Raw genomic sequence first — 56,167 nt, 5'->3', positions numbered from 1 at the left:
GGCAAAAGCTTAGATGCTTGAGAGGTTTGGGAGAAATAATTATTACTAAGGCTATGGAATTTGGATGGGTGTGGCTGGGGACCATTAAAGCAGTTAGAAAGAATTAAAAGCTGTGAATGATTAAGAACGAATATAAAGCAAAGCATGAAAGTGAGAGGGCCTCCTTGGCAGCATACAGGGTGGGGCAAACGTAGGTGTACAGAGTTCATACAGAAAATAGTACAATAATTAATAAATAATACAAGAATAAACTGTTTCACACTCACAACTGTAAACCTACTTTTGCCCCACCCCATATAAACAGACTCTATGGCCAGATGTCAGAAAAAAATCTTAGGATCAAGCCCAGGATTTACTATGAAAATAGTGGAGTTCCAAGAAAGATTAAGTTCTCAACTCTGACAGATCTCCACACCAAGGTCAGGGTCCTGACTGAAGCACCTGGGACCTCGAATCCTCAGATTTCCCTGAATCCTCTGGCCTGCTCCTCTCTGTTAAAAGCTAGCACTGCTCCCCCTTGCTTGAAGACAAAACAGAGGCTTCTGCCTAGCAAGGTGCTTCCTGGGATCTATCCCCACCTCCCCGCTTCCCCGTCAGACCTATAATTAGGGTCAAGTCACATCGTAAACCAGACAGAGACATGCTGGGCCTCCTCAGGGAGGAAAGGGCTTATAGCTCAAAGAATGGCAAAGACTCCGGCAGTAATACAGGGGCTAGAGGACTGCACATGAGACTGAATCCTGAGAGTGCTGGATAAAACCCGTCAGACTTTCAGATCAAGGAGGAACAGAGCAGTTTCCACTCATGTGGGATGGACCATTGTATTCATTTCTGGTCCTGCCCACCAATCCTTGAGAACACGAACCAGGTACTTGGCAGCCAGTTGAATACATGGGACCCCTTTCACTCTGAACAGGGCAGTGACTCAACCAGAATTGGTACATACTTTGGATATGGGTTTGCCTTTCTTGCCCACAGAGACTTAGCCAGCAGCACTATCCAAGTGTTTACACAATCTTGCATAATTTTGCTCAGACCAAGGGACCTACTTTAAAATAAAATTGCAGTCTGTATATGACCACATAATCCTCTGGTCTTATCACATACTGTACATCCAAAAGCTGATGGTCTGAGAGAAGAGTGGAATGCAAGGTCTTTTAAAGTCACAAGTGAAGTGCCAGTTGGCAATGATACCATGTGATGATGGAGTACCATCCTCCAAGATGCAGTATATTCCCCAAATACTTGACTCTTGTATGATGTTATGTCCCCAGACAAAACATGGGTTTGGTAATCAAAGGGTAGAAATGGGAAGGGACCCACTGGGAAATTTATGTTTGCCCATCCCCTCAACTCTAGGCTCTGATTGTGGAGAAGTCCTTTTCCTAAAAAGGAGACAATTCCACTAGGGGATCCAGTGAGAGTGATTTAAACTTAATGCTATAGCCTTGTACAATCAACCAACTCAACAATTCTCAAGCCCACTGTTCCCAGCCCACTGCACAGCCAAGAAAGAATCAATCAGACTAAAATCTTAGAACATTTATGAAGGGGAAATGACATTGTAGAACTTGACAATGTTGTGAGTTTTCATTGGATGGTGAAGGGGAGCAGTGACACATATAACTCAAATAACTGGATTCTCAGAAAATCACACAAATTGCACGGCCAGGCGTGGCTCAGTGGTTGAGCATCGACTTAGGATCCAGGCGATCGGGGTTCGATTCCCGGTCAGGGCACATGCCCGGGTTGCGGGCTGGGCAGCCGATCAATGACTCTCTCATCATTGATGTTTCTATCTCTCTCTCCCCCTCTCCCTTCCTCTCTCTGAAATCAATAAAGATATATATTAAAAAAAGAAAAAGAAAAAGAAAATCACACAAATTAACTGCTGAAATAAACGTCTAATTGGACTTAAAAAAAAAAAAGTCTTTATTGATTTCAGAGAGAGGAAGGAAGAGGGAGAGAGAGAGATAGAAACATCAATGATGAGAGTCATTGATTGGCTGCCTTCTGCATGCTCCAAAACGGGAATCGAGCCTGCAATCTGGGCATGTGCTCTGACTGGGAATCAAACCACAGTCTCCTGGATCATAGGTCAATGCTCACCCTGAGCCACGCCGGTCTGGCTAATTGGACTTATTTATTTCACATGGGAAGCAATTGAACCAAAAGAGGTTAAGAGACTTGTACAAGGTCTTACATATAAGTCAGTAGCAGATCTGGGACCAGAACCCTGATCTCCTCACCCCTCACTCAGTGTTCCCTGGCTCCTCCACTGTGGATCCATAGCTCCAAAGTTTTCCTTTTTAACTACATGCCGATTAGGCGATGTTAACTTACTCTGCATTCTGCAGGCTCACCATGCAGAAGATTGATGAACAACCTACATTCTGGTGGCTGGGAGAAGTCACCTTAGCATTAAAAATTCATTATGAAATCTGCCCAAACAGACAATTAAACAGGCTGATGTCAACCTAATTGGCTCAAATTAATGAATGCAGATCAACTCAGATTTTAAAACTATTTAAAAACAATTTTTTTTTTTTGCTGTTATTGACCCAAAGGTATCAGAGGTGTATCCCTTTCATTAGGTTTACAAAACTATTTTGAGTGTCATTGAATGTCCTATTTTTAATTAGGGACAGGATGTACTTAGAATTCACAAATGTCTCAAACTAACTTCTCTAGGTCTTTGGGGGCCAATAAAAACGTGCATTTTGCTTAGCACATTTCCCTTAATTCAGCATAACATTTTCCTGTGGAGCTTAAATAATGCAGGGTTTCTTTGTTTTTTATGTGCCCTTAATAAAAATAAAGCTCTACAGCCCCCCAATATCCAAGAACCTAAAAAAGTAATTGTTTTATCTTTTAGTAATATTAGGATGCATTAAATGAGCAGTGTTTGGGTTCGACATATTAGTCCTGTGATTTGGATGGGCCTGAAATGGAGTGAGGTCATAGTAATAAAACCATACTCCAATCCACTCTTCACATACTACTACTGACTGTACAGCGCAGTCTCATTCGATCCTGCACTACCCCCATGAGACTGATGTTATGGAAGGATTGCCAGCTTCCCTCTGTGTCCATCATCATCTCCTTGCTTAGCTGGCTACGTGGCTGCCTGGAATAAAGACCACAGTTCTCAACCTCCCTTGCAGGTAAGGATGTGAAAATGCTATATGCAACCTCTTTCCTGTTACTTCTTGGCTGGAATACAGTTGTGATAACTGAAGCTTAAGCAGCCATAGGACCCCATAGGAAGCTGGGGGGGCAACACCCTAGGAGAAGCCTGGGATCCCATGATTATGGAATGGCCATACCAAACCAGAAATTCTGTCTTTGCCTAAGTTACTGTTATTCGTGTTTTCAATTGAAACCAATCCTAACTGATACAATGTTCTGTCCTAATTGAGATGTGCTGTAAGTATAAAATACACAGTGGATTTTGAAGATGTGAAAAAAAGATTGTAAAATATATCTTTAATGACTTTCATATTGATTACACATAGAAATGGTAAATTTGGGATATATTGGGTTAAATTTATTATTTCGTTCTCCTATTTCTTTTTACTTTTTAAAATGTGACTACCAAAAAGTTTAAAATTACATATGTGGCTCACATTACATTTGTATTGGAAGTGCTAGGCTAGTGCTGCTTTGCTCTGCCTCTGTATCTGCATTACAGAAAGATGAGGTACCTGAGGCTAAGAGGAGCCATATGATTTACCCAAGGTCCCATGTCAAGTAAAGGGTGGGGCTGGATTCAAGTTCAGATTTATCTGAAACAGCCCCAGTGCTTCTAGCCACTGCACCACAGTGTACCAACCGGTGGCACAAGAGAGAAAATCCTGTCCCAAACACTAATTCTTAATGGCTGGAAGTGCTGGTTGCTTGAAGAATTTTACTGAGTCTCCCTCAAAATTACATTCATAATCTAATGAGTTTATAGCCTTATTTTCAAATTGTATATTTCCCAGCATATAAAAATAGAGTGTAACCCACTGAAAAGCGGAGTGAAACAACTTTCAGAATGATTCTGCCACCTTTAATTCAGAAAGGAGACATTTAACTTGAAAGCTTTGCCACAGATATGCCCCACAGATGATGAAGCTGGAGACCCTATGGCAGATCTTGCCCTGGTTGCATTACCTGAGTTTTCTGGAAGCTTAAGGCCTCTAAGCTCTGTGACCTCAAATGCCCCGAGTGATGCCTAGGTGCTAGCACGTGTTATCTTGTGGCACAGGTTCCCTTATCTTGTTGTTTGTAGATCTGGCTGCCCGGGCCATGGCCTGCCCCACAGCTAGCAAGTACGTGTAGTATTACTTGCACTTTTGCTCCCTGCCCTCCTCCTCACCTGTGCTATGATAAAGCTGGTCGCTCTGCCTAAGTACTCACTCTACGGAAGAGGGGCGCGTTTTCTATTTGGAGACTGCCTGACACCCCCAGCTTTCCTGATTGCCCCCTAAAGACAACTCTAGACAGGAACACCCTGCCTAACCGAGGTAAACAGACATTCATGAATATAGCTACCTGTGGGTAGCCAACGACTTCTCTTGCTTTCCTCACAGGCTCCTCCATTATTCTGCCCCAGAGTAGGCTAGACACAACCCTCTTCGTGAGGTTCGCAAAGATATAAGACAGCCACAGCCACCAAATGAACTTGGATGTGATTATTTTAATCCCCTTTTCTCTCTATAGAACTGCCGTTGCTGGCCAGAAAGGTACCCAAACGATTTAACTGCCTGTGGAGCTACAGCATGAAGCTAACAAGCTGCTCATTAGTGCAGCCATGGCTCTCTCCCTCCTTCCTGTGGCTTCTGTTCCTGGTTTAGAAGCAGAATTAACAAGTTTTCTCCTAAGCAGCATATCTGTCCTACAGCACTCAGCTCTTTGAACATTGAAGTTCATCCCCCAAATCATTACAGAAAATAGTTAATGGCTCTGTGCCCGGGCCTGACCCCTGCAGATCCCATTTGCAATGACAGTCAGAGGCAGATGGATCACCACCAGTAAGTACATTTTGCATTTGGCTTCCAAATATGGCAGCGGCTGGGCAACTGTGGGTCATTAGACTCTTCCAAATTAATTTCCTCCACAGATATATTTCACTAATGCCATGGAAGGACAGTGTGTGCCCCTGACAGGGTACACTAAGCTCAGAGGGACAAAATCCATGCTCACATGGGATAGTTGTTGAGGACAGAATGAGAAGGCTGCCAGCAGTTGGTCTCTTTTTCATCCTATCCATCATGTCCACTAAATATAAAAATTGATGCTCATATCTGCTGCGCATTCCAAGGCAATATGCCAGCTTGTTTTCAATGAAATCTACTTGCAATCTCTAGTTCCTGAGTTAACTTACTCTAAGGAAGCTCTCTGTGGTTCTTTGCTTTAGATCAGGGGTCTAAATTTCATTACACCTGTAGGGTCCAGACAGGTAATGTAAAAGTGTGCACTTGCTGATTGCAGAATATTAAGGAATTAAAAGATTGTAATAAATTGGAGCTTTTGGCCTCACCTAGAAGAACGCAAATGTAGTTGTAAAACCATACACCTACTGCACTGGCCAGAGGAAAACGTCAGCTTAGGTTCCACTGAAGAGTGACCCGTTGGAGAACTTGCCTTTAAATCAATTCATTAAATGTCCTTTCTAGAGTATGAATCGTAGAGGTTCAGATGTGGGATGGGGTGGGGAGGGGAGGTGGAGTGGCAATTACTTTTCAAAATCCTCTGTGGTTTGATATCCCATGGGCCCCTTTGGTTGAAAATAATCAGGTTCAACACCAAACAGTTCTCAAGGGAAATCTACTGGCACCGAGGCATGCTCATTCCCACTCGCACTCAGGAAGTGCTTCCCCACGTGGCATGTGTATTTGCTCTACCAGTTGCAGACCCAGATCACATTAATAGAAATCCAGTGATCTGAAAAGGAATCAGACGTCTATGGTTTTACTGCTGTCTGGAGACAAAGGCTGCCTACCTGCTGAATTTCTTCTGGCTGCTCTCTATGGCCCATTTTGATTACACTGATTTTTCCCTGGACTGGGGTTAGGTGGGGGAGAACAGCTTCAGTTATTGCTGAGGCACTCTGTCACAGGCTTCATTCTGCGAGTAGGAAAGGCCAACTACCTTGAATTTGCCAATTTTGCCTAAAAGCTGTCAACAGAGGCTGAGGTATGATTTGCTTCTTTTCAGTTTGCTCGCTCTTCTTTTTCTCTTTCTTTTTTATTGGTTAAATGCTAATTTCTTGTAGGTATGGTGAATGTGCTGGTGGTGATAAGAGAAAACGAGAGAGCCAAGGAACTAAGACAAAGCTAGGATGGTAATGCATGGAGACAAATGAACTTCTATCACTTGTTTCACTTGATGAATAAACAGCGAGGCCAAGTACCAAACCCTACATCCCGTACAGCTTGTTCTGATGCCTGCACTCTGACTACATTGCTCTCCACAATTTATTGGTGTTAGGGAATGAGAATTCTGCATCCTACCATTTCTGAGACAGAATTTAAGGTATTCTTTTGTGGCCCCCACTGGGAGTAATTTTTCATGCAATCTTTTACACGGACCAATCCTTACACATCAGCTTTTCTCTGTAAAATACCAGACTGTCATCTCCTGACCTCGGAATTCTCATTTCCTAGCTGACATCAAGGTTCACAATTTTCTCTATCATTTAATTTCTAAAAATATGTACTTTATCAAGCTTTCTTCAACATTGATAGTGATGATACTCTTGCTTGGAGAGAGGCCTATGACTACAAAGTTGCCCCCAAATGCCAAAGAAGCTTAGAGACTAAAGGACAACAAGGCAGACAGTCCAGCTTGTCGGTTAGTGAGTTGAATAAGATGCTTAGTGCAGAAACCCAGCCCTGGGCAGCGGGATGCTGGGGTCTCCGTGTCCACCCCCAGACATGTGGTTTTATGGCTGAAACCACGGGTCTGTGTGCACGAAGAAGAATGTGAACAATAGTTTGCTTTTCAATTAAGATAATTTCCTTTTTTTTTTTTTTCCTGACAAGCCTTTATAGAGCAGTCCAGATCCGAAGCTTAGTTGAGTTAGGTTGGGATTACTGAACAAAGTTTCCAATAGTTGTGAAAGGTGACTGTGATAAAAACATCCAGACTAAAAAGGAGTGTGAGCCCAAGTTCAAATCTAGAGAAAAATATAACTAAAGACACACTTTCAGTGTCATTTGCCCAAAGTGTTCAATGACCAGCTGACTGACAACAGTAAGTCATCCCCCAATATTCTTTCTCTTTTATCTATAGAATAATGAGACTTTTGAATTTTAATTGGGCCCATGGTCTTTAACAAAAATATTATTTCTAGCCCCCCTTGCAGCTTAGTTATGGCAATGTGACTGAATTCTGGACAGTAAGATATAGGAGGACATATTATGAACAATTCTTAGAAATGTCCTTAAAGGAGGGAGGTATATACCTTTCCCCCTTTCATCTTCCCAATGAGTGGAACTCAAGTGGTGATGGCAAGAGCTGAAGCAGCCCTCTTGGCCTATGAAATTCTAGGAATGAGTGTCATGCATAATGGAGCAAAAACAGAGGTGGGATCTGTGTTTCCATCACGGAGGCCCAGAGCAGGGAATGCCTGGTTCGCTCTCTGGGCATTCACACGAAGAGGAGCAAGCTTCTGTCTTGTTCACATTACCTGTCGAGGTGGGGTAAGCTCAGGGGAAGCAGTTTTTATCACTCACAGCGAAACCCTATTCCAGACTAAGTAATACAGAAGGCATCAGTTGGAGGCACAGAGGCACAGGGCCTGGATATTCCCCAGGCTATCCCTCTGAGGTAGAGGGTTCAAGCATCATCACAATTTCACTTGTGGGAAACTCCTTCAGGAAAGTTAATCAAGGTCATTTCACCTCTCTCCTACATGAGCTCCTGCCCCTTCTTCCCCACCTAGGTCTCCAGCAGGTGCAGTTCTCCCCTCTAACCAGTCTCTCTCCTCACAGTACTTACCTGTATTATGCCTTTTACTCTTATATGTTTCTGTTTGCTGTCTCAGGTAGATCATGAGAACTTGGGGATAGAAAATGTCTCTTTTGTAACTCCCTCTCCCACCTAAAGTGCAAAACAAAGCATTACCTAAATTTCAGATACTCCATAAATTCCAATTAATTTGGAATGTATCTTTGAATCCCACTCACTATACCATTTCCTATGTTTTTCACTCATGTTCAGACATTGTATTCTTTAGAGAAATTACCTCCACAGGGGACTGAATTACAATACTCTCTAAAATAGTGATTCTTAACTCTAGGAGAAGGAAGAGGGAGGTTCAGGGAGTCCATCAACTCTGCAAAGTTTTGTATGTGGGAATATGAACTTTGGTCTGGAAGAAGTTCCATGGCTTTCATCAGAAACTCCCCCCAAATCATGACCCCCCCGCCCACTGGCCCACAGCAAAAAAAAAAAATTTGGCTAAAAGGACACGTAAAATTTGTTGCTGGGATAAGAGAAGGAACAAAGCAGACTTGGACAATTCCACATATAGTTCTATATGCTTCCTACAGCTAAAGTTTTTTATTAAAGGTTTAACTTACCCTGGTTTTAAGGAGTAACCTTAATCTTTAATCCCAACTGCAGAAGCAACCAACAGAAAAGATCAAACACACACCTGGAATAAACTGAAGCCATGTTTTACTGCAACCACAAAGCACCAACCCAACAAAGCATTGACACACAGAGATCGAACAAATGTCTCTTTGAACAGAGATGTAGCAAGCCCACTTCTTCAGGTTCTTAAAAACAGGCACTCAAACCAGGAATCGGACAAAGTATCAGAGCAATTAAAAAAATATTACACCGTCATGAAGGAATGTATATAAAAATACTCTGTACTAGTAACAAGGCTTTTTGATCTGGAACTCTTTGCAAATTTCTTCAGAAACAAATTATTATAAATACAACCATAAAGTGAAAAAATGCTTTCTTCGGAAACAACCTATTTAAAAGCAATTCTATGCAGAAAACACCATTACCCCCTGTGAAAGCCAGCTGACCATGGATGGATATCCCCAATACACAACAGAGTTTTTCTTTTCAGAGCTACAGTTCTGCTTCTGAAGGGGCCGAGATGCACGTTCCTTCCAAACGTCGCAGCATATCCCAGTGAAACCTTAATAAGGTCAAGTGGAGGACCCTCTGTAAAAAAGGGTGTCGGCAATTCCATCCCAATAACACAAGCTCTAAGGAGCAGAGGAATGCAAGGGAGACAGCAATCCCTTTCTCTTTCTCCCCTTCCCCAAGTCTGTAACCAAAACATGCTCATTCCATTAAATTTTTAAAAGAATTTTGGGAAAGCCATCTATGAATGAATGAAAGAAATCTTTATGACTTCAAAGCTTTTCTGGGGAAGGGCATCTACTCATATCAAACACTGATTTCTTTTTACTCTCTTTGACAAACCCCACAAGGAAAACCATCCTGCCACGTGTTCGTGCTCCTCCTAGCTGAATTCAGGGCGGCCGATGGATTGCCTAGTCTATCCAATAGGATAACGTTTCATTTGGTTGAATTTCTTTACATATACACATGTATGTATTCTGTTTACAAAGTTTCATCACATGAAACTAAATTATTTCGTTATGTATTTTTTGAGGTCTGAGACCCCAACTGACTGTACTATGAAGAGTTGTTCTTTAAATGCTTTGACTGCAGAGGTTTTACATGATACTCGTAGATTTTCAGAGCAGGCCCCAATTTTAACTGAAGTCCTGTCAGCACGTCATTTCTTGTCATCAATAGCAGGGATTTTCCATCAATTTCCTATAATGGAAGCAGAGGGGAAAGCTGCCATGTAAGTCCAGAAGCTCAAGAACAACAAAACAAACGGAAGTTCAAAGAAAACAATCGTATTGTGATTGTCTCCAAGCTAAAATCATTACTTGTTCACTTGTGTCAAAATGGGGGAAAAAGGAATCTTCTATTTTTATCTTCCAGCTTTTATTTTTATTTTTGGATTAAATACAATTCATAGCTGTTCTTGTTTTCAAGAGCACATCACAAATGTCTTAAAAAACTGACAGCAAGCTTGGAGTATGTACCCTTAAGGATCCAAGATAGTGCTTCCAAAAGGAATAACGACACTTTCCATGTATAAAGTATATTATAGTTTATTCAAAATTTTGGGTCCTTACTTCCTAAAATAACTATAAATTAGAACAGGCAGGGATTATCATCTTAATTTTACAGGCAAACCATGAATCAAGGCAAGAAGTTAACCTGTCAAGAATCGAGATCAGGAAGTTAAGAAAGGATGGCACAGGGTTTTAACTCTCACCTGCCCACACCAAAGCTGATGTTCTTTTCATAACTCCACCTGTTTCTCTTGACACTTAGAAGTAAATATGTGCTGTTTAGGTGGACCACTGGGGACTTAGGTTTTCTGGAATCTTATCAACCAAAAATGGACATTGGTAAAACGACTCACTCACTCTAAACTTCTTTCCTGCCCTTTAAACGGAGAACCATCCTGCATCAACCTGGAAATCAACCTCTCATGCTGCGGGCCTGACCATGGACCATAATTCCTCTTAATGGATCCTCAAGATTCCAAACAAGGCAGTGAGGGCCAGGGCTCTGCCCATCACAAATTCCCTCCCCTGTTCTCCTCAAAGTCCACTCCCCACGCCCTTCAGATAGCCACCCAGGTATCCTGCATTCCAGTTACCCTGGAAACTACAGAGCTTTGGGATGAAATAAGAATGAAAGATATGAGGACCCCGAGTACTGAAAGTGCTGTGAAACTTTTGGAAAGGAAGCACTGAGAATGCTGACTGCACCTTATTTTTGTAATCCTTTTATTGTGGGGAGAAGCTGAGCTAGTTCTTAGGGAACCTGGGTTCTAGAGATGGACCAGCTGTGCACGCTTGGTAAGCCTTGACATATGCGGTTCATCATTCCACTCACATACACCTGGACTCACCTCCCCCACTGATGGACAGGCGAGGGGACACAATGTGCAACGGTAGCTACATAAAACTATGACTCCCTCCTACACCATGGCCAAGGGGGCCATTCCTCCAAACTCTCTCATGTACTTTGCTAGGTTGGGAAGAAACTGTACTTAGACTGTCTCTGTGGAGGGGGAGAAGCAGCACTGGGCGAGGGGGCTGAAGAAAAACCCACTTTGTGACCTTAGGCAAGTCCCTTCCTCCTCTCTCTCCTCAGTGGGTAACGGGAGGAGATGGGGCTTCTGATAGGATTCCATGAGATACCACCCTTGCAAATGCTCCCTGAGCTATGAGTTATACAATCACTTGTCATTATTCCTTGACAAGACCATGGTCTTCATTTCGCTTGTCAGACACCTAACACGAACCAGAGCAAAAGGACATGGAGTTAATTCTACCTGGTCTATGGTGTTTTTGAGTTTTGGAAACCGAAAACAAAATGTCTCCCATTAATATGTAGGAGACTATTCAAAACCATAGCGCATAAGAAAGTAGTTGGTTGACAGGGCAAGAGTGGAAAATTAAGGACATAGGAATTGAATTTCCAATCCTAAAGTATTTTTCTTCTATTTCGGCAGCTAGTAATCCCAAAGATGGCCCATCAGTCAAATCTGCAAGTATGAGAGTTGGCAGAGGAGCTTGGGACACCTAGAAGTCACAGTAGCTGTTCTGAAGGCACTGTGAGGTCACAGAGATCTGAATCACAGGTTACATCAAAGCTTGCACACCGAGAGTTACACTGGCTCACCTGGAATGCTTTAAAAAGCGACAGACCCCTTCCTGCTCTCCCTTTTTCCTTGCCTGGTGTTTGCTCCCACTTCACTTATTACATATTTTAAACAGGCACCAGGAGGAGATGACACCACTTTCATCTCTATACAACAAGAAAACTCCCTTGATTAACTGAAAGTGGATTTTTAAAAATCTTTGCTGGTGAAAAGTCCTCCTACAAGTCAGCATTTCCGTCAAAAGCCAAGTATGTCTGTGAAAAATGCTGAAATTGGGATTTTATTGAAGACAAAATGGAAAATCATGTTTCACACTACAATTTGATTTTCCTTTTGTTCAGTAGCGACACTGCAGTTCACCTCAGACTAAAGTTCATAAAAGAAAGCTCTATTTGGAAATCATTTAAAAAATTCTGAAGTAAACAGAGTTCATACACACAACAAAACTTTCCCATTAAATCATGACTGAAGCAGCTCAGATGAATGGGAGTAGAATACAGCATAACGGAAATTTGAGCTTTCAGGTCAAGCAAACTATAGTGTTGTGAACTTTGTCTCCACAACTAATTGTGTGACCCTGGGTAAGGGACTTACTCCTGAAAGATTTTGGAGATTAAAAATGATGCATTCATGTAAGGTAACTAGACAGTGCCTGAATATAGGAGGTTCTCAATGACTACTAAGTGGAAATATATGGGCTTTGAAAGAAACGAGATATATTCCAATTCCAAATCCGTCTTCTGCTTCCTTTCTGGAAGAGTGCTCTCCGCCTCACTTCTGCCTTTTGCCAGAGGGATGCAGAAGATGGATATTCCTGTTCAAGTTCAAAAACTTTATTAAAATTTTAAAACTTCAAAGATTACATAAAACATTTGTCTCTTAAAAATCGCAAACACAGAAACATTCCTTGGATTAAGAAAGCTACTCATTTGTTACATAACTTGTATAAAAGTTTGTGATGCAAATGAAATCCAAATTTTGCCAGTCAGCATGGTGTACTAGAATGAGCCTGAGAGTGGAAATTGGAATAAAGGAGTTCTAATGTAGACTCCAGCAGTAACTTTCCACAAGGAACCACTCCTCTGGACCCCATTTAGTAAAAATGAAGGGGTTGGAGTGTGACCCCTTCACTCTAAACAAAAAGATAATTCACATCTTGGGATACTGTTTATACATCTCTGTTAAGGGATAATCATTTGCTAGTTTCAGTAAAAATTTTTACATTGCTTCTGTCTTCCATCTTTATGTAAAAGTAACCAAATACCTGTTAGGCAATAATATTAAAAATGTTTGCATACTTAATAAGTTCCAGCAAGTACTCATGCCGGGAAGTAAGGAGTAGAGATGATAGGTGTAAATTTCCAACGAGGGCAAGACCCTAGATCTAAAAATAAATGAGTATGATCCAGAGATGTTATAGCTCAGTAGATAAGCATGTGTTTTAGAGCAAGACACTTGCTTATTAAGTGGGGCCTGGGGCAAGTTACTTAATCTCTCTAAACCTCCTTTCCTTATCTATGTGATGGGGGGAAGTAGCTACTGTATTTCACTACTGAAGTATTATTAAGATAACATATGTGAAGTAGAATTCGTGACATCTGCTCAGCACTCAATAAGTGTTAGCTATTAAAAAAGTATATGAAAAATCTTAACTCATTTATTTTTCACTCTCTGCTAATAACCTACACCTAGTTTTCAATTGAGCCTAACTGTGATATGGTCCATTGGAAATGTATACAAATAAAGAAAGTGAGGTGGGAAGAGAAGAAACTATGAGAAAGGCTAGAGAGTGACCATCAAGAAAGAGGCAACTGCCGGCTGGTGTGGTTCAGTGGTTGAGCATCGACTCCATGCACCGAGAGGATGCCGATTTGATTCCGGGTCAGGGCACATGCCTGGGTTTCGGGCTCGATCCCAGGTGGGGGGCATGCAGGAGGCAGCTGATCAATGTTTCTCTCTCATCGATGTTTCTATCTCTCTCTCCCTCTCCCTTCCTCTCTAAAAATCAATAATATATATGTGTGTGAATCTATCATCTATCACCTACCTATCTATCATCTATCTATCATCTACCTATCTATCTATCTATCTATCTATCTATCTATCTATCTATCTATCTATCTATCTATCTATGAAGAAGCAACTGCACCTAACAGCAAGGTAGAGAAGAAAAAGAGTGGAAAAGAAGCCAATGGGGTTTATGATGGTAGGGCCAACTCAGAAGATCCCAAATACAGTGCAGGGGAAAAGAAGGGTCAATTAGAATCAGAAGACTTGGTCCTAAAGGCCAAACTCTGATGTTTCCTAGTTCCTTATATAAGATCTTGCCCATTATTCGCTTCCTCTGTAAAATGAGATGTTTGGACTAAGCTTACCTCTGTCCATTCCAGTTCAACACACTCCCAGATTCCAATTCTGTCTTTGATAAGCATCAGACTCACCAGCCTCATAGGAAAGTCTGTCTGTGAAGGAATATAGCAGCAACTCCTTACCAATGAAGTAGAGGAAGTCGATGAAATAGGCCCTCTTCTCCCACTTCCGTCTTCCCTCTCACATTTTCTAAAACTTTCTTTGTAACAACTCTCTTGCCATTCACTATCTGGCTACAAGTGGTGACCAGTCTGAAGTTTCCCATTCCACTGCTTACAAAGGGGACAAATGCCTCAGAGGAAGGGGGACCTGGTCTGGAGCTCAGGGATAGAAAACTGGAAAATCCTGTGTCCAAAATGGGGGTCACATCAAAGAAGGAAGAGCAGGATCTCCTGGCTCTGCGCACATGGCCAGTGGGAAAAAAGTCTCCTGAGAGGAGGTCTTCGTCTTCAAAGGCATTCTGAAAGCCACAGTGTGGCCTCTGCAACCGCAGTCCCTCCTTCAAATAGTTTTTGTCTCTGCTGTCTTCTCTCTTTTCCCTTTTGATGTGGTTCCCTCTGGACATGTCATAGTTGTTGCGCTTCTCGGCATCAGACAAAACGGCATAGGCCTCTGCTACTTGTTTGAATTTCTCCTCAGCTGCCTTTCTGTTTTCCGGGTTCTTGTCTGGGTGGACCTGACGGGCTATCTGGTGATAAGCCTTCTTAATATCAGAGGAGGAGGCATTTTGAGGCACCCCTAGTACTCTGTAATAATTCACCATTTTCTTTAAAGGATCTTTCCTCACCAAAACACAGAGTTTATTTTCTGAAGAATTTCCATATAATTTTGAAAAGGAAGATGGTAAACTACCCAAGTCTATACCAAGACACTTTGAATCCTATCACATGATTCCTGGGACAAAGTCTCTTCTGGAGGAGAAATTCCTCTTTGGTGTAGGTGTCCTCTACAGTGCCTCCACCCCTCCTGCCCTCTGCAGCTCACTGTGGGTGGAGTAATTGTGACTAAACATTATTAGCCAATGAGTCTCAGCCAATGACTCTCAGCCGATGCTGTGCTAGCCTTGCATTCCTATTGGTGGAAAATTGGGGATGGATAATATACATGCTGGGGAGATTTCACCTAGTTTAACAATCCAACACTGAGCAGCTTATTAACAGAGAGAGAATATTGGTGTGGCTCAAAAAGAAGTCTTACCTCATTTATTAAAGTAACAGTTTGAAGTAAAATGGGTCTTGCACTTAAATCAGGCACAGAATTCATTTTGGATCACTTCTAACAGCTAATGCCTTCAGTGACTTAATGGGTATTTCCCTGTGTTATTTAATATTTGCTGCTGGCACAAACTGGGTGATAAAGGGGTTCTATCACCAAAAAAAAATCATGTGAATATTTCTGATGGGAGAAAAATAATGAAACTCAGTTCATCAAATGCGGTAACTGGGTTATAGAGATGTTTCTCTAGATTTTTTTTTTTTTTAAAGAGTAGGTTTAAGGAACAGAATTAGAAACGAACGCTTCCCATGTATGGTCAGGTAGGCTTCTTCAGTCGCTCTTTTAATGTTAGCCTTTTTGAAATTGCTCTCTGTACTTAACAAAAATAAGTAGCAGTATCACAACAAATGTTTTGACAAACGTTAAAACAGCTAATGTTTTAAAAAATGGCTTTAAAGCTCAAGTGTAGCAAGGGCTGCTAGGTGCTTTCTTCCTAAGATTTCCTTGCCACTTGGTGTGGTCATGTGACCACATTCTGGCCAATGCCATGTGAAGGGATTGATGTGCACCTCTTTCAGGTCTGGCCAATAAAACTGCCTACACGAATGCCTCCTTGCTCTTATCCTTACACCAACTATGTCGATGCCCAGAGAATCTTGAAAGCTTCTGGATGAAGATGACAGAGCCTCCTTCCTGGATCCTTGGATTTCTGTGAAGCAGACACCCCCACTGACCACCTTGGACTATTTTTTATATGATCAAGAAATAAACTTCTACTATAATGAAGTCATTATACACATTATCATCTACTTGTGACAGCAGTTAGTCTACTCTAATACATCAACTATTTCTACAGCTTCACCTTCCCTTTTAGAGCCTACTCTTATAGTGTCATCAACCAAACCTGGAAACCTGGCAGTCACCCAAGTCTTCATGGTCTCCCACCCTCAAGCACTCTCAGTCCTGGGGCTACAGCAAAGAACCAGCATGGGACAAACCTTCAACCTCCACTGCTAATGATCCACTAAATTATTCTGTCTTCCTAGACTTCCCAATCTATCTCTTACTTTCCATCCCCAATGGAACGATTATAGCAGCTTTCTCGCCTTTGTTCTCCTTGTCCTCCAAGACACTCGTCACACTGCCACTAGACGGACCTTTCAAAAACACGTACCGCATCATGGCACTCCCCACTTACTATGCGTCAGTGGTTTCTTAGTGCCTGACAGGTAAAGTCCTCTTCTGCCAGGCAAACCAGGCTGTCTGTTGTCTGGACCCCTACTTACCTTTCAGCCCAATCCCTTGGCATTCCCTCAACCACTCCTCTTACCCCAAGGTATGTGGAGTTCTCAAGATAAACTACGTTATTTCAAGTCCCCATGCCTTGATATTTGACCCCCTCTGCCTGAAATCCTCTGTGCTTCCTTCAAATGGTTCTCATACCTATAATGGTTTCAGGTGGCTTTATTAAACTAAAAGAATACTTGTAATAATGAGCATTATTTTACTATAACAGTCTTATATTTGTTTTGATGAATGTTAGAAAAAACTATAACCACCATGGAAACAATGTGAATAAGCCTAAGAAGCACCACACACCTGTCTTATAATGTCTCACAACTGTTCTCATTTCAAATGAATAATTTAAACCACCTTTTGGGATTTTTGCTGTATGAAAATCTATTTCAATCAAAAATTCAAAAGATTCTTTCCTTATCAGTTTCACTTTCAATTACCTTGACCATTTTCTTACCGTCAGCATTACTCTCTCTTTTCTAAATTTTTATGGGCTGAAAGGACACATCGCAGAGTCTGAGCTGCCACTTCCCCTGCTCATTATGCTACAAAATATTGTAAGCATTTCAGAAGCCTTTGATTGTTAAGAAATATCAGATGTCAGAGCACCTTGAATGTTCTCAGTTCTTGGTGCTATGAAATGCTGATAAAGTAATAAAAGTTACTATTTCCAATTTGTGGGGCTTCAGCTGGTCTGATTCAGAGCTGAATTTACTAGGAAGCTAATGAAGCTTAAGTTTTGCCTCAGCAATTTTGTGTTCATAATTTTGTAATTTTTTCCCCAAGACGATCTGTTAGAATTGTATAAGCTTTAGATCCCCCAAAGTGTGGATTTGTCCTGGGTCTTATTAGAAAGCATTCATCTAAAATAACTCCAGCTGAAATCCATCTGAAGACTTAGTACCAGGCTCAGGGTTGCTCCGATAGGCCTCCCCACTTGACTACTTCATTTGAGTTGGTTAATGTTACTTGGCACTTTGTAGCAGTAAAACATTTTACTTATATTTATCATGTCAGTGGCCTCTGAAACATATCAAAATTTAGCAAACAGTCATCTGAAAAGAAATGCCAATCTCTGCATTTCAAATTAATAACTTAAATAACCAGTTGGGCATTCCAGAGTACAATACTGTTCTTATTCATGTGGTTTGGGGAAAGTGAGGAGATAATAGAGTAAAATTAATTTGTCACCTTGAGTTGCATATTATTTTGTCATGATGCTCTGAGAAAAAAATTATTCAGTGATACAAACTGTTCGAAAAATAGAATCACTGACGTCACTCACTTGTCACTTTGAGGAATCTGAAAAATGTAAATTACATGGATTGAAGGGCAGATCTCTATCTTCTGTCTTCTTCTGAGTATGTATTCAGCATATATGTTATGAGTATGTGAGTCAGACAGATAAAGATAGAAATGAAGTGACTATGCTACAAATGGGCAGGCTGTCTTTGTGACTTGCAGTTTAAGTGGTAAAGTTGTTGTACTGTTCTGCCAGAAGGCCTTCACTGGCTGCTAAAGACATTGTCAATAGAGACGGCTTTACACCAAAGAATGGTGCTCATTTAGCCTTCAGAGTTTGGCAAAAATGAACCTGGTCCTTAATGTTCTGCGTGAGGACAGTGGCAATGTTTTTTGAATGAACTCAGACAAAAGGTTCTCTCTTAAAACTAAAGCTCTTAGAAAAGTAAAATTTGTAAAGTATCTTTGACTCTTGAAAACCAGCCAACCTATTCCCATGTGCAAGTGCCAATTTTTTATCATCTAGTCATGAAAATTCAACTGTGTATATACAACATCTGAAGGGGTTTTGTGCCCTATGCTGTGCATTGAAAGCATACTTCAGGAGGGCAAGTTCTAAAATAACACTAGATTGTCAAAGCAGGACTTTGAGCAATATTCTGCCTGCTTAACTCCACATTCAAGATAGAACTATGAGTCTAGAAAGGCAAACTCTCTGGGATCATCCAGTGATTCTGAGTCAGTCAGGAGAAAAGAAACCTAGAGTCATGACTCTCACTCATGCCCTTCGCCACAGCCTAAGAGGTCTGCCTGCTAGAAGACACTTGGGAAAATCACCACCACACCACGATGTCTGTGGAAAGAGAGACAATAGTGACGGCACTAGAATCACTGCCCTCTTTAGGAAAGGCTCCCACTGCCTCCTGCTCTGATGGGCCAGTGAACCTTCTGCAGCACAATGTCAATGCGGCCAGTGGGCCCAACTCACGATGACACAAACCACATGTCAACCTGAGGGAGACTGACATGACTGATCATAACAGAAGACTAGCAAGAACAGTATTACAACCCAATACACACACACTATTGACAGTAGGTCATTTGTTGGGGGCGTAGATGGGGCTGTGCAGGAGCCTAGGCCTTCCCTTTTGACAGTTCTTTTGGTCTGTAGCTGTAGCTCACACAAAAGGTTGAAAAGAGGTTTGTCAGAAGAAAACTTCATGGAGATAAGTGTATTAGAGGGAAACTTCATGGAGATCATTGTCACGTGGCAGTTTACCTACACAGAGAAGGAGGTTACACGAAGACCACCAGCTTACTCCAGCTGCCTCTCCACACCACAGGAACATGGACACCATTCCTGTCCTCTGGAAGAATGTCGCTCAGTGGCCTGACATCTTCCAAAGGAGAATGCTGCTAGAGAGCCACATATGAGTCTGGTTGCTACAGCAGCATAGTATATCCAGTTATGTACTATAAGATCACACCATGAAGATGGAAACTCTCCTGAAAGTCAGCCCCTCTGAGGAGGGACACGTCTAGCATCAGTGTCAGTATCCCAGTCGGTGCAGGCTGCTATAACACGATACCATAGACTGGGTGGCTTAAAACAACAGACATTTATTCCCCACAGTTCTGGAGGCTGGAAGTTCAGTGACAACGTGGTTGGATTCTTGGTGAGGACCCTCTTCCTGGTGTGCAGATAGCTGCCATCTTGCTGTGTCCACACACGGCAGAGAGAGAAAGAGCAAGCTCTCTAGCCCCTTCTTTTTAGGCACTAATCCCATCACAGTGGTTCCACTTTCACGACTTCATCTAAATCTACTTCCCAAAAGCCCCACCTCCTAAAACCATCACGATGGGAGTTAGGGTTTCAACACACACATTTTGGGGGACACACTTCAGCCCATAAGAGATAGCCTTAAAACTAAGCTCCCCATATCATTGGCAACCATGCTACCCTTTCTGGACTTGCCCTTTTCTATGGTGATTTAGGGGACGCTCTCCAACCCTGCCTGCTTACATCTAAAGGCAGGGCAAAGCCTTTCCTGAGGAGATTTAAGGATGTGCCTGCTGTGACCTAGAAGGTGTGCTGGAAAGGACATGTGTTTGGGCTGGGTATAGCCTGCAGTTTTCCCATATAGGAAGAACCCAGTGAGTGAATGCTTGAGGTTGATTGCCAGGAAGATCCTTGGAGATGAAACACTGATGGCCTCTGAAGCATGATGATGAAGAGGGAGGTTAACATGGCAGAGGATCCTAACCCTCAGTCCTCATGAAAACTGCAGCAGCTACTTGTCTTATCAGCCTGAGCCTGTCCAGTAACTCCCTTCTCATCCTCTTTTAATGAGCAGAGGAAAGACCTGAGGATTCACAGTTGCAGGAAGATCTGGATCACTTCTGGAGAATAAGTAAAGGTAGACTGTTTCCCTACCCAGCTGCCCTTCCCTGAGAATGAAAGGACTCCAGCTTTTGGACCATGCTTGCAAACCTCCAGTCCCCTGGGAATTCTTTTCTCAGGCTCCTGAATTGGTGGGTTCAACACAATAGCAAGATGATGCTCCTTCCCCCGCTTGAAGAACTTCTGAATGAAATGCTTTGGGAGAGTTCCCTTTTGCCTCCAAGTGTATCTAGTGCCAGAGTGATGTCAACCCTGGGAGAAAGGGCCTGCTCCTGGGCCAAGCTCAGAGCCAAACAGCTCCATTTCGGAGGTCCTGCACAGAACCCAGAAAGCCCAAAGAACACCCCCTACCCCAATCTTGGACGTATGCCTCAGAGCAGTCTGAGTAGAAGCTCACTCCGAAGAACGCTTTCGTAGCAGGGAATCTGGCCAAAAGAACTGTTAGCCAAGTCCTTTTTTTAAAATTAAACTTTCACCAATATTGTTCAAAGTTAGAGGTGAGTTACTCAACTGCGATGATACAAATGGACTTTCTACCATTACAAACCAAAATAAAACGCGTTCCAGTTGATAAGACTTACACTTTCCAACCTGAGCTACTTTCCCCACAATTTTATTATAAAAATTTTCCAACATAAAGAAAAGTTGCATGTGTATGTAATGAACACCTATATTCTTACCACCTAGATTCCATAATTAACATTTTCTCTACTTTATCATGTCTATCCATCCATTCATCCCTCTATCCATATTTTGGTGCATTTCAAATTAAGTTACATACATCAGTAAGTTGTAAATTAAAACTTTAGTTTATATACCATTGTTTAGCTTTTTATAATTTTTTCCTTTTGAGGTAAAGTTTATAGGTTATGTAATGCACAGATTTGACTCATTTGTATATAGTTGTGCATAGGCAGTGACCAATGCATATACCTATCACCCAAATCCTTATCAAGACACAGAAAGTATCACCACCCGGAAAGCTCCCGCATGCTCTATCTCAGCCATTCTCCTCTCCCACCTATCCAGGGGCAACCCCTATTCTGATTTCTTCTACCACTGACCCGTTTTCCGGTTCTCAACCTTTATCTAAATGGAACTGCTATGGTCTGAATGTTTGTGCCCTCCCTACCCCACAAATTCATGTTAAAACCTAATCCCCAAAGGGTAATAGGGGTATTAGTAATTATATTAATAGCTGGGGCCTTCGAGAGGTGTTTAGGTCGAGGGCAGAGTCCTCATGAAAGGGATTACTATCCTTTTTCATAAGAGAGCTCTCTCTCACCCCTTCCTCCCTGTGAGAACAGAGCAAAAAGATGGCTGTATAGGAAGCGAGCAGTCACCAGATGCAAAATCTGCAGCCACCTTAATCTTGGACTTCCCAGTCTCCAGAACTGTGAGAAATAAATATTTGTTGTTTATAAGCTACCCCATTTATGGTATTTTTGTTATAGCAGCACAAACGGTTTGAGACAGGCACCATGCAGTATGAACTCTTGTGTAAGGCTTCTCTCACTTCCCATAATGTTTTGAGACTCACCCCAACTTCCTTTTCATTACGGGGTAGCATGCCATTAATGACGACACTGCAGTTTGCATATTTATTCTCTTAATGGACACCTAGGCTTCCAGTTTTAGACTATTATGAATAAAGCTACTAAGAACAATTTTGTACAAATCTTTTGTGAACATGTTTTCGGTTCCCTTCAGTAAACAGGAATGAAATTGCTGGGTCATGGGGCAGACGCATGACTGTTCATGTTCCACTCCCGCCAACAATGTAAGAGGGTGGTTGCTCCACATCCTCACCAACATCTAGGTTTATTAATCTTTCTAATTTTAGTTATTCTGGTGGGCGTGAGGTGACTCAAGTTGCTATTCTGGCAAATGTTCCAAATTAACGACGAGAAAAAAATAGGGATCAGGTTTGAAAGAAATATTGGTTGAAGGAAATCTAGAGGTTGGCATACGTGATATCAGAAAAGTTCAACTATCCAAACGCAACTTGAGAGAATAGGAAAGGGCTAAAAGGACATGGAAGAAGCAGCTGAACATATTGTTCAGTTCATAATGTTCTTGATTATATTATAATACTAGATTTAACACTAAGAAAACGGCAGCCCTATGGATAGGGAGATGGAAACTCTGTGCTTCCCTACAAAGCTGGTCTGCTGTGGACCACAATGTGCTTCCCCAATTTGCTTCCCCATGGTCAAAGCCCCTCGAGCACCATCCCTACTGATCTGACCCGGCCTGAAAAATGGGGTCAGGAATCACCCAGACAACTGGGACGGACCCCCTGCTCCTGCTTTCCCTCCCTCTTTCCAATACCAACCCGGGACCTAAGAGAAGAGAATTGACATTTGGGGACATCAACACTGTGCCAGGACCTCTCCTAGGCACTGTGCACACAGTGTCCTTGGGTCCTCACCCCCCACCCCATCAAGTGAGGCATCCATAGCTTCACGTTGCAGATGTGAAACCAAGACTCAGAGATGCAGTAACTCGCCCAGGTTACACAGTGTTAGAGGAACCAGGATTTAACTAAATCCTGTGCTCTTTCCACTTTGCTAAGCACCCAGAAAGCAAGTTAGAGGGGCCATTAAGCTCAGCTGTTGCGAAGACCAGTAGTAGTTAGAGCTGCACGTCTCTTAGATTTGTCCCTCCTTTTTCATTCTTTTTTCTGCTTTCTAGTGTGTTTGTGTTGAAGGCAGGGCTGTTTCATCTTTCAGAATGCAGATGTAAATGAGCTTCAGCCCTCCTCTCTGCAGCTGTGACTGTGTCTCGGGCTTGGGTTTTTCTCTTGCAGGAAGGGATCATTAGTTTGTCACTTTTGTTCTTCTCTGTCCCACCCTCCTCGGGTTCTTAGGGCCTGATGTGATTAAGACTTGGTATGGAGGAAACACAGAGCGCCTCACGGTCCCTCACTGCTCTCTGGTCCTCTCCTCCTCACTCTCTTCTGCCTCTGTGGGAAGGGAGGTAATTGTGTTCATCATGTGTCTCTCTAGACCCGGTTACCTGTTCCTGAAAAGCACTAGCTTGCTCCTCAAATCCTGCTGTTCGGAAGTAATTGACGACATCCACCACAGCCCAGTCTGCAGGATCGGGTGGTCTCCCATTCTCCAGTGAACTGCAAAACACAAATCCAGACTGTTGTCATGGCAGAGCATGCCAGCGTGGCAGCCAGGCTCAGGATCCAGTCTCCCAATGGCAGGCCTGGACAGGATCGCTGGAACCATGGCCTTCTCTTCCTTAGAGGCCCAGATTCCAATTCACTCCCCCCAGGACCACAGCCATTCCTGTGTTTCTTGGGTTCAGAAGAGCATTACTCTCACTGGCTCAGTCACTGCTTTCCGAATAAACCATTAGACCTTCAATATAAAGTATTTCCTCATGTACTGTTTTTTAATCCAAAGATATTAAGAGCAGCCCACTGATTTCTGGAAGCCCACAGCCTGAGTAAAGAACACCAGGCCCTTTACAAAATAGCCCCAATGTACCTGTCTTTTTCCATCTCCTACCACCTTCCTCATCTCCCTACCCATACATCCTCTTTGCAGCTGTGGAACTGCAGGGCTAATGCCATTCCCACCTGCTATGGGACTGCAGCTCTGGGCCTTTACACATGCTGTTCCAGCCACTTAAATGCCCTCCCCATTTGTTTCTACCTGACAAAATCTAGCATTCCTACCTAGTTCATCCCAGCCTCCTCCTCTGAGGTATTTTCTTGCTCTACCAGGGAGTTGTTTTTGTTATAACCTCTTCTGCATTCAAGACCCTCATTCAAACTCCCATTGTAGCACTTCCCATGCTGGAGTATATGCTCTACTCATTGAACAGTCTCTCCCACCTGAGCGAGAGATGTGGGCTAGGGATACACATTTGGACCTGGGCCATTTCTCATTTTATTATTTCTAGTGTCAAGCACTTAGTTAAGAACTCCATCAATGTTCAAGTGCCTGGATATGATCAAGCATTTGTCTGCAAGAGTGGGTGGGTAACCTGCTGGACTAGATTTGGAGAGGAGGGACAGGAGAAGTGGAATACAGAAAGAATGGCAGGGACCTGCAGTTACTGTCACTCTACCTCATTTCTGTTTTGGGAGTATTTATTTGGAGTTCTCTACACCTCATCCAAGATGATTCTTCCAAAGTGAGCATCTATTCACACTGTTCTTTGCTTAAAATCCTCCAAAGACTTCCCACTGCCTTTAAGATAAATTCCAAACAGCTTAACTTGGCTTAGGAGATCCTTCAGTACAAAGCTCTCCAGCTAGGAACACAAGGGAGAGTAAAAAGACATGGTGCTTGCTCTGTGGACCTTTAGTCCTGTGGGGAAGACACTGATCAGTAATCAATACAACTAAATGTACAGCTGCACATCATGGTCAGTGCTATGGACAGTTTAGCGGGCTAGAGGAGACTTTCCCGTGGAAGTTGCTTTTGAGGGATGGTCTAAAAAGCAGCCAGAAATTAACCAGATGAAAAAGTCAGAAGAAGATTATTCTAGGCTCTTTGACAGGAAGATATGCAACCAGGGGAGACAGGTAGGTCTGCGAGACCACACTAAAGTTTCTGGATTTTTTGTGTACGAGCAATGGGAAACTTGTTAAATGGTCTTATGCAAAGGGTGTGACCTGATCAGATTCACATTTTGAAGAGTATTGGAGAGGAGCCAGAAGGGAAGAACAGGTACCAGTAAGAGGTCTACTGGAGTCATCTAAGCAAGAGATCATGATGACCAAGACTAGAGCAGTGGCTATGGAAAAGGAGAGAAGTGTGTGGATAAGGGATATTTAACCAATAAAATTAGCATGAGTTGGTGGTGAACTAGACATGGAGAATGAAGGAAACGGAACTGCATAAATGGTTAATTCACTTAGATGACACCCCCAGGGTTAGTTAAATGCACTGAATATGGGGTCACATCTATATTCAAGTAGAGATTTAATGTGGACATGAATCTAGAGCTCAAAGCAGGTGAGTGGGCTAGAGGTACACATTTGCTAGAAAGAAGCATTTAGATGGTAACTGAAACCTTGGGAGAGGATGAGAAGAGAACTGGACCTAGAAGTAAACCTGGGAAGGTTCAACATTTAGTGAAAGTTGAAAAGATTTATGTTACTTTCAATGGAAATGAAATTGCTCAGACTTGGGGAATTCCTGAAAGTCTTCAACATCCAAAAGTCCAGGGTCTATTTGTACCTCTGCTTCCCTCCCAGCAAAATGTTTTGCTCATAGGAGGTACTTAAAATATTTGATGAAAAAAACAAACTTCTGTCCTAGCTAAAGAAAACAGAGTCACTAATAATGGCACTTGTGATCAATGGTTTATCAACACAGCACTTAATTTTAAAACATTTAGAGTGAATGCTTACTAGTTAGAAGTGTTTTCCATTTGGGGCTTAGGGATTGTGAATTTATAAACAATGCATGCCCATGTACACACACACTGTGGACATGTATGCTCACATGCATACACACACACACACACACACACACACACACACACACACACACACACTTCTTCCTACCATCAAACAGGCAATATACATGGGGAAAAAGCTGCTTTACACCCTAACATTGTCAAACATTGATTATGTACCTTAATATCAAAGCTACATGGGTTTTTAAAAAAATATACACGTGCTGGGATTTTCTACCATCCCATTAACATAACAACATGAGCTGACTCTGGAGACTCTCTTTGACGTACCATTTTCCTTCTCTCTCATGCTTAAGGCGGGCTTGAAGGATGTTTGGAAAGGAGTTCATTATTCTAACAAACCTTTTAAGTCTTCTAATCAGCTCACTTCTAGCAGTGAGTACAGAGTCCCATTGGGTACGCTTTTAAGTGCCCCAGAAAACATTTGAATTTATTCTCCCTGTGGATGGCTTCAATTAGCTGCCTTTTCTCATAAAGAATAGTTATCTAATTATAATAACAAAGTATGCTACATTCTGGTTTTAGGGTGGGAGGCTTTCCTGATTCTTATTCTGCTGGGATATGACATCATCCCATCCATAATTCTGAAATATTCTTTAGTACTAGCAGTGCAGCAGAGAATAAGAGCTTGGCAAAGCTGCTGGAAGTGTACCATGATGAACAGGAGCACTGGGAACTGAGTACTCTCTCTTTCGTAGGGTGAGGGGGTCCACGCAGAAGAAACAAGGCGTTAGAAAACAATCAATGCTTTTAATAAGTGACCCACCTAAGTTTGAGCCTGATATCTCCCTCCCCCCAAAATAATAACTTAGAAGAGAAATTATAATGTTGTACTATTCACATTCTGGGAGGAGAAACCTGTCTATCTTCATCTGTGTAACCCTCCAGCATGCAGCACACACAGGCCTGATGGTGCATAGTCAATACAAAGCAAAGATCTGTTATGTTAATGGACTAACAACCAGGTAGTCTACAATATGCTTTTCCTACATTACTTATTATCAGCCTTCCAGCTACTTGTGAACTGGCTACTGTATCCTGTTTTTAGGAAACTAAGGCTCAGAAAAGTTAAGACACTCACCTTAAATCACATAGTAGACAAAGCCAAGATTCGATTCCATATATGCTTGCCTCCAAATCTATGCTTTTCTACTCTACTTACTCACTGATACAACAAATATTTACTAAAAGCCTATTGTCCTCTCAGTACTGTGCTAGATGCAGGGTTACAGAGACAGGAACGTGCAGGCAGGCCCTGGCCTCAGGAAGCTGGCAATCTGGTGAGGGGAAGCAGACATGTAAAAATGAACTCCAAGTCATACTAGAATTGAGGGGTGAACAAGCGCTACTGAGGACGCATGCACTGCCCGTATAGTTCTGCCCAACTGGGAAACTTGAAGATTTTCAACAGCAATTTTGAAAGCCATCTATTACTCCAAACACACCCTAAATTAGGCCCTGAGAGAGGATGGCTTGCAGAGGCAGATACATGGAGGCACACATGGTCACTTCTAGGCTGTTTATGTTAAAGCTGGATGATTTCACTGGGCCTTTCCAGGGGTTTCAACAACAGTTTTAAGGAGAAAACTGGAGATGATCCAAGGCAGCATGATGGCAGGAGTTGGGGAGGCCAGAGTGCCAGGGCCGGGTAAGATTATTAAAACATTGCAGAGGACAGATTTAAATGTAACTTTTCCCCACTGGGAAAGCCATGCTTCCCCTCAAGGACTGTTGTTTGTGGCCAAACTGAGACACTCTGTTCCCTTTTAAATGGACTATTCTTTCCAAATCTTTCCTTATAACTTGTGCATGCCAAATTCCAGAAGGAATTTAATGGTGCTGTTTAAAACACCTCCCAGATGGTGGTTTCCATTGTGGCCGCTAATTTTGCACCAATGAAATGAGATGGCAGATATAAAAGTTCCATTATCATTTAACATTTATTATTTACTATCACCATAGCAAAAGGTTTCTTAGAATACAATGTATTAAGATGTTCAATTCATGAATATTTTTCCAGGCTTGGAATTTTTTTTATATGCATTTTACCTTATTATAAAATATTAGCAAGAAACGAGGCCAGAATTTGTCCCATCACTTAATCAAATCAATGTCTCCATTTAACCCAGCCACCTTTTGGTCCCTGAGCATATGGTTAGGTACATCATGGATTGATAAAAATTATATCATGTGTGAATACTTCACACTGGGAAATGATTAACCCCTAATTAAACAATTACCTCACTTTTAAAGAGAGCTACAGAGGCATCATCATGGGAACAGAAATGCAATAAATAACAAATTTGGCAGATACATGCAGATTGGGATCTTATAATGAGCGTTTCCATGTTAGCACATTATAATTTTAAGTGCTGGCAGCAACAGTCTGCACTTTCTCTTTATATATTAGTGAAGGCATGTGGAAAATAGTTAAAACTCTTTCTCTGAATCTAGTATTGTGTATATTTTACGGTACTTAATGGTATTATAGCTTCTGAGGGTTGATGAGACCAAGAGAAAACTGGATAAATACAATCCATATGTGATTCAAAATCCCATTATACTCAGTAATTGCATTTGTGCTTTAAAGTTCAGAGCAAAAGTTACTTTAGACACTGGTTAATACATTATGGTGATATATTTATCATATTACTCTTCTTATAAAGCTATTCTCAATGTTACTTAAATTTCCACTCAGAAATGCACTCTAACTTTGTCCTGCCTTGATCTTTATAACTTACTTTCAAAATTAAATTAGCCTACTCTTTGCCTGTCTTAAAGCAGCCTTTGGCTAAAAGCAATATAATTCTGATTGTAATAAATTAATATTGATCTCTTTGCCTATGACATATCTCAGAACAAAGCAACTGAATGAGCTTTGGTTTTTATCTCCACTCCTTTCTCCCCCTCCCTTCATCCTCACAAGCAGGGATCTGGCTACAAGGCAGGCAGCCCTTCAAAAAGAGAAAGAATGAGTCAAAAGTTCTTGACAGGTCATTTTTTATTTTTTAATACTCAGATAAATAAATGCTGACTGCATTTAGCTGCAGCATACCCAAGCAATGAAAGCACTGAAAAAGCAAATAATTCTTCAAGCCTTCTGTATATTTCAAATTCTTTAGCTTGGCAATCAGGGATTTGATTCAAATATAACTTTCCAGGCTTACTTCCCATTCCAAGTATGTACGAAACCCAACTGAGCAAAATGCTGGACTTTCCCATGGCCACAGCTTTGGTTATGCCACTCAAAGCCCTATATGTTCAACTTCCAGGAATTAGCACTTCGCTTATTTTTTATTTATTTATTATTATTTTTTAAATATGTCTTTATTGATTTCAGAGAGAGGAAGGGAGAGGGAGAGAGAGAGATAGAAACATCAACGGTGAGAGAGTCACTGATTGGCTGCCTTCTGCATGCCCCAGAATGGGGATCGAGCCCACAACCCAGGCATGCGCCCTGACAGGGAATGGAACTGTGATCTCATGGATCCTAGGTCGCCCAGCCTGGCTAGCACTTCACTTATTTCTAAAAGGTATTGGTTCAATGTCCCCTTCAGAATATCCTCAGTCAATCTTTTACTCCAATCACTAATTAATTTTAAGCTACCTATTATGAGCCAGGCACTTGATGAGCCTCAGAAACTCAGTCCAGCAAAGAGGAAAATCAGCTGTGTGATACAGAGGATCATGTGTGTTCCCTGCCTTATTCCAAAAGGCAGTTAAGGAACAGGAGGAAGAGAAAGGTGGAGGAAGGAGGGCACAGCAATGAAAGTCATCAGGGCAGTGTGAGTCAGGCCGTGCTGGACATGTGGATGAGAGGCTCTGGAGGCCTCAATCCGCAGCAACGCCAGGAGCAGGTCCAGGGACAGAGGGGCATCTTCCTGCATCATTTCTCTCCACTCTAATAGGTACCTCCCCTCAGGCTGACGATTTCCTCTGGAGTGGCATGGTATTCTGTCCTTGCATAGGTCTGCTGGGAATGTCTCCCCAACATCCCACCCCATCTTTCTAAAAAGAAAGGATCCTACAACTGCCTCTTTCCCAGCCCGTTCTTAACTTTCTAGCACAAATAAAGACCTCTGAACTTGAGTAAATAAGGACACCTCTCTCAAGAGGACTCAATGAATTTCTGGTTTTATTCACTATCAAATACAATTTATGCCAAGATTCCTGCTAAACACAAACATATTTCACATCCCATTCATTAATTGTAAAGATCACCTAAAGAACTTCCCTTCCCTGCTCTGAGCCACAGCACAGTGGTACCATCCCAGAGGACTTGGGTGTAGCTTCATTGCTTAGACAAAGTCGGTTTTCCTTCTGTAGGGACAGCAATAGCATGCCAGAAATTATGTGGAAAACAGCAACCTTCAACGTTGCTATTGTATAAAAGATATGTGATGCATGTTTGTGAATTCTGCTGGCTTTGATTGAAGTTCCTGTTGTTTTCATGCTTAAAATATGGTGTTATGCTTAGCTCACTCTAGTTTTATGCATTTTACTCTTTTGAAATGTACACTTCTTTAAGACAGTTATTTGCAATGGATATACTGGTATAAGTCAAAACAGTAAACACAATTCTTAACCCAAGTTATCATTTAATTTAAGGGAATAATCTAATATTTATCATAGGACCATAGGATAAGACTGAATTGTCTCTCCTCTCCCCCCAAATTCCTATGTTGAAGCCCTAACCAACCATCAATGTGACTGTATTTGGAGATAGAGCTTTTAGAAGATATGGCAATTAAGGTTAAATAAAGGCGTAAGGGTGGGGTCCTAATCCAATAGGATTGATGGCTTGTAAGAGCCATGTGCATGCACTGAGGAAAGTCAGTGTGAGGACTTATTAGGAAGGTGTCCATTTGCAAGCCAGGAAGAGAACTCTCTTCAGGAGCTGAATCAGCCAGCATCTTAATCTTTAACTTGCCAGCCTCCAGAACTATGAGAAATAAATTTTTGTTGGGTAAGCCACCCATTCTATGGTAAGCCACCCATTCTACGGCAGACCAAGCTGACTAATACACCATATATCAGAATGAACAGACATAAAATATTAAGGAATAAATTTTAGCTTCACTAAGAAAAATAAAACTGTACCAGTTACAAGTATCACTATTAACTCCAATATATATCTGTATTCAAGAAATATAGCACTCTAACTTGTCCCACCAAACATATCTCCAGATCCTGATTGGAAAGTTCATTTTTCAGGTTTAAATTAGTGGCTCAGTTTATCTCCAATCCCCTCCTCTCTCTCTTTTCTCCCTCCCTCCCTCTGTCCCCTCCCTTCCAAGCTATCTGTTAAGAAGTATTTGGTATTTAACCACTTCAAATGTCTTAGGAGTTCTATTTTATTTTTCCATGCTTTTAGTGTAGAGGTATCTTACCATCATGATCATTCCCTGTTCCAGATTGCTGTTCCCTGGAAAGAACAGCATCCCAGGAACCATCACTCACTGCATTCAGGTAGAATGGGGCAGGCAGTATAGTTGTGGGGTCTGGGAAAGGTAGACAGAACAGATGAGAGGAGTATGATGGGGAGAAAGTACCCCAGAACCACCTAGCAAACTGGATACAATCCCCTCATTGCTTTCAAAGAACATACATCTAAGGACTGTTGAGTATTTATGTGATACCACAAAAGGACATGTTTAGGAGTAAATGAATGAAAGCTAAAGTCAGTGATCAGACACACAAGTTCTTTTATCAGTTTCCTTTTCCTCTTTCCTTAAGGAGCCAGGCAAGGCTTTCAGGCAAATAACCAAATATCCTGTGAGGTTATTTATTCAACTCTAGATGTGATTGCTTGCTGCCCAAATGGAGACCTGACTGATGCATAGATTTCTGTACATGTAAACACTGTTAGATTATTTTTAATGAAGTAAGCAATAGTAGCTAATGGTATTGTTATATGAAAAATCTCTTTGATAATTCTACACTGAAGTCAGAATTTTGAAATTTTAGCAATACCAATAACAAATTCTAAGTTGACGCTAATATTTCATTGCTACTATTCATCTCCTAATCCTCTAATTCACGTTGGCAAAAATGATAACTCATTTAACTTAATACTTAGCTTAATAGTTAATACAGTAAACAGCCTTCAGAGAGGGCTATCTCAAAGTCAGTATTAACCTATATATGGTCAATTAATTTTTGACAAAGGAGCCAAGAATATACAATGGGGAAAGAACAGTGTTCAATAAATGATTTTGGGAAAACTGGAAACAGCCACATGAAAAATAATGAAACTGGACCACTACCTTATACCATACATGAAAATAAACTCAAAATTGATAAAAAATTTGAACTTAAGACCTGAAACCATAAAACTCCTAGAAGAAAACATAAGTGATAAGCTCCTTGACGTTGATCTTGGTGATGATATTTTGGATCTGACTCCAAAAACAAAGCTAACAATAACAAAAATAAACAAGTGGGACAACATCCTGTATCAAACTAAAAAGCTTTTGCAAAGCAAAGGACACCATCAGCAAACCTACCACATGAAAAAAAATTGTAAATCACATATCTGATAAAAGGCTAATACCCAAACTATATAAAGAAGTCATAAACTCAATAGCAAAAACAAACAAACAATCAAACAATCCAGTTTAAAAATGGGCATCGGATCTGAATAGGCAGTTTCCAAAGAAGACACACAGATGGCCAACATGTGTATGAAAAGGTGCTCAACATCACTAATCATCAGGAAAATACAAAACTAAACCACAAAGAGATAGCACCTCATGCCTGTTAAAATAGCTATCATAAAAAGGAGAAGAAATAACAAGTGTTGGTGAGGATGTGGAGAAAAGAGAACCCTGGAACACTGTTGGTAGAATGTACACTGGGATAGCCACTATGAAGAACAGTATAAAGGTGCCTCAAAAAGTTAGGAATAGAACTACCATGTGATCCCGCAATTTCACTCCTGGGTATTTACTTATCTGAAGGAAACAAAGACACTAACTTGAAAAGATGTATGTACCCCCATCATGTTCAATGCAGCATTATCTACAATAGCCAAGACATGGAAGCAACTAAGTGTCCACCAATGGATGAACTGATAAAGACAACGTGGTATAAACACAATGGAATGCTATTCAGCCATAAAAAAGGAAATCTTGCCATTTGCTACAATGTGAATGGACCTTACAAGTATTATGCTAGGCCAAAAAAGTTAGACAGAGAAAGACAAAGTTGGTATGATCTCACTTATATGTGGAATATAAAAGTAAAATATTTAAAGAACGTTGAAAAATCCAAACTCATAGATGTAGAGAACAGATCAGTGGTTGCCAGAGGTGGGAGGAAGGGGGTAAGATAAATGGGTGAAGGCAATCAAAAGGTACAAACTTCCAGTTATAAAATAAATGTTATGGGAATGTAATGTACAGCATGCTGATACAGCTAGTACAGTGGAACCTTGGTTCTCAAACTTAATTCATTCCAAAAGGCTCTTTGAGAAGCGATTTGTTAAAAAATGGAATCATTTCTTCCCATTAGCAATACTGTAAATTGAATTAATCCATTCCAGACCCCCAATGAGTCCCTGTTTTAACCTTTCCTATGCACAGGACTTGTCTAAGCTCTATCATTGTTCTCACAACTTTCCTTTTCACTTTGCTGCTACCACTACCCTTCTTAAGACCCATAGTGACTTATGTACACATTTAATAAGCAGCAATGGAAGCAAAAAAACCACAAAAATATTCACAGCACAACTTCCTGAGATGTTAACAATGCCATGTTAGCGGTAAACTGACTCATACTAACACATTCTCTCTGAGAGATGAGTGGCTGATCTTACAGATTTCAACATGAAAGGACTGTCAGGTTGAGAACCTTAAGTTTTGTAAGACAACTGAGGTTTAACTAATACTGTATTGTATATTTGAAAGTGGCTAAGAAAAAAAATGTAACTCTGTAAACATTTCACAATATATACAAATAATGAATCATTATGTTGTACACCTGAAGCTTAAATAATGTTATATGTCAATTATATCTCAATTTTTTAAAAAGCTAATAGCATAATATTAAAGCAAGTTTAAAACTTTATAACAATCATTACTAAGAAAAGTATCATAATAAATGTTAGTTCTAAAATTTAAAGAAATGTTTTATGACAAAACAACATACTGAACACAAAGACAAAGAAAGATAGTGAGAGACACGTGCAACAAAAGGCAGAGCATTAATAAGAAATAGCTTCTTTTGAAAGTCCTTGCTAAACTCTGTTGCAGTGAACTTTCTATTGCAGTAGAGCTTCTCCACTGAGGGGTAAGGAGCGGGTGGTAGGGAGATAAACCCTTCCTGTTGAAAAGGGAAGAAGGAAAAGAAGACCAACTGATGAAAAAGAGAGTGAGACTAAGTGAATGACAAAAAATGATATTGAATACTTGTGATTTGTACAGATATAAGTATACATGTAAAATACCTAGAACCGTTTTTAGAATTTAGTAAAAATTCTAACATGGATCTAACATAGCCAAACATAGATCAATGATAAAAGTGTCAAGTACCAAGGTTTATGATTAATTCAAAATCTGCATTTGAAATCCACCAAAAAATACTATAATCCCATTTGTTCAATAAAAGCTTATTTATGTGTCCTTTGAATATATGTGTATTTTTGTGAATGTACCCACATGTGTGTATATTCTTGAATACATGTGAGTATATGTGCACATTGTCGTATGACTATGTGTATATAGTGTCCCCCCCAAATGTATACACACACTTGGAATAATTATAAAGGCAGTATTTATTAAAATACATCTCATTTTCAAAATTGAGCTATCAGTTGTTAAAGTGTGTATACATTTTTTGGGACACCCTGTATATGGCGATAGATACAAGAGTATTTGCACAGAAACTGTCTAGAATATATTCCAAACTATTAAGATGGCTCCCTCTTAGTTACTTAGTTATTTTTAAACTTAATAAATACTCATGAACCCACCAAGGAAAATGAAAGCTAGAATCTTGACAATAACTTTATCTAACCAGTGCTCAGGCCCCTGACCTAAGGTCATCCTCCTCCTCAATCTCGTACTCATTTAACCTTCCTCCTGGAGCACATGGGCGAGAGCTTCTCTTATGGTAGCCACAAATCAAATGGCTACTGAACGTTTAAAATTTGACTGAGCAACTGAATTTTTAAAATTCATTTCATTTTAATTAGTTTAAATTTAAAAACTTCAACTGGTACAAAACCTGTTTCTGTTAAAAGCAACTTCATTGTTTTGGTGTGACATTTCACTTTAACCATTGCAAAACTCAGGATACTATTGTTAAATTGAAGTTCTCCTGTCAGATGCCTGTGTCCTCTCTAGTATTACACATCACATACATACATGCCCAATCTAGTTGGTGTCAACAGATTGATTCAGTTCAAATGATTTTTCCTATGCACCCGTGTAATTTTATAATGTGTTTGATGCAGACAGCACAGGTTATAAGGATCTTTGAATGTTGTAACTGGAAATTAAGTTGACATTTTTCCTATTTTAAATATAAATGTTTTTTAGTTAAAAATAAGTTTGAACAAATTTTAAAATTTTTAAAAGGAGGTATACTACTGATGCAAAATTGAGAGGGATGGAGAAACTAGCACTAGAATAGAACAGTAAAGCAACAAGGAGACTGGGTGAAAGTATATTGAAAATTTCATGATGAATAGCAATTGTAATTTGTTGGATCAGAACAAAAGAAAAAAAGCTGTTTGTTGTGTTAAAAACAGTAAAAAATGAAATGAACAATATTAAGAGACATTTTCAGCAAATATAGTGAATTTGGTAACTTCCTTCTCGACAATCGAAAAGGAACTGCTGAAGTTAGTCACCTGAAATCAAAATTAAATGTCCCACAAAACATTATGAAGTGATTTTAAAAAGAATCCAAGCTTATAAATTTGTCCAGCTATAAACAGCTTGGTTTCTTGCACAAAAAAGAAAATAATTTTTTGATAGATATGTGGTTGTATTCAGATTTGTTAGAATATTATGAGAAGAGACTAAAAAGGTACTTCATAAAAAATGAAAGATTCTTCAATCAAGCCACCAAAAAATTGTGTGACGAATACAAGATTTATTTAGCATTACTAGTATCAATTGATTCAAAATTTGAAAAACACAAGACTTTCTTTAGCTTTAGATGAATAATAGTACAGCGTAAAAGACACTGCCCAATTAATACTTGCAGTGTGCTTTGTCTCATAAGACTCCCAACTTTATTAAGAAATGACAACAATTTTATGGCCTGAAAAATCAGAATCATAGTTTAATTATTTTCAAATCATCTACACCTGTCAAAGAACTTCAGCTAGATTGGCAAAATTAAATTCTATCCCAATGGATAGCAATTCAGCCACATTAGGTGAAAAAATAAAAATTTTTAAAATCTGGATTTAATGTAATAATTTTAAAACACAAGACTTGTATTTCCCTTATTGCTTTGTTCTACTGTATGATATTCATGTTCAGTTTTAAAATCAGACTCTTTAAAACTGTCATGGATACTGTTGTTAAATCATTCAGTGTATGTCTGCAAATGCTATGGATGAACGCCAGGTATATAACTCTTAAAAGAAATAGAACACAATAAATTTAATAACTGGTGTTCTTTGTCAGTGATTCTTAGATAAGTTATGGAAGAATTTTGCGAAGATTTGTTTTACTGTTAAGTCCAATTCAAGACTTTATTAAAACAAAAGAAATACTTGCCAAATATTCAATATTTAAGGACCAAAAAAGTCAGAGTACTTTATATTTTCTCATGATATGAGACTACCTATAAATGACCTAATTTGAAGCTCAAAAAAGGGAAAATTTGTGATCTTGTATGGAAATGGAATCTTTTCAGAATACAACACAACAAAAATAATTTTACACATTTTTCTAACAAAAATCAATTTTTTAAAAAATTAAAGAATGATTTATTAACAGTACGAACTTAGAGTTACTTCTAAATTTATGCAATACCCCTTTGAATTCAATAACAACAATATTAACATATGTATTAGTATATTTAACTTAGGCAGAAGTAGTTTTAAAACTGATAATGCTTTTGCTTCAAAGTCAAATCAAATCTTATATAAAAGAAGAAACAGTTGAGTCAATATGTATGTGTATATTAAAAGAATAATTTTTTGGTATTTGATTTATTTATTGGAACTTTTAAGTATGTTCGGAATTATTGGGGTATGTGATTCTATTTTTTCAATTGTAAATTTTATGAAATCTACTACAGATCAAATACTGCTAATGAAAATTTTACATCCAAATTGAGAAATACTCTAAGTATAAAATATACAATGGATTTAGAAAATTTAGTTCAAAAATGTAAACTATTTTATTAATAATACGCTATACTGGTTACATGTTAAAATACTATTTTGAATATTTTGAGTCAAATATAAAATATATTAAAATTAATTTCATCTGTTTAAATTTGACCACTAGATAATTTAAAATTACATATGTGGCTCAAATGTTATTTGTATTGGGCAGCACTGGGAGAAATAGAATGGCTGAGTTATAAAATATTTGATTGTTTAACACTTGAAGATGATGCAAAATTGTTTTCCAAAGTTGCTGTACCAATTTAAACTCTCATCAGCAATTTAAACTCTCTTATAAATCCATATCCTAATGATTGGTATAGTCAGATATTAAAATTTTTGTCAAGTGAATGGGCATAATATTGTAATATTGATATGTATTTTCTTGGTCATTAATGATATGGAACACCTCTTTATATGTTAATTGGCCATATAATTTCCTTTTCTGTGGAATGTTTGCTTATGTTTTTGCCATTTTTCTTTTAAATCATTTTTTATTTTTTTATTACAGTCGACATACAATATTATATTAATTTCAGGTGTACATCCCAGTGATTAGACATTATATAACTTACTAAGTGATCATCCCAATAAATCTAGTACCCATCTGACACCATACGTAGTTATTAGGATATTATTGACTATATTCCCTACGCTGTACTTTACATCCCCCGTGTGGGCTGCTGTAGTTGTGCCTTGATTGCTATTGGCACATCAATGGGAGAGATTACCTCCAGGCTGATTGCAAGGACTGGCTGAGACCACCAACCACCGTGGCGGATCAGCTGTGCAGGGGCCTCCCCCACAGAGCAGGACTTACTTCAGCAGGGCTCTGTTGTCAGTTGAGTCTGCCCCTTGAATGTTGCTGTGGAGGTGGTTGGGTGGTGCTTCAACATATTCTAAAGCTGTTCACCAGGTGTGCTGACCAGGTGGCCCCTCCCAGGGCCACCCAGCATGAGCTACGAAGCAATCTGCAGATGTCTGCTGCTTTTGCTGGGGTTGAAGGTGCCCAGGTGAGGTCAAGCTATGAACCGAGGCCATCTGCTGCTGGTGCCAGGCCTGGGGCGACTTAGTGAGGGGTATGGGGCATGCTGAGACCAAATGCTGCATGTTTGAGAAATTTTAGGAAAGTCTAAAGTATGAGCCAAGACCAGCCATTCATATAGAAAACCCACCAGAAACAGCTTGGGTGGGCCCCACAAGTTTGGTGGGGCAGGGTCTTAAGAAATTACCAGGGCAGGGCAAATAGTGATAGCAAGCCTCAATCCCCACTGTTTTTTACAGCAAGAAGTTATGGGGACTTTTCTTCTCAGCTCTGGGACACTGGGTTTGGTGTGGGGCTGGGACCCTTTGCTCCTCAGATGGGACCCCCGCAGCTAAAGCATCCCTCCTGATTTTTATCTGCCACACATGGATGTTGGATCAGCCAGTTGTGTCTCCTCCTTCCTACCAGTCTCAATGTGGCTTTTTTAAATCCCTAGTTGTAGGACTTCTATTCAGCTAGATTTCAGGTGGTTCTGAATGATGGTTGTTCCATAGTTTAGTTATAACAATTTTGATATGGTTGTGGGAGGATGCGAGTGCCACGTTTACCTACTCCACCATCTTGACCAGAAGTTTTGCCATTTTTCTATGGCATTTTTCTGTTTGTGCCTTTTTTATTGATTTGTTGGTTATTACTGTTGAAGACCCTGAACATAAAATTAAGTGTACAATTCACTAACTCTTATATTTCAAAATGAGTTCAAGTAGGAATTAGGCCTTGGTGATTATCATGCTAAATCATATTGATTTACAATATTCAGTATAACAGAGATCTAACAAGGGTCATAATTAGAGATGTAACAGTTCTCTGTGTCAAGACCAGGAGGCAGGGCCCAGCTGGGCGTGGCTCAGTGGTTGAGCATTGACATAAGATCCAGGAGATCACAGTTCGATTCCCAGTCAGGGCATGCCTGGGTTGCGGGGCTCGATCCCCAGTCGGAGGCGTGCGCAGGAGGCAGCCGAGCAATGACGACTCTCATCACTGATGTTTCTATCTATCTCTCTCCCTTCCTCTCTCTGAGATCAATAAAGATATACTGAAGACAAAAAAAGACGAGGAGGCAGGAATAAGTGAACAAAGGGAGAAAGAGAAGTCCAACAGGATGTTTGTTTAATATTGTCAAGGTAGTATTTATTGTGTCACAGTCATTTAGGTAACTGCCAGACAGAAGGCCTGAAACATATGTTTCAATAATTTTTTTCCCTTTCTTACAATAATGACATAAGAATCCATGGTCTGGCTGTAGAATAAGCCTGTCCCAACACTGCTTAAAACCAGACCCTCTGCAGTTTGTGAGACTGAGTGAGGACAGTTATAAGACAAAGTTGTTTGGAAGGAAAACAGAGTCATAGGAGCGGGGTTCAAACCTCAGTTTTGCCACTTTCTCATGTGAACTTCAGCCACTTCTCTGAGCCACAGTTTGTTTCCTTGAAAAAAGATTGCAATAATATTTACCATATCTAATGTTGCAAGAATTCAATGAAATAAGTTTGTAAACATAATTAGCACAGTGCATGGTTCACAGTAGGCACTCTGTGACTATCACTGCTGTATCACTCTGTCTACAAATGCCTCCTTTTCATCCTCACGACAATACTCCATTCCTATTTTACAGTCAAGAGAACCAAGTCAGGGAGAAAGTAAGTGATTTACTTAGTAATTCTTCTTCATCTAGTTAAGAAACAAAAGCCAGATCAAGCCCGTCTTCAGAACCTGACTTAACTCAAAGTTGAAAGCACTGTCCATTGCTTTCCAGTGTCATGCTTAATTTCTCCCTGGTGTCCAGATTTGGGCTAGGAGTTTTGTTTCTTTCCTAAAGGAAGGTGAATTTTCCTTCTCAGCTAAAGAACTGGCTAGATTAAAAAAAATTATTTCAGACTTACAACTGAACAGTTGCAAGGGTAGTGCAAAAAACCTACATACCCATCACCTAGATTGCTTCAAATGTTTACATTTTACCACGCTTGCTTTATTCTTTCTCTTTACTGGCCCCTCCCCTTCTATATAAAGCAAGAGGCAGAAGAAGGAAGGCAGAGGAAACTCTAGCTTGAAATTCAAGGTCTTCTCAGAGTCTTAAGCAGAAATGACAAATATAAATATATAAACTAGTCCTGCTACATGAAAGCCACTCTGTTTCACGTTCCTCATGTAGAGCTTAGCCTGGAGCAGTGGTTCTCAACTGCGGTGATTTTATCCCCAGGGACATTTCACAATGTCTGGAGACATTTTTGATTGTCATGATCATAGAGAGTGTAGTACTAGCATCTAGTAGGTAGAGATCAGGGCACTGCTAAACATCCTACAATGAACAGAGCCCCCCCCCCCCCCCCAACCCTACCCTGCCCCAACAAAGAATTATTTGGCCCAAAATGTCAATAGTGCATAAGCTGAAAAACCTTGACCTAATGCAGTGGTTCTCAGGACATCAGTATCAACATCACCAGAGAACATGTAAGAAATGCAAGTTCCCAGGCCCCATCAGAGACCTAGTGAATTAGAAACTCTGGAGGTGTGGCCAGCAATCTGTATTTTAACACACCTTCCATGTGATGCAAACTCAAGTTTGAGAAATAAGTGGCCTAGTGTACTTAGAACAGATATTAAAATATTCTGTAAACCAGTCAGAGAAAGGCACACATGTGGAATCTAATGAACAAAATAAACTAATGAGCAAAACAGATCCAGAGACATAGAAGCATGGAACAGACTGAGGGATCTCAGAGGGAAGGTGAGGATGAGGGTGGGGATGGGGGGGTTGGGAAGAGATTAACCAAAGAATTTATATACATATATGCATAATCTATGGACACAGACAATAGTTCGGTCAAGGCCTGGGGGAGGGTGGAGGGAGTCAACAGAGTAAAAAAAGGGACATCTGTAATAGTTTCAACAATAAAGATAAATTTAAAAAATATTCTGTACTTATAAGAAATATGCCATTTTGGAAAAGGAAGTCCTAGCTTTGCTAAATTATGGTCATATTATTAGATGTTTGCATCCATCTATAAATCTTGAAGGCAAACAAAGATGGGCTTCCACAGTCTTATGCTTTTATTAAAAGTGACTGAAAGCACCTTTGATAATCTAGTCACTGCAGTGCAGAAGAAAAGATTTGGGCCTGAGAGCCAGCCTTAAATCTGAAACCCAGTCCCACCACTTACAGGCTATGAAATCTTAGAAGGCCTTTAACCTTCTGGAGCTTCAGTTTCCTCAGCTATAAAATGAGAATAATAACACATACCTCAAAATAGAATTAACAAGGCTTACACAAAGTGCTAGGCACATAGAAGGGACTCCATAAACAGCAGCCTTGTAAAACTAAAGCTCTGATCAGGAGCATGTGGCCAGTGAATAAGGGCTATTATCCTAGGCTTCTTTGGAAATGACCCTTAGTAACAGTACATTCCCCAGTAAGCAGCTATATTTTCCGTACCTGGAAAGCAAATTGGAAGCAACTGTAAGCCCCAATTTTGGTAGATCTCAGAAATAGCCTTAAGACTCTACGTTTTATGACTTTGGGGATTCTGCAATATAATCTTACTCTGCCCTGTCCAAGAGGTTAACCACTAACCACTACAGCTACTATATAAATTAACTGGAACTTCTATTTCTGATTAAGATGGAGTAACAGGGCTCAGATTTACCCTTCTGCCTAAAACAACTAAAAAAATCGACAAAATATATGAAAAATGTCACTCAAGGCATTGAACGTAGGCAATAAAAAACAGTAATCCCTGAGGGATGGGAAACAAGCAAGGTAAACTGTATCCAGTTACTACCTGGAGAAAGATTTTAGGCTGTGCACAGGGCACAGTCCTAGGAAAAAAGAACTACACAGAGAGCACTCTGAAAATCTCAAGTACTCAACAGAGTACTGATTATCATATACAAGTGAGGAAACTAACTGAGGCTGGAGAAAAAACCACTCAAAAGAATTAGAACAGTCCTTGGAGATCATGCAGAAATGGGAATAGTACCTGTTTTCATCTGCCAGAGTGAAAAACCTCACAATTCAGGAGCATTGGTTACAGTGCAAAGATGAGTCTTACCTCAATAAAAGGGAAAAAACACCCTTAGCCTAAACAATTCTTTTTTTTATTTTTAAATCCTCACCGAGGATATGTTTTCCATTATTTTAGAGAGAGGAGGGGAGAGAGAATGAAAGAGAGAGAAATATCGATCTGAGAGAGAAACATCCATCAGTTGCCTCCTATATGTGCCCCAACCGGAATGGAACCCACAACCTGGGTAGGTGCCCTGACCGGGAATCAAACCTGCCACCCCTCAGTGTACAGGTTGATGCCCCAACCAACTGAGCCATACCAGCCAGGGCAACCTAAACAATTCTTAATAGCAAGACTTAACAGGATCAAATTACCTGTTTCTAAGTAATCTAAGCACATCCCGGGACAAAGATCAAGAATATCTACAGGAATACAAAATATTCAGCATTCGACAAAGTAAAATTCACAATACTGATATTCAATAAAAATTAACAGGCACACCAGTATGGAGCTTCCTCAAAAAATTAAAAATTACTACCATATGCCCCAGCAATTCCACTTCTAGGTATTTATCCAAAGAAAATGAAAACACTAATTTGAAAAGTTATATGCACCCCTATGTTCACTGTAGCATTATTTATAATAACCAAAGTTTGGAAGCTACCTAGGTATTCATTGACAGATAAAAGGATAAAGAAGATGTGGTATATATTTATATATAATGGAGTATTACTCCGCAATAAAAAAAGAATGAAATCTTGCCATTTGCAACAACATGGATGGACCTAGAGGGTATTAGGTTAAGTGAAATAAGTCAGAGAAAGACAATACTGTATGATTTCACTTATATGTGGAATCTAAAACAAAACAAACAAACAAAACAAAAACAGATTCATAGAAACAGAACAAACAGATGGTTGCCAGAGGGGAGGGGTGTAAAGGGATAGGTGGAAAAGGTGAAGGGGAATCAGAAGTACAAATTTCGTTATAAAATAAAATAAGCCATGGAGATGTAGTGTATAGCACAGGGAATGGAGTCAATGATCTTGTCATAATTTAGCATGACGACAGATGGTTACTAGACTTAGTGTGGTAATCACATCGTAAGGTATACAAATGTTGAATCATTATGCTGTACACTTGAAACTAATACACTTTGGATACCAACTATAATTTAATATGGTTTTAATAACAAAAATTACCAGGCATGCAAAGAAACAGAAAAATAACACCCATAATGAGAAGAACAATCAATCAACTGAAAATTGAGTGAGAAATGATAGAATTCGTAGACAAATACATTGAAACATTTATTATGGCTATATTTCATTTGTTCAGAAGTTAGAGGGAAGACTGAATATGTTAAGTAGAGACATGGAAGAAATGAAAAAAGATCCAAGTTTAACTCTAGAGATGAAAACTACATTGTCTGAAGGGAAAAATACATTTGGTGGAATTAACAAGAGATTATACAGTTCAGAAAAAAATTAGAACTTTAAGGCAAAGCAATAGAAACTATCCAAAATGAAACAGGGAAATTTAAAAAAACCAAAAAAATTAACAGGCATTAGTGAATTGTGGGACAATGTGGGGTAATCAAATAATTGGAGTCCCCAATGGAGAAGTGGGGGGAAACCAAAATAAAAATTGAAAAATAATGGTTGAAAATTTTTTCAAATCTGATGAAAACTAAGCCCACAGATCAAAAAAAATAAAATAGATTTCAAGCACCAGAAAGATGAAGAAAACTACATCACATCTCATAATCAAATTGCTTAAAAATCAATGATAAAGAGGAAAAGAAAAAGCAGATAGGACAAAAAAAGACATTATATACAGAAGAAAGATTAAAAAAAGATTAAAGGTTTTCTCTTAAGATCAGGAACAAAACTAGGATGTCTAATCTCACTACTTCTATTCAGCTTTTAATTGGGTGTCCTATTCAGTGCAATAAGGTAAGAAAAAGAAATAAAAAGCATCCACATTGGGAAGGAAACAGTAAAACTGACTTTACTCACAAGACATAATTGTCTGTTAAACATCAAAAGCTACTAGCAGTAATAAGTGAGTTCAGCAAGGTTGGAGGATACAAGGTCGATATAAAAGAATCAACTGTATTTCTAGATAGCAACAAACAATTAAAAATTTTAAATACCATTTTTCATAGAATAAAAATATGAAATATGTAGGGACATATCTGACAAGAGGTGTGCAAAACCTGCACACTGAACACAACAAAACACTGCTGAGAGAATTAAAGACGACATAAACAAATGGAGGCAAGTGCTGTGTAAGTGGGTTGGAAAACACAATATTGTTAAGATGTCAATTCTCCCTCAATTGATCTATAATTCAGTGTAATGCCAATGAAATCACCAGTAGACATTTTTTGTAAAAACTGACAAGCTGATTCTAAAGTTCATATGAAAGTGCAAAAGACCTAGGAGAGCCAAAACAAGTTTGAAAAAGAACAAAGATGGATGGATAACACAAACTGATTTCAAGATTTATTATAAAGCTATAGTTATCAAAATAGTGTTGTATTGGCATAAATACATACAAAATTATCAATGGAGTAAAATAGAGAGTCCAGTAATAGATGCACACATATATTATCAATTAATTTTTCAACAAAGTTTCAGAAATGATTCAACAAATGCTGGAACAACTGGATATCCACAGGCAAAAAAAAACAACCCCAAAAAACACCACCACCACCAACAGAAATACTTTTATCTTTATCTTGTACCATACACAAAAATTAACTAAAAAATCAGTCCTGAGTCTAAGAAATCTTAAGAGAAAATCTTTGTGACCTTGGGTTAGGTAAACACTATCTATAAAATAAAAAACTGATAAAATGGACTTCATCAAAATGAAAATCTGCACTTTGGAAGACACTAAAGAGAGAATGAAAAGGCAAATTACATACTACAAGAAAATATTTTTGAACCATGTTCGTGAGGATATAGAACTGGAATGCTCACACGCTGCTGGTGGGAACATAAAATAGGACAACCAGTTTGGAAAATAGTTTGGCAGCCTCTTAAAACTTTAAACATACACCTACCATATAGCCCAGCCATTCCATCCTTAAATATTTATCCAAGAGAAATAAAAGCATATGTCCACACACAGACCACACAATGGTCTAAGGAGCTTCATTTCTAACACCTAAAAAAATGGAAACAACCCAAAGGTCTGCCAACAAGTAGATGGATAAACAGTGAGCAAATTATTATATATCTAGACAATGAAATATTACTCAGCAATAAAAAGTAATGAACTATTGATAAACACACACTATAACATGAATGAACCCCAAATGAATCATCCTGGGTGAAAGAAACCAGACACCCCCCCCTTCCCACTGAAAAAAAAGTACATTCTGAATAATTCAATTTGCACAAAATTGTAGAAAAAGTAAGCTAATTATAGTAACATATCAGAGCTTGCCTGAGGATACAGGGGCAGGGAAAGATGGTGAGGTGGGGGTGGAAAATATTAAGGATTATGGGGAAACTTTGTGGGTGACCGGTATGTTCATTATCTTAATTGTAATGGTTTCATAAGTATATACAAATGTCAAAACCTATCAAATTTTATACTTTAAACACATAGTTAATTATATGTCAATTATATTTCAATAAAGCTGTTAACTTTTAAAATTGATTAAAATTGAATAAAATTAAAAGTTCAGTTCACCAGTTACCCTAGTCACATTTCAAGTTTTTAATAGCCACATGAGGCTAGTAGCTACCATTTTGGACAGTATAGAATAGAACTTTGCCATCAATGCTCAAAGTACTATTGGACAGCACTGATCTAACCTACATAAAAAAGCGCCTTTTCCTTTCATTCCTCCTACATCTACCTACCCCAAACATCAAGAATGGGAGTAAGCATGACAGCACGGCACTGATATATAAATTACCTGAGAATTTTAAAAAGCAGATTTTATTAAGTTTAATGTAACTTTAATGGACAATATATCTTCCATTCATAAACATACATACAGCCCAGTGTTTCCTCACTTAGATATCACAGCTTCTACGGACTACATTTAAGTTCCCTCCAAAGCTCAAGTTGAAGGCAATTTTAAACTAAATGACATGGAAAGAAATGAAACAGAAAACACCCAGCTGGAACTTACTTTATCTTTGTAATCAAAGTGGTTATAGCTTCAATATAACTTCTAAATGAGAATATACATTTTTTATGTATTTACAGATATCTTTGTGAATTAACTTTTTGTTCTGTTTCAGAATACGCTACATAATGCAACTGAATTTTCCTATGTAAAAGAATCAAGCATATAACTCACAACAAATATAATCGTAAGTTTCAAATGTGAGAACAGACATTAAAATAGAATGCTACAGTGTACACCGATATCTTTCACATTCAAAGCAATGTTCATAAAATTAGGACAGGGAAGTTGTTAAAACTTGGTATTCTCACTAAAGTTTTTTTCCCTTCCCCCATGATAGCTCTCAGTTTTGGGAGGGGTAATTTTATTTTAAAAGGCTTGAAAAAAATTTTTTAAAATAAAATAAAAAGACTTGTACTCTATTTTCTGCCCCCCAACCTTATAGCCTATGGACTTGGGAGGCAGGATATGTCTGTTGGGTGTTCTTGTTTCCGCACACAGAATGCAGGGCTGAAATCCTCAACTGTCCCTGTTCCAAAGCCTGATCCACAGTTTGATGTCTGAGTCACCTGAGAAATGGAATATGGAAAAAGGTGACTGGGGTGGGGGGGGGAGAAGGGAGGCTAGTGGTCAGTGTAGAACAACCAAGACAAGCCCCAAACAGTGTCTTGGAATAGATACGCAAGAAATACAAAAATAGAAACCAAGTCCCTCTGTTATTGGAGGAAGCAGAACTCACAAACCAGTTTCACTTACTTTTTTACACCGACAGAGCCATTTTCCTTGTTTTCCATGTCAACAGATAGTATGGGAAGGCTGCAGGGTTCCTTTACTTCAGCAACTAATCAATAAGGGAGAAAAGCTTGTGTTTAATTCTTAGAAAGTGAGAGAGGAATATATATTCTGAATCGGAAACGTAATGGTTCCTTTTACAGCTTCACACCAGTTCACGTATGTTTGTTTAAATCGCCAGTTCCCTCAGCGATTGGAGAGATGTGGTTAAACCTAAAGAACTGGAGGCGACGGGTGGGGGTGCTCTCCTCTGCACTGGCACTCCCTGCCTTGACAATAAGCATTTGCAAACGAAATTGAATCCCTGTTCAAAGCAAGTTCTGTGTGAACTGGCACAGCTTCCTCTGGGCGCAAGCTCTCACTGAAGACATTGCAACTCACAAATGAGTCAAAGTGGAGCAAAACAATCCCCCTTTTCCTGCCCCTTCCCACCATGGGCTGTGACTTCTTTTTTGCCTATTGCATTTGTTGTTGTTTTGTCCACTCCCACTCTTTCTGTATTTTTTCATAGCAGTGCCAAAGAGCACTTAAAGCTTTTGTCAGCAAGTATCCTCCTACCTCACACACTCTCACATGAAAGCCTCAAAAACCCGGCGAGATGGCCATGCTGCAAGCTCACAAAAATGTCAGAGAGCCCTTTGCACAGAAAGGTGGTGGTGGTGGTGGTGGTGGTGTGTGTGTGTGTGTGTGTGTGCAAGAGAGAGAAGGCAGCTCATTAGATTTACGTAAAAAAAAAAATCACCCAAACATTCAAGGAGCCAGCATAGCATCCATCACTTTGTCTTTTTGTTTAGTAGGACGAGGGCTGTGAAAAAAAATAAAAACCCTCTGCAACTAATATGCAATTAGCAAGATGAAAAAAGCTATGAACAAAACTGTTTTTTTTTAAAAAAAAAAAAACAACTAGCTCTGAAACAAAATTACTCTTCTCCAGCTGAAGCCATAAATTAAATACATTTCCTCCCAAATCACTTTACACTTCGGCACTCCTTCTCTGGGGATGGCTCTGACCTGGCAAGTGCATCGTTTCGTATATTCGCAAGATTTTATCACTGTGAGAGAAGTAGATGATTAGCAAATATTCCTGTACGTGTGGGATACTCACACACACACACACACAACTTCCAGCTGCTAAAGCACTCAGATCACTCCCAGAGAAAGCCCACATTTCGTATACATACAGGTATTAACCAACCCCCGCACCGCGGGGCGGACGCGAGGTAGTGCTGCTGCTCCGCGGCCCACGGCTTTCAGTTGGAAACTGTTCACACAGTCACCATTTTCTAAGCGCCTCAGAAAACAAAACAAAAACAAAACACGCACAAGGATACTCAGTTGTAACACCACACTACCTTGTCTTACTATTATTCTTTTCTTTCTTTTTTTTTTTTTTTTTTTGGTGGAAGAGTAAAAAGAAAACCTACCTAGAAGCAACTAAAACATGTCATTTTTTTACAGGCTTATCAAGAACAGCCAAAGAAACCCCCATGTTTTCTTTCACAAAGTAGGCTGGCAAAGGAATTCAATAAGGAGGTACAATTTGACACAGTGAAATAAAACCAGGCTGGCGCGCGGCCAACATGACGTGGGGACTCGCACGCGGGCGGCACCAACTGCCTCCCGGCTCATGGCTGACTTTTTAAAGCTACAGCGCGCCCGCTCCCTGCTGCCCACCGCCCGCAGCACGCTTGGCGCGCGGGAGCCGCCCGGGCCCGGGCTGCAGGGGCCGCCTGCACCTGTCTTGCGCAAAGGAAAACAAGCTGCATCGCCGGCCTGCTTTCTCCCTCCCCTTCGTTGTTGCTGCATGGTGAAGTGCTTGTCATGTTTCAAACTCTTTCTTTTTCTCCCCTGTGGAGGGAAGAAAATAGAAGAGAAAATAAGAACCCAGTGCTTATGGGGCTATAACCAGGGAACAGGCAGAAGCTGCCGTCCTGTGTCCCTCTCTCTTCCTAACAGACACAGTTCCCACGGCTGGCTTTGAAGTAATCTCTTTGTGAGGATAAGAGCAGCACTGCCCCGCAGAAGATCCTTTCACTTCATTATGCAGGGAGTCACAGTTTTCAGAGGATGCAAAGTAAATGACCAGGTCTCCTGAGCATGCCCACATTCCTTCATTTTGCTATTCATCCTACCAGATGAAGTCAGCAAAATTCAAAATGAAACACACCTTATTTTCCAACAAAGCAATTAGTTCTGGGAGGTTTAATTTTTTTTTTTTAATCCTCACCTGAGGATACATTTATTGATTTTAGAGAGAGGGGAAGGGGGAGAGAGAGAGAGAGCAAGAGTGAGAGAGAGAGAGAGAGAGAGAGAAACATCAATCAGTTGCCTCCCGTATGTGCCCTGACCATGGATGGAACCTGAAACATAGGTAACATGGCCTGGCCGGAATTGAACCCATAACCTTTCGGTGTACTAGACGATGCTCCACCAAGCTGAGCCACACTGGCCAGGGCCTGGGAGGTTTTAATTTTAACTGTTAATCCCAGTTGCACAATAAGCATAATTCCATACATTCAACTAATATTTATTATCTATGAGTGCCTAGTACTCTATTAGTTACATATGAAAAAGAAGATATTGTACCAATCCCCAAATTCATAGTATCTCCCACCATCCTAAATCCCAGTTCAGGAAATTGGGAGGTGGCGTAGAGACTGGGCATGGTCTTTTGATGAAGTTACCCTGGTCAAGCTCACAATTCTCTTGCTTGGCTGAGAACCATGGCTACAAACATTCCAATCCCACAAACATGCTGCAGACACACATGAAACATGCAGAGTTGTCACTGAAATAAACACTAATCAATATTTGGAAACTTACAGGCCAAGATGTAAACAAAATCACTCAAAGATAGGGCAGAGAATACAGGTTTCCAAGAAGGATCCTAGAAAAAGTCATCTGCTGCTGTAATATTATAAAGATTTCAGGCAGAATTGCGGAGAAATCTGTGGGTCACTCTTTTCCTTAGCAATTTTTAAGGTTACTAGAAGATTGTCAATTATGATCTAAATTTGGAACCTGAATTTCAAAGTCAAATTTTTTTCTCTTACTTGTTCCAGGAGTGATATTAGAAATTTTCACCTTGAAAAATCATTGCTCAGAAAGATGTCTCTCTGCCCATCTTTGCCATTGGCCCCTTGAAAAAGCAAACAATAATTTCGGGATCAATTCTAAGTGTTCATATATTTTTGAGCACCATTTATTGAGCATGGGTCTTTTACCACTGCTGATCAAAATGATGTACTCTTCTGGAGATAGCTCTTTCACCAAAAGTTTTATAATGATTTTGGAATTGATCTGAAATTCCTGAACTACTCTCCAATTAAACTCAAATAAAAGAGAGCGGGGCTGTGAGTCCTGGAGGCAAGGAAGGTGTCCTGACAGTACTATCCTGCCGCAACTCAGAACAAAATCAGGTTCAGCTCTCCACTCTTGAAAGGAGGGGTAAGAAAATGTAGTTACACCCAACTCTTCCTTAGACACAATCACAGGAAGAAGGATTCTGAGGATTCTCCGAGAATTTTTTCCTGCATATAGAAAAGGACATCCGCTCTTGTCTTGCCTGCTGTGATCAAAAGTTTGCCCATTAGACAAGGGTAAGGGTTTATGTATGGGGTTTGTGGTCTGTAGTCTGAATGGTGTAACGTGTGATGAGTGTACTGTGTGTGCTGTGTGTGGGTGTGTGTACTGTGTGTGGGTGTTGTACCTGTTTGTGGTGTGTGTAGTGTGTATGTATTTGCAGAATGTGTAGTGTCCATGGTGTGTTTGTGCGTAAGTATAGGGTGTGAGAGCGATGTAAACAAACAAGCCCCTCTCATCCAGGATATTATGGAATGTCCTAAAATACCCTCGTGGGCCCCCGTGTTGGGATTCAGGAGCAGGACTTTTGGGCATACTTGGGAGTGGCTCAGATAAGTGGGAGATGGGTCCGGAAGGCATGGAAGCGGGTGCCTCCGTTAGGCTTCTTTTATTGATCGGCAGTCATGCCCGAGAGAGAGCAGCCGGGTCCAGAGAGCCAGTGCCATCCCAAAGGAACCACCGCCCCTGCCTCCGCCAGGGAATCGGCCCCCAAGGGTGTCCAGCCTGCATCGCAGAGCGCAGACCTGGATCCATAAGGGTGCAGAAGAAATCTCAGGAAGGCACCCGAGGGCACCGCAGAGCTCAACAACGGGTCCCCAGGGGCGTCTCAAAGGAAAGTGAGTAGTTGCCTGGAGAAGGGGCGCTGGGAGCAGGGCAGAGGGCAGGAGAGGGGACGCCTGAAAGCCTCTAGCACCAGCGGCGCCGCCCAAAAGCCAAACGACACGCCCGTGGCCCCGGCGACACTGGGAAAAGTTTCTGGCCAAGACTTTCAAGAAGAAACGGTTCGCTCTGAGTTTAGGGGCTCCCCGGGGCAGCCTGTCTTTGGAAAGGGTGTGTGGAGGTGTGGCACTCGCTGTGCACAGCCCAGCCGAGCCGCGCCGTCACCCGCTTCCATCCTGCGAGCTCTCCCCCGCGGCCCCCTGCGAGCCCCAGCGCTGCGCTGGGCCGGGCACGCTTCTGCCCCCAGTTCCACTCCAGGGTGACAGATTCCACGCTCGTGGGTGCAACAAGCTGCAGAGGCACCGGACACACAGCAGAGACGAGGGAGGGTTTTTATTGTGGTTTCCTTCGTGTCCTTTCATCCTGGAGAGGGGAGAGGGCGGGAGCGTTCCCAGTGCCCTCGCAGCACGAGTGGATCACTTACCTCCCCGCATGGCCGGCGCCGGGAGGCTTTCCCCGGCGCGGAGCTCCGGCCGCCACGCGCCCGGCCCCGGTGCAGCCAGCCGGGCGCGCGCGGCACGCCGGGACTTGTAGTTCTCCGCGGGCCCGGGCGGGGCGGGGCCGAGTGGGGGTCGCGGCTGGGCCTCCGGGAAGGAGCAAGGCCGGGAAGTGGAGGGACGGGAAGGGCCCGGGAAGGGCCCGGGAGTGTAAGGGAGGGCGATCTTAAGAACTTACAACCCCGGGGGTCCGGACAGGGCAACACTCCTGGAAAGATTTTTCAGTGGGGGGTGTTCAGACTAATAGCAGGCTTCACTCGGTGGGCTTGGGCAGCAATGGGAGTTTATGCCGCTTCGGGCCTTCCTCTCCCTCCACCTCCCGCGCCCACGCGGCGCGCCCCGCTTGGAGCGCCTCTGCTGTTGCGCACGGAATAACGGAGTTGAAGCCCTGGATAGGCAAAGGGAGGGTGAATAATTGCATCTTATATTTGTAAAGCACTCTATAGGTTACAAAGCACTTTTTACTTAATTGGTTCATTGTATCAGAACCATAAAGCAACACTTCAGGAAAACTCAAGCTGCAGGGAGTTTTTGTGTTTACACCCACCAGCGTGGACAGCACTCGCTCTCGCCGTCTCCTTCCCCAGCCCTACCTTAGCAGCCAGCCGGGGAGAGCGGGGAGGAGGGCTGCAGACAGCTGTGGTGGGGCCTGCAAGAAGAGGAGCCTCTGTGAAGGGCTTTCTTGAAACAGCTGATGAGGAAGCCCTGACTAAGCGAGGAGCTGAGCGAACCGGAAAGCAGAGCCTATGGACTGGAGGACTAGAGTGGGGAGGGAAAGGCGGCGGGATAGAGATGGAGCCCGAGTAGTAGAGGGTTGGGTTTAGGCTAGAGGCCATAGGAAAAACTGTGTGTGCGTGTGTGCGCGTGTGTGCGCGTGTGCGCGCGTGTGTGCGCGCGTGCGTGCGTGTGTGCGCGTGCGTGTGTGTGTGTGTGTGTGTGTGTGTGTGTGTGTGTGTGTGTGTGTGTGTAGAAAGTTTAGAAGCCAGATAGACCTGGAATCCTGGTGGTGTCACTTCGGAGCTAATTCTGTCATCTTAGGTAAGTTAGTAACCTCCCCAAACCTCATCTTTAAGATTTAAATAATAGTTCCTACTTTACGATTGGCTGTGCAGACTAAAAGAGCTGGAAAGCACTTAGTATAGTGTAATTATTATTATTTATTATTAATTAATTAAAATTTAAAATATTATTATAGTATAACAAATATTTATACTCTTATATGTCAGGCACTATACTAAGTATAAATAATATTATTTATATATACTATTATTATCTGCAGAAACTTCTTTTGTGGAAGCATCAAGATATAAATTGGGGTAGAAGCACCAGTTAGGAGCTATGACAGTTTTCTAAGGGGTAGAAAGGAAGCGACTATGAAACACTTAAGAGGGAACACGGACAGAGCAATCGATTGGATGTGGGGAAAGAGGAATAGGAAACCAACGATGGCTGTCCTTTCTAGATTAAGTGGATGATGTTTCCATTCACATAAATAGATACAACTGATGGAATAACAGGTTTTGGAGAAAAATGACTAGTTTGATCTTGGATGTGTATAACTGGAGGCTTTCTCTGCACGAATGACAAAGTGGCAATCGGAAGTATGGATTTGGATGTCATGTGTAGACTGGAACTTTGAGAGTTAATTACTTAGGAGAGGTAGTTGAAAATCATGTAAAGAGGAAAAGGGAAGAAGTTAGACAATGACACCAGGCAGGCATTGGGGGAGGGAGAAAGCTGCAAGAGTTCAGTGAGGAGGAGCTCATCAACAGGTCCCATGCTATAGGGAGGAAGCCAATGACAACAGAAAAGAGGCCATTGGACTTACAGATCAAGAGTCCATTGGGATAGAACTCCCTCCAGGAGTTGTTTTGAAACTTACCAGAGTATTTTGCCTATCCCAGTGATTGCAGAGGAGGAACTATTAGAATGTAGTTGGTCAACCAAAGATACTCAACATCTTGCAATGCTCAGAACCATCCTGAATAGCAAAGAATTGTCCTGCATCCTGTGTGACTTGACTCTCCCACAGGTCCTTCATGTAGATGAAAAACCTGTTTATATTTACTTGATCCTAGAATCTATTTTATATATAAACATAAAGTGTTTTTCACACAGTTTAAGATATATTAAATTTTCCTGGAACATGTTGATAAATCAAATGGCAATGCCATTCTTGGAATTTGAATAACCACTACAGTAAATTTTGTAGCTATTTCATGGTAATTCTAAAGATGGATGCCAGCATCTGACTGTTTCATTCTGTCTTTTAGTTTAGGCATGCCTGAGTACTTCCATATTGAATTGCACATTTAGTTTGTCCTTTATGTTACAGTTAAGGCATAGCTTTGAATTTTTTTAAAATTACATGTATAGGTACCTTATGACTTTCCCTTCACAATGTTAAACAAAATGTTACCCCGATCAGGGATGGGAACCTGAAACTTAGGTATGTGCCCTGATCGGGAATCAAACCTACAACTGTTTGGTGCAGGAACGATGCTCCAACCAACTGAACCACCCGGCCATGTTTAATCTTATATGTTATGTCTGTTTACATTCTGAATCCTTATCATTTGTTTTCTCTTTTGCTTTATTATCTGTTTTCTTTGTTTTTGTTTTACTATTTTTATCTTACTCTGTGTATTAGTTATCTATTGCTGTGTAAAGAACCACCCCAAAACTTAGCAGCTTAAAACCGCACACATTTTTTATCTCACAATTTCTGTGGGTCAGGAATCCTGGCGTGGCTTAGCTGAGTCCTCTGCTTCAGGGTGCTCACAAGCTATAGATAGTCAAGACTGGACTGGGCTCTTTTCTCAGCTGAAAGCCGCACTTGGGAGGAAGATTCCCTTCAAGCTCACCCATGTGGCTGTTGGCAGGATTTAGTTCCTCATGGGCCCTTAAGAGTCTCAGTTTCCTGCCACCTGGGCCTCTCCACAGGGCAGCTCAACTTTATCAAAACAAGCATGTGAGAAGTGCCAGAGAAACCATGTAAGCAAGACAAAAGTGATAGTCTTTTATAGCCTAGTTTCAGAAGTGAAATCCATCATTTGGCCACATTTTTTTAAATCCTCACCCCCAAGGATATGCTTATTGATTTTAGAGAGAAGAGAAGGGAGGAAGTTAGGGAGGGAGGAAGAGAGAGAGAGAAACATCGATATGAGAGAGAACATTGATTAGTTTCCTTCCATATGTGCCCTGACCAGGAATCAAACCCTCCACCCTTTGGTGTATGAGATGATGCTCCAACCAACTCAGCCACACTGACAAGGACTGCACATGCTTTTTGTTAGAAGCAAGTCCTTATGTTCAGCCAACACATAAGGCTATGAATACCAGGAGGTAGAGATCATTGGGAGCCACTTTAGAATGCCACCTACCATACTGAGGTAGTTTGGACTTGATAAAGTGTATTCAATAATATGTTTACATTTATATTTCTCAATTTACCTTAGAAATGATTAAAAATAATGAAACTGATCTACTTAGACTATTTTCTTTCCCTACCTTTTTATTAGTTTGGAGAACAAATATGATTCTTGTTTCAGTATATTACCATCAAAATTTTTTTTTTATATTTTGTAACTTTAAAAGCATTATAACAATTATATTTAATTTTTATGACTTAGAATACCAGTTATTTAAATATAATTTTAGGCACGAGTAGAGTAAAAGCTCATTGCCAATGACTTTTCCATTCATGAATTCATTATTGTTATTCATCTGTTGATGGCCTTGAATTTGTTTTCCTAATAAAATTTTCAGAAGTGCATAAATGTTATGTTTTTTCAGTTCTTGCATATTTGAGAATTTCTTTCTATTACCTTTGTACTTGAAAGGTGATTAGACCGTGTAGAATTTTTTCCCCTTTCAATATTCATCAACCACTGTTGCATTTTCTTGTAGCATCTATCATTGCTTGGAATATGTCCAATTTCTCTGTTGTCAAAGATGGCCTTTACCCCTCTGCCTAGATGACTGCAGGCTTTTTTTGATCCTTGACATTCTAAAAAAAGCTCTTATTAAATTTTCTTGGAATTTGGTGAGCCCTTTCAAAATGTAATTTTAAGAACTGCTTTATTTCAGAAAATTCTTCTTTTATGTAAATTTTTTCAGTTCCATGTATTCATTTTTATCTTCAAAGACAGCAGTCATTGGTATGTCACTTCTCCATTGTCTGTTGGCCATATCTTTCATCTTCTCTTTGATCACCTTCATTGTATGCCATTTCCCACTGCATTCTATGCGATCTTTCTTCAACAGCTTTGTTAGAGGCGGAAAAACTTCACCAGGTGCTGGCCTCAGTTCAGCAACCTCAGTTCTTGAGTTCTGGCTAAGAGAAGAA

At 40.5% G+C, this 56,167-nt stretch overlaps 1 protein-coding gene and 1 pseudogene across 9 annotated transcripts; both read right to left on the bottom strand.

The window, feature by feature from the left end:
• Positions 1-8,650: 8,650 nt before the first annotated feature.
• SAMD13 (sterile alpha motif domain containing 13) lies at positions 8,651-51,827 on the bottom strand. Of its 8 annotated transcripts, none has more exons than XM_081146271.1 (5): positions 51,747-51,822; positions 46,985-47,069; positions 23,253-23,364; positions 14,086-14,172; positions 8,651-9,795 (listed from the first exon to the last, which is right to left on the bottom strand). In XM_081146271.1, exons 1-5 carry the CDS (start codon positions 51,754-51,756, stop codon positions 9,652-9,654), a joined length of 438 nt encoding a protein of 145 aa, XP_081002397.1. In that variant the 5' UTR covers positions 51,757-51,822; the 3' UTR covers positions 8,651-9,651. The 8 variants fall into 8 exon arrangements, with proteins under 8 accessions (XP_081002397.1, XP_081002401.1, XP_081002398.1 ...); XM_081146275.1 differs by lacking the exon at positions 14,086-14,172 and adding an exon at positions 48,032-48,072 and having other exon boundaries at positions 51,747-51,820; XM_081146272.1 differs by lacking the exon at positions 51,747-51,822 and adding an exon at positions 51,127-51,736.
• Positions 14,199-14,843, bottom strand: LOC308560374 (dnaJ homolog subfamily B member 6 pseudogene; annotated as a pseudogene). Its single transcript has one exon. The product of its transcript is annotated as a dnaJ homolog subfamily B member 6 pseudogene (transcript).
• Positions 51,828-56,167: the final 4,340 nt, after the last annotated feature.

This window comes from Miniopterus schreibersii, assembly GCF_964146895.1.
Source record: "Miniopterus schreibersii genome assembly, chromosome: 8".
Lineage (NCBI taxonomy): Eukaryota > Metazoa > Chordata > Mammalia > Chiroptera > Miniopteridae > Miniopterus > Miniopterus schreibersii.
This window is presented reverse-complemented; position numbering and strand designations above follow the sequence as displayed.

Excerpts from the sequence above, each read along its gene's own strand:
- SAMD13 (XM_081146271.1), bottom strand. Across the intron at positions 23,365-46,984 it reads GGCTCTGTCGGTGTAAAAAA|TTCACTGGAGAATGGGAGAC; the intron begins GTAAGTGAAACT and ends TGTGTTTTGCAG. Across the intron at positions 14,173-23,252 it reads CTAGTGCTTTTCAGGAACAG|ACAGACTTTCCTATGAGGCT; the intron begins GTAACCGGGTCT and ends ATTCCTTCACAG.